Source organism: Lolium rigidum, chromosome 5 (genome assembly GCF_022539505.1).
Source record: "Lolium rigidum isolate FL_2022 chromosome 5, APGP_CSIRO_Lrig_0.1, whole genome shotgun sequence".
NCBI lineage: Eukaryota > Viridiplantae > Streptophyta > Magnoliopsida > Poales > Poaceae > Lolium > Lolium rigidum.
In genome coordinates this window covers 256,275,027-256,346,457 of record NC_061512.1, presented here as the reverse complement: position 1 = coordinate 256,346,457, position 71,431 = coordinate 256,275,027, and the positions used below count along the sequence as shown (strand labels likewise).

The 71,431-nt window shown below is 47.0% G+C and overlaps 4 protein-coding genes across 4 annotated transcripts; 2 read left to right on the top strand and 2 right to left on the bottom strand.

Moving 5' to 3' along the window:
* The first annotated feature begins 32,760 nt into the window (after window positions 1-32,760).
* Window positions 32,761-53,221, top strand: LOC124655505. The gene is made up of 8 exons (XM_047194384.1): window positions 32,761-33,042; window positions 33,119-33,187; window positions 34,141-34,220; window positions 34,955-36,075; window positions 41,167-41,697; window positions 41,841-42,509; window positions 44,497-45,153; window positions 51,208-53,221. The coding sequence occupies exons 4-8, from the start codon at window positions 35,029-35,031 to the stop codon at window positions 53,143-53,145; spliced, it is 4,842 nt and encodes a 1,613-aa protein (XP_047050340.1). The 5' UTR covers window positions 32,761-33,042; window positions 33,119-33,187; window positions 34,141-34,220; window positions 34,955-35,028; the 3' UTR covers window positions 53,146-53,221.
* A 3,244-nt stretch (window positions 53,222-56,465) lies between these two features.
* LOC124652162 (NEP1-interacting protein 2-like) lies at window positions 56,466-57,545 on the bottom strand. Its single transcript, XM_047191184.1, has 4 exons — window positions 57,476-57,545; window positions 57,170-57,354; window positions 56,810-57,085; window positions 56,466-56,696 (listed from the first exon to the last, which is right to left on the bottom strand). Exons 1-4 carry the CDS (start codon window positions 57,543-57,545, stop codon window positions 56,571-56,573), a joined length of 657 nt encoding a protein of 218 aa, XP_047047140.1. The 3' UTR covers window positions 56,466-56,570.
* A 5,948-nt stretch (window positions 57,546-63,493) lies between these two features.
* Window positions 63,494-65,150, bottom strand: LOC124657501 (NEP1-interacting protein 2-like). Its single transcript, XM_047196043.1, has 4 exons — window positions 65,093-65,150; window positions 64,798-64,985; window positions 63,957-64,169; window positions 63,494-63,861 (listed from the first exon to the last, which is right to left on the bottom strand). The coding sequence occupies exons 1-4, from the start codon at window positions 65,148-65,150 to the stop codon at window positions 63,736-63,738; spliced, it is 585 nt and encodes a 194-aa protein (XP_047051999.1). The 3' UTR covers window positions 63,494-63,735.
* A 2,072-nt stretch (window positions 65,151-67,222) lies between these two features.
* LOC124653460 (tetratricopeptide repeat protein 1-like) lies at window positions 67,223-69,655 on the top strand. The gene is made up of 5 exons (XM_047192522.1): window positions 67,223-67,384; window positions 68,196-68,375; window positions 68,714-68,840; window positions 68,973-69,086; window positions 69,495-69,655. The coding sequence occupies exons 1-5, from the start codon at window positions 67,223-67,225 to the stop codon at window positions 69,608-69,610; spliced, it is 699 nt and encodes a 232-aa protein (XP_047048478.1). The 3' UTR covers window positions 69,611-69,655.
* Window positions 69,656-71,431: the final 1,776 nt, after the last annotated feature.

The window sequence follows — 71,431 nt, the reverse complement described above, 5'->3', positions numbered from 1 at the left end:
AATCTTCGGGGTTCGACACCTTCAGCCATCACCGCGGATCAGATTTGTGCAATCTCGAAAGATCAGTTCGGCATGATGCCGAAGAGGAAGACGTTCGGCTATACCAAGCCGTACCCCAACGACTACGAACTGATCCCGCTACCAACCAAATATCGGCTCCCGGACTTCACAAAGTTTAGTGGATCAGAGGGTTCCAGCTCCATCGAGCATGTGAGCCGATATTTGGCACAGCTGGGCACGATCTCAGCATCAGACGAGTTGCGTGTGAGGTTCTTCGCACAGTCCCTCACAGGATCGGCTTTCGGGTGGTACATATCGCTGCCACCGAACTCCATCCGGACTTGGAAGCAGTTGGAAGAGCAGTTCCATGAGCAGTATCACTCGGAGGCTTCCGAGGTTGGCATTGCCGATCTAGCACAAGTACGACGAAGCGCGGGGAGACAGGTGTCGGAATACGTCCGGCGCTTCGGGACCATTAGGAACCGATGCTTTTCGGCTCATGTAAGTGAAAAAGAAGCAGTCGAGTTGGCGGTGGTGGGTCTCTCATCATCGATTAAGGACGTGGCCTCCCAAGCGGACTACCCTTCATTGGCGCACATGGTGCGAAGGCCGTCGGCATATGAGCGGCGCCACCCGGATGTCTACCGGGACAAATTCAAGCGTGCGGTGACCCTGGTTGAGGCGGACGAGGATGAAGGTGCTACGGGAGATCGAGAGGTAGCGGTGGCTGAATGGACTCGAGCGGCAGGCCCCGTGTCCCGCAAATGGGTGAAGCCACAAGGCCCTCCAAAAGGGTTCGACTTCGACGTGACCAAAACCGAGCAGATTTTTGATCTCTTACTCACGGAGAAGCATATAAAGGTACCCGAAGGCCACAAGATCCCCACGGTGCAAGAGCTGAACGGAAAGCCATACTGCAAGTGGCATAACACGTTCACCCACACCACCAACGACTGCAGGGTGTGGCGGCAGCAGATCCAAATGGCGATAGAAAATGGACGGTTAATTTTCAACCAGTACGCCATGAAGGTTGACACACACCCCTTCCCCGCCGTGAACATGGTGGAGTATACTTACCATGGAGGGTGCCAGCCGGATTTCTCGTGCAACATCAACATGGTAGGACCTGGACACCACTCTGGTAAGGACGGAGATGAGGGCAGCTGCTCTCATAGCAAAGATACAGAGGACGCCGCTCCACGCGATCGGCTCCGCCAAGATGGCAAGCGCTACGTCACAGAGGGAGAAGTGAAAAACATAAGGTATCAACGACCTCTCTCTGATCACCTCCTCAACAAGTATGTGAGTCAGTACGACCAACGCCGGCGATACAACGACGATGATGAAGAAGATCGTCTGGCTAGGAACGACGGGAGACGTCGTCGGCATGATCGCGAGGAGGAGGAGCACGAGCGCCGCGCCAAGGAAAAGTTGGGGGAGCGAGTCGACGAGGATAGGCACTGGGACTATCCCTTCTTCAGACACTGCTGGGATTCAGGAATGAGCCGATTGCCCACAATCGGCAATTGCCCAGAATGCAACCAGAAGAGAAAGGAGGCAGCCAACGTGTCCGTATTCAAGCGCCTAGGACCTCTCCCGCCACAAAGCAAACGCGCCGAGTCCCCTCGGTTGGAAGATCTCGAAGATTCGAAGACGAGGGAGAAGAAGAAGACAGGTACCACCGGCCAAGGTGGTGCCCCGATGGACTCAGCCGTTCCCAAAAGCGCAGGGTTCGGCGATTGCGCGGCCCGGAGGAAGCCGAGAGGTTATACTTGCATACATTGAGGAAGGCAAGGCCCGATCCGGCTGCGAAAGTTCAGCGAACCCCTGGATGAAGAGGGTCGTCCACGGAAAATGGAGTGGCGCCCCAAGCAAAGGACAGCCGATGACGAAACATCGGCCGGCACAAACATGGTGCTCGTCCTTCCGACGAAGCTTAGTACTCCACGTTTACACGATGCACTCAAGGTGGACGACGAGCAAGCGCACCAACATGATAAAGTCGAGAGATTGGGCTGGTTTTATCTACCGGCCCGAACGAGTAGCAAGAGCACGTCAATGAGCAAACGTGGCGAGGCTGATCCTTGTGATCGGCCCCAAAAAATTTATGAAGGGACATTACAAAACCTTCACCGAGCAAGCAACGTGGAGGCCGATTCCAGCAATCGGCCAAAATTATCCTCACCATCCATTCTCGCTCGGGTTCAACATGTAATCCAATAGAGCCGATACCATCAATTCTCTTGACGAGAATCGGCTCGGGGGGCACCCAGGTGGATAAAACACGAGGATATGCAGTAGAAGCGTCTCATCCTTTGGTGATGGGTATTGAAGTATGGGGGCCGATACATAAATCGGCCAAAAAAATTCGAAATTTTTTAAGCACAGCCGATGCAGCAGACATCGACTTAAGGATATAAAGCCGATACATAGCCATCGACTCAAGGGGAATAACTGTTACAACCAGAGGGTCAATGGAGCACGAAGGGAGACTCTAGTGGAAGAACTCTTCAATGGAGTGGTTTAAGGGCTCAGGTCCTCTCTTCAAGAACAATGCCAAGAACAGCCTGGATGTGCAGATCGGGCTAAGGCGGTCTGAAGAAGCTCGGGGGGCAGCTCACCCTGAAGGTTCTCTGCTCTGAAGAGCCGATTTTGCTGGGAATCGGCTGGCTCTACGTGAATGTTCTCTCAGACATTGATCTAGCCCAGGCCCCTTTGTCTGAATGGCATGCCCTCGTCTCTGTTTCGCCTTGACTAAGACTCGGGGGGCAGCTGGCTTGATGGATGGTCTGTTTTTGAAAGCCGATTGGGTAGCCATCGGCTAGTCCTGTGCCGCGATTTGCGTCAAGGGTGATGACCTGGCGGAACTCAAATTCATTGTTCGAAAGGGTGAAGGATAGTTCATGAAGATTTGATGCGCTGACGTCAGGTTTTGAGTTTGACCAAGATTGCAGTCACCCTGTGGTCGAAGTAAGGGAGAGCGGATTATGAGAGACCGATGCTTTGCCATCGGCTCATTGAGAATCGGTTTAAAAGAAATCAGCAAAGTCAAATTGGGGAAACTTCTTCATTCATAAACAGGAGTTTCTTACAAAGAAAGAGCCGATTGCTCAAAGAAGGAAGAACAAAAGAAGGGTCTATTGACCAATCTACTACTCGCTAGGCCTACACTAGTAGATCCTAATCTACGGGCCATTGCTGCCCTCGTCGTCATCCTCGGAACTCACATCGGCACCGCTGCCGATGGGCTCCTCGTCGCTACTCCCGTAGCCCTCTACGGGAGCTTCATCCCCGTCTTCATCGTCGCTCGTCGCCGTCGTCCCACCACATGCGGAGACGTTTCGCCGGCGGGTAGCCCTCGAGGGAGTCGTCGTCGTCGTCGTCTTCCTCTTCCTCTTCTTCAGAGGTGGGGCAGCCGTCCCAGGGGAACCGGTCGTCCTCGCTTTCTGACTCCAGTTCCCCGTCGGCGAGGAACTGAAGATCTTCATCCCCGCTGGTCAGGGACTTGTCGTCCTCGGACCAGATGGAAGAGGCGTGGCTTTCCTCGTCCCATTCTTTTGGGGCGCGGATGTCCGGCGGCGTCTCGCGAGAGGAGGAGGATCCGTAGGAAAGCTCGGAGGAGGAGGAGGAGGAAGAAGACATGGTGGCACAGGAGGGTTTTTTGGGTGCTAATGCGAGGAGGACGAAGGAGGAGCGAACCGTTTAGAACGGTTAAATAAAAGGGATATGAGGGAGATTCAATGCCACAGCAGTTTCCGAGGAGATGATGCCCAACAGGAAAATTTTGCGGCCACGTGGAGAAGTGGAAGGGCCAAGGCATCATGATGAGGATTCTGCGGCAGTTTCTGCTCTGCCACGACATGACCCGACGAAGAAAGCATAATGATTTTTGAAATGACATTTCCAAAACCAGGGGGGCATGTGTTATCACCAGAATTTAACCGAGTCAGAGGTGGGCCGCGATCAAGATAGGCTTGAAGATATATATATAGAAGAGATACGTGAATCGGCCTTTTATACCAAGTTGGGCTAAATTGCCCGTGTATCTGTAACATATTAGATCGCATCTTAGTTTAGAAGTTACAGTTTGGCCCGTGCACGGTTTGGTGCACGCCTCAGTTAGAAAGTCCGCTGGACTATAAATATGTATCTAGGGTTTATGGAATAAACAACAACCAACGTTCAACACAAACAAATCTCGGCGCATCGCCAACTCCTTCATCTCGAGGGTTTCTCCGGTAAGCACCATGCTGCCTAGATCGCATCTTGCGATCTAGGCAGCGACAAGTCTACCCACGTTGTTCATGCGTTGCTCGTGCCGAAGCCTTTTTGATGGCGAGCAACGTAGTTATCTTAGATGTGTTAGGGTTAGCATTGTTCTTCGTATCATATGCTTGTCGTAGTGCGACCCTTATGCATCTAGCCGCCCTTACACCTATCTCAGGTGTAGGGGCGGCACCCCGCTTGATCATAGTTTAGTAGATCCGATCCCTTACGGTTGCTCCTTGTTCTGCAAGGATTAGTTTAACATCCGCAATAGTTAGGCCTTACAAAGGGTTGGAGGATCCAGCGGCGTGTAGGGTGACGTTTGCTAGCCCTAGAAAGGATGTTCCGGGATCAACCTCGTGTTGGTTTTTAGGCTCTCGTCTAGGATCGGCTTACGGTCACCGTGCGCGAGCGCGAGGCCCAATCGTGAGTAGGATGATCCGATTATGCGGTGAAAACCCTAAATCGTCGTAGATCTCATTAGCTTTACCTTGATCAAGCAGGACCACCATATATTCGGACACCCTGTTCGAATCATGGGTGGATCGGCTCTTTGAGCCGATTCACAGGATAACCTGAGAGCCGATCGAGGCTCGTATTTAATGTTTACGTGTATGCCATGCAGGAAACTAAGCGAGGCATCATCCACACCTTCCTGACCAGGTATAGGTCAGGTGGCACGCCCTTGCGATAGCATCGGACGTGTGACCAGGAGGCTTTGAGGGCCGTCGCTCTGAGGGACTGGGGCCAGCAGCAGCCCTAGTTGTTCCCGGCTCTACTGTGTTGCCTGTCGCTGCCCGCCAGTGGGTTTCTGACGTCAACAGCCCGTCATTTTTTGGATCACCACCTCCCTAGCCCGGAAACCCTCCCAAAAAAACTTCATTTCCCTCAGACCACCCACCGGAACTTCCCAAGTCCCTCTCTCCCACCTCCACGACCACCGCACCGGAACATCCCCGCCGGACTTCCCTGGCCTACCCGAGCCCTCGCGATCCTCGTCATCCGGCTGCCCGCCGGAGCCGCTTCATCGACGTCGTCATCAACCGGATCGGATCATCCCCGCCGAACCTCGAAACCATATGCTCATCTAGCGAGTCTACCGTAGTCGCTTCAGCTGCGGTATCGTCCACCCCACCGGAGCCGCTTCGCCGGATCCGTCGTCCACCGCATCGGATCTTGCTCACCGACACCGCCGTGCACGAACCGGATCTCGCTTCACCGGCGCCGTGCATGATCTAAACTCTTCTACTTGTCGCTTTTCTATTGCTTGCTCGCAAGTTCTTGTTTAATCTTGGGGGAACTCGTTTGTGCTAACGACGCGCCGTTACGTTTTTGCGGATGAGATGAGTAATCATGAAGTGTAATGGCCGTCTCTCCAACCCCAAGTAGCACATGTAGCGTACTTCATCACCGGATCTATCAACCCCGGGAAGATCTCGCCGTGACTCCCACGAGTGCTTCTCCTAATGTAAGTCCCTTGTTTTAGCGCCATGTTCCGGGTTCGGATGCTTGTTTGTCCGAAGCTCTTTTAGTTCATTCCTAGCTATGACCGTAACACGTTGCTATTTTCTACTTCATTGCTAACTTTAAGCGATTGAACATTTTGGTTTGCATTCCCTGCTCTGTAGATGTAGCCATCATAATCTTGCTCAGTCGTTGTTACAAAAATTATAGGTATTATAGTAACATCCTGCTATTATTTAGTGCATGGCCAATTTTAAGTAATTTCACATGTTGGTTCGCATTCCCTGCTCTATAGATTTTGGCATCGTAACTTCTATATTTGGTTTACATTCTCTGCTCTGTAGATCTAGCCATCATAACTTTATCTTGCTCAGTCGTTGTTACAAATATTATGGCCTGCTACTATGTTGCTTGTGCCAATTTTTTACTCCATGAACATGTTGGCTTGCATTCCCTGTACTACAGGTGATGCCATTGTTTTGTATCTAGTTCATTGTAAGCTAACAAAGTAAGGACTTAGTTTGGCATGCTATCACTCTGCTATCTAGCCTGCAGTACAAATAAACTTGTCATACTACTAGATAATAATTTTGCGTGCCATCTTGTTCTTCAAAAGCTGCATTATTGACTTGTTTCTCTGACTTGGCATGACGCTCACATATGGAAAGCTGAACATATTGGTTTGCATTCCCTCTTATACAAGTTCACAGGTGATCCCACTATATTCTGTATCTGGTCCATCCTAAGCTCCAGCATTAACTATCCTCTATGTGTTGCGCATTACAAGTTTATATCCCGAAACATCTTGATTTGCATCCCCTTCACTATAAGTTCCGGAGTATTATTTAGTTCACGGCCAAAATTAAGTAATTGCACTTGGCACATGTTGGTTCACATTCCCTCCTCTTTAGCTTTTGCCATCGTAACTTCTATTTTTGGTTTACATTCCCTGCTTCCGTAGATGTAGCCATCATAACTTCATCTTGCTCAGTCGTTGTTACAAAATTTATAGCCTGCTACTATGTTGTTCATGCCAATTTTGTACTCCCGGAACATGTTGGTTTGCATGGGACTCGACGGTAGTAAGTCTGCTGTTTCATTCTAACATGCTCGTTATATTGGTCGTTGGTATGCGGCATGCACTCTTTGTTTGCTTATTGTGCGCATTACAATGATCTTATTATAACGACGAAATGATGAGTTCCAAATTCTTTGGCAAACAATATTGCAGTGTCTTTGCGTTTCCATTGTTGCTCTGTCTTAACTTGTAATGTCTTTGTTTCGGATATAGGTGCTCGCATGGACAACTTAAAAGATTGCCGGATCGCTTCATTGTATTGCTAGGTTTAATTACCATTCAATTTCTCTCGGGTTCCGTAATATTTTTCAAAGCCTTGCGAGCTGATGTAATATTTAGTTAGTTTTTATAGTTCTTTCGCGCATTTTTTCTTTGGTGCTTGTGGTAAGTGAGGCTATCCGACGTAAATCAATGCTGCGTAAATATTCTCGATATCTAAATCACGAATTCCCATCCCTTAAACGGTCCAATTAAGCGAAATCACATACGTGCGCGCCCGCAAAATCCTAAAGCGCCTTTTACGCCGGCATATAAACAACAACTAAACAGGCTGGCCCACTTACTTATTGGGCCAGCCCATTTGATTTATCGTGGACCCCACACTCTAATTGGGCCGGCCCACTTGCTTTAAGGTGGACCCCATCCACTACTGGGCCGGCCCACTACCTAGTTGGGCCAGCCCAATTGCTTTTGTGGTGGACCCCACATACTAAATGGGCCGGCCCTTTAAGACGAAAGTGGGACCCACCAGTATTTTTGGCCCGGCCCACTATCTTGTTGGGCCGGCCCACTTGCTATATAGTGGACCCCACATACTAAATGGGCAGCCCTTTAAGACGAAAGTGGGACCTACCAATGTTTTTGGCCCGGCCCACTAGCGTGTTGGGCCGGCCCACTTGCTATATGGTGGACCCCACATACTAAATGGGCCGGCCCTTTAGCAGGAAAGTGGGACCCACCTGTGTTTATGGCCCGGCCCACCATCTTGTTGGGCCGGCCCACTTGCTATATGGTGGACCCCACATACTAAATGGGCTGGCCCTTTAACAGGAAAGTGGGACCCACCGGTGCTTTTGGCCCGGCCCACTGGCTTGTTGGGCCGGCCCATTTGATCTAATGTGGACCCCACGTACTAAATGGGCCGGCCCTATAGCAGGAAAGTGGGACCCACATGCTAATTGGGCCGGCCCACTAACTTCTTGGGCCGGCCCGGTTGCTTTAATGTGGACCCCACTTTGTAAATGGGCCGGCCGGATAACGAGAAAGTGGGTCCCACATGTCTTGTGGGCCGGCCCTTTTGCCTATTGACCGGTCAAACGAGTGCATTCGGCCCGCCCACATGCTTAGTGGGCCGGCCCATTAAAGTTTTGACCGATCAACCTTAGAGGTTAGCCCGTCCCACGTAACTAATGGACCAGCCCAGCTATATAGTTTACCGGTCAAACTAAGTCAGCTGGCCCGGCCCGCAAACTTAATGGGCCGGCCGCTTAAGACGTGGCAGGCCTCGTGTGGGCCTACCATCTACCACGGGGTTTCAGCCGGTTAACGCCGTTAACTGCCAGTTAACGGCGTCTGCCACGTGTCAGTTTGCATGACGTCGGCAGTCAACGGGCTCCCGGAAACACTTGGGCAACGGTCCGATTTTCCGTGGCGGAAGGGCGCCCAAGCGCGACGGACCGAAAAAATCGTCGTAGGACTTTGCCTGACGCAGTTTCCAAAACAGAACCCATATCGTCGGGTTAGGCCCATAGGCGACGAAAAATACCCCTTAGCGGACGATTTTGAGACGTTGTGTATCAGAACTTTTCTTGTAGTGATTGATGCTATGTCTAAGGATGTAGTTGTTGATTACATTACGCACCATACTTAATGCAATTGTCTGTTGTTAGCAACTTAATACTGGAGGGGGTTCGGATGATAACCTGAAGGTGGACTTTTTAGGCATAGATGCATGCTTGGATGGCGGTCTATGTACTTTGTCGTAATGCCCAATTAAATCTCACTATATTTATCATGACATGTATGTGCATTGTTATGCTCTCTCTATTTGTAAATTGCCCGACTGTAATTTGTTCACCCAACATGCTTTTATCTTATGGGAGAGACACCTCCAGTGAACTTTGGACCCCGGTCCATTCTTTTATACTGAAATACAAATCTGCTGCAATACTTGTTCTTTACTGTTTTCTGTAAACAATCATCTTCCACACAATACGGTTAATCCTTTGTTACAACAAGCCGGTGAGATTTACAACCTCACTGTTTCGTTGGGGCAAAGTACTTTGGTTGTGTTGTGCAGGTTCCACGTTGGCGCCGGAATCTCTGGTGTTGCGCCGCACTACATCCCGCCGCCATCAACCTTCAACGTGCTTCTTGGCTCCTCCTGGTTCGATAAACCTTGGTTTCTTTCCGAGGGAAAACTTGCCGCCGTGCGCATCATACCTTCCTCTTGGGGTTCCCAACGAACGTGTGAGTTACACGCCATCAAGCTCTTTTCCGGCGCCGTTGCCGGGGAGATCAAGACACGCCGCAAGGGGAGTCTCCACTTCCCAATCTCTTTACTTTGTTTTTGTCTTGCTTTATTTTATTTACTTATTTGTTTGCTGCATTATATCAAAACACAAAAAAATTAGTTGCTAGCTTTACTTTATTTACTGTCTTGCTCTCTATATCAAAAATACAAAAAAAATTAGTTACTTGCATTTAGTTTACTTTTGTTATCATGTCTAGCTCTGTACTCGTTACTTCTTCACTCGAGGAATTAGTTTTTGCTTTTAAACAAGGGGATGAGGAAAGTTTTAAAGATGCTTGGTCCAGGATTTTTACTTCTTATCGTAAAACTGAACCTCAAATGACTCTAAGTTTGTGTTATCACCAAGATTTAACCGAGTCAGAGGTGGGCCGCAGTCAGGATGGGCTTAAGGAAATATACGTGGAGAATTATATGAATCGGCCTTTTATACCAAGTTGGGCTTAGTTGCCCGTGTATCTGTAATATATTAGATCGCACAAGATTTAACCGAGTCAGAGGTGGGCCGCAGTCAGGATGGGCTTAAGGAAATATACGTGGAGAATTATATGAATCGGCCTTTTATACCAAGTTGGGCTTAGTTGCCCGTGTATCTGTAATATATTAGATCGCATTTTGGTTAGGAGATAGAATCTTGGTCGTGCACGGTTTAGTGCACGCCCACATTAGAAAGTCCGCTGGGACTATAAATATGTACCTAGGGTTTATGGAATAAACAACAACTCACGTTCAACCCCAAAAACAAACCAATCTCGGCGCATCGCCAACTCCTTCGTCTCGAGGGTTTCTATCGAGGTAGCGACATGCTGCCTAGATCGCATCTTGCGATCTAGGCAGCACAAGCCCCACGTTGTTCATGCGTTGCTCGTACTCGAAGCGCTTTTGATGGCGAGCAACGTAGTTATCATTAGATGTGTTAGGGTTAGCATTGTTCTTCGTTTAAGCATGCTTACGTAGTGCAACCCTTGCATATCTAGCCGTCCTCACGCCTATCTCGGGTGTGGGGGCGGCACCCCGCTTGATCATTATTTAGTAGATCTGATCCGTTACGATTGCTCCTTGTTCTACAAGGATTAGTTTAATATCCGCAATAGTTTGGCCTTACAAAGGGGGGAGGATCCTGTGGCACGTAGGGTGGCGTTCGCAAGTCCTAAACGGGATGTTCCTAGGATCAACTTCATGTTGGTTTTTTGGCCTTGTTTAGGATCGGCTTACGAGCACCGTGCGTGGCCATCCGGCCCAACCTCGGAGTAGGATGATCCGATTATGTGGTGAAAACCCTAAATCGTCGTAGATCTCATTAGCTTCATCTTGATCAAGCAGGACCACCAAGTATTCGTACACCCCGTACGGATCATGGGTGGATCGGCTCTTTGAGCCGATTCACGGGATAACCCGAGAGCCGATCGAGGCTCGTATTTAACGTTTACATGTATGCCCTGCAGGAAACTAAGCGAGGCAATCTCATCACCTTCCCGACCAGGTATAGGTCAGGTGGCACGCCCTTGCACTTCGCAGCGCCGCGTGTGACCGGAAGAGCATTGCGGGCCGTCGCTCGGAGGGGTCTCAGCCGCCCGCAGCTCTAGGCTCCCCCGGCTCTACGGTGTTGACAAGGCCGCTGCCCGCCGGTGGGTTTTGGCAGTCAACACATTCCGGCACGCTCGGTGGGACAATCGTCTACATCAACCACATCGCCATCTACATCCGAGATGGCGGACGGCACGCCGATCACCTACGAGGATCCGCTCGACGACCTCAAGAAGCAATACAACGAGATCAAGGCTACCCTCGAAGCCGACCTCATCGGCTCTTTCGGAGAACCCGTTCCGGTGGCATCGGATGGAAGGGGTTCTCACCGCGAAGGTGCACTCGATGGGATAGACCTCTCTCCCCGTCGGAGGAACGCACCGAGGGTCGCGGCGGCAGAGATCAACTACACGGTGGCTCACTCGCTACACCGCCACTCGAGAACTTGGTCAACGTGCTCGGAGCGTGTCGCTCGCGCGTGATCCAGGAGATCATGAGCCACCGGTACTCGCCGTCGGGACCAGCTCTCGGGACTCATCAAGGAGAGTTGCCTTTCCGGTCCCGTCCACCGCTGCCGTTTACGTTGGCAGCACTCGCCGAAGTGCCGACTACACCGGCATTCCTCGTCTACGGAATTGGTGGCGACCCCAGTGACTACCGGTTCTTAATGGAGGCGCCTAAGGAGATCCCTCATGGATACGCGTGCATGTATGTGCCGGATTGTGGTGATCGGGCACTCACAAACCAGGCCACAACATCGGGGACTCCGGCGAAGACAGGAGGAACGTCGGCGGCACGAGCGGACGTGGCTAACTAAATACGCCACACCGACGAAACTCCCGAGCCCAGCTCCTGCAGGCCGGCTCGGAGCCGGAAAAGCAAATGTGGCAGGCCAAGTACGCCACCCCGGCGAATCTTCGAGTGCAACTCCTACGGCCGGCACGGCGGATCGGATCGGTACCATGCCGAGAGACCAGTTCGGCATGATGCCGAAAGAAGGGCGGTCGGCTATTCCAAGCCGTACCCCGACGATTACGAGATGATCCCGCTGCCACCAAAATATCGGCTCCCCGACTTCTCCAAATTCGGTGGTTCGGATGGCTCCAGCTCCATCGAGCACGTCGGCCGATATTTGGCTCAATTAGGACCGGCTTCGGTGTCGGATCAGCTACGCGTGAGGCTCTTTTCACGGTCCCTCACGGGATCGGCTTTTGGATGGTACACCTCTCTACCGGCGAACTCCACCCGAGTCTTGGAAGCAATTGGAAGAACAGTTCCATATGCAATACCATTCGAAGCTTCCGAGTCCGGCATTGCCGATCTAGCACAACTACGTCGAAGCGCGGGGAAACGGTGACGGAATACATCCAGCGCTTCAGGAATCTTAGGAACCGATGTTATTCGGTTCGTATAACCGAAAAGGAAGCGAGTCGAGTTGGCGATAGCGGGCCTTGCAACACAGCTAAAGGACATGGCCTCCCAAGCAGAGTATCCCTCACTCGGCGCACATGGTTCGAAACTATCGGCATATGAACGGCGCCACCCCGACCTGTACCAAGACAAGTTCAAGCGTGCGATAGTCATGGTCGATACGGAGGAGGATGAAGTGCCCGCGGGAGGCCAAGAGATAGCAAGTGGCTGAGTGGACTCGAGGAGGAACCCCGTGGCCTCGCAAATGGGTAAAGCCACCGTGGCCGCCCGGGGGATTTGATTTTGACGTGACCAAGACTCGAACAAATCTTCGACCTCCCGCTCAAGGAGAAACGAGTTGACGGTTCCCGAAGGTCTCAAGTTCCCCACGGCGAAAGAGCTAAACGGAAAGCCGTACCGCAAATTCCACAACTCGCTTTCCCATGCCACCAACGACCGCCGGGTGTGGCGTCGCACATCCAAGCGGCGATAGAGAAGGGGCGGCTAATTTTCAACCAAGTACGCCATGAAGGTCGACACCCAACCCTTCCCCGCCGTTAACATGGTAGGAATCACCTACCTCGAAGGTTGCCAGCCCAGGCCCCTCGTTCAGCATCAACATGGTAGGGCCTGGAAACCACTCGGCAAAGATGGAGATGAGGGCAGCTGCTCTCACAGCAAGGATACGTAAGAGGCCGCTCCACGCGATCGGCTCCGTCATGATGGCAAGCGCTATGTCACGGAGGGAGAGGTGAAGAATATAAGATATCGGCGACCCTCTCCGATCACCTCCTCAACAAATATGTCGGCCGGTATGACCAACGCCGACGACCCAATTACGATGATAGAGAAGATCGTTTGGCTAGAGAAGCCGAAGATATCGTCGGCAGGATCGCGATGAGGAGGAGCACGAGCGCTACGCCACGGAAGCATCAAGGGAGCAAGACGACAACGCCGAGCATTGGGACCGCCCTTCTTCGACACCGCTGGGATTCAGGAATGAGCCGATTGCCCACAATCGGCAATTGCCCGTAATGCAACCGAAAAAGAAGGAGGCAGCCAACGTGTCCGTGTTCGAGCGCTTAGGGCCTCTCCCACCACAAAGCAAATGCGCCGAGTCACCTCGTTGGGCGGATCTTGAAGATTCGAAGACGAGGGAGAAGTGGAAGAAGACAGTACCACCGGCCAAGGTGGTGCCCCGACGGACTCGGCCGTTCCCGGAAGCGCAGGGTTCGGCGATTGCGCGGCCTGGAGGAAGCCGAAAGGTTGTACCCGCATACGCTAAGAAAGGCACGGCCCGATCTGGCCGCAAAGGTTCAGCGAACCCCGGATGAAGAGGGTCGTCCACGGAAAATGGAGTGGCGCCTAAACAGAGGAAAGCCGATGATGAGACATCGGCCGGCACAAACATGGTACTCGTCTTGCCGACGGAGCGTAGCGCTCCACGACTCTACGGAGCACACAAGGTGGACGACGACGAGCGCATCAAGTCGAGGTTGGGTTGGTTTCATCCAGCCTGACAAAGTAGCAAGATCAAACCAATGGGCAAACCAGGAGAGGCTGATCCTTGTGATCGGTCCCAAAAATTTACGAAGGGAACTTACAAAACCTTCAACGAACAAGCAACGTGGAGGCCGATTCCAGCAATCGGCCAAAATTATCCTCACCTACCTTCTGCCCGGATTCAACATATTTTCCAACGAGCCGATACCATCAATTTTCTTGACGGAATCGGCTCGTGGGGCACCTGTGTATATGAAAATACGAGGATATGCAACAGAAGCATCTCATCTTTTGTTGACGGGTATTGAAATATGGGGGCCGATGCACAGGTCGGCCGTAAAAATAAAAAGTGAGAATTCGAAAATTTTCGAGCACAGCCGATGCAGCAGACATCGACTTCAGAATCAAGAAACAGCCGATGCGTAGCCATCGACTCTAGTTGTGCGAGGATTATCAAGCCTTCACCAAATCCAGGATTTCCAATCTGTGGGGCTAGTGCAGCTGAAACGAAAGATTATCGGCTGTCGGAGGAAGAAAGAGGATCGGCTGTGGCATATTCTCGCCTCGAGTAAGAACTCGGGGGCAGCTCACCTTGAAGGCTTTCCGCTCGGAGAAGCCGATTTGTGTTCAAATCGGCCGACGCTACATAAGGAATTTCCCGCACACAATCGAGCCCAGGTCTACACAGCTCATGCGCGTATTCCTCGTCTCTCGTTTTACATCGGCCGAGACTCGGGGGCAACAGGCCCGGTAGATTGCTCGTTGAAGGGCCGGTGCGTTGTTATCGGCTCATCACACATTGGCAAAGTGGGCAAATCGGCAAGGTCGAGAGGAGAGGCAAATCGGCTCAATCAAACTCGAAGAAATCGGCAAAATCAAAGTGGGGAACAATTCTTCATTGATAAGCGGGATTTCTTACATGAAGAACTGAATTGCTCTCAAAAGGAAATACGAGGGGATACATTGCCCCATCTACCACTACCGACCCTATGACTAGAGGTCCTATCTACGGGCCGTCATTGTCCTCATCATCATCCTCCGAGCTCTCATCGACAGCCGCTCGCCAATGGGCTCTTCGTCGCTACTCCCGTAGCCCTCCATGGGGGCCTCATCCCCATCCTCGTCGTCGCCGCTCGTCGTCGTCCCACCACATGCGAAGGCGCTTCGCCGGTGGGTAGCCTTCGAGGAGTCGTCATCGTCGTCGTCCTCCTCCTCCTCTTCTTCCTCCATCCCCCCCTCGGAGGAGGTGAAGTCGTCCCAGGAGAAGCGATCGTCATCGCTCTCCTCCTCCGACTCCCCGTCGGCGAGGAAACGGAGGTCGCTCTCCCCGTCCGTCGAGGACTGGTCGTCCTCGGACCAGATGGAGAAGTCATGATCTGACTCCTCCCCGGCCGCAATGGCGCGGCAGGTATTGGCCGCATGGGCCGCCGCTGGGTTGTGCTCCGGCGTCGGTTCGCGGGACATGGAGGACTGGCTGGAGGAGTCCGATGGGGCTGAGGAGGAAGAAGACATGATGGTGCAGGAGGGTTTTTGGGCTGCTAATGTGAGGATGCAGGGCCAGAACTGTTCGTAGCGGTTAAATAAAGGGGGATGGTGAAAATTCAATGCCACAGCAGTTTCCAAGGAAGTGATGTTTGAAAGAAAGAGAAAAGACTGCCAAATCACGCGGAGAAGTTGAGAAGGCAAGTCATCATGATAACGGATACTGCGACGGTTCTGCCACGACATGACCCAACGAGAGCGTAATGATTTTGGAAATTCCATTTCCAAAACCAGGGGGGCATGTGTTATCACCAAGATTTAACCGAGTCAGAGGTGGGCCGCAGTCAGGATGGGCTTAAGGAAATATACGTGGAGAATTATATGAATCGGCCTTTTATACCAAGTTGGGCTTAGTTGCCCGTGTATCTGTAATATATTAGATCGCATTTTGGTTAGGAGATAGAATCTTGGTCGTGCACGGTTTAGTGCACGCCCACATTAGAAAGTCCGCTGGACTATAAATATGTACCTAGGGTTTATGGAATAAACAACAACTCACGTTCAACCCCAAAAACAAACCAATCTCGGCGCATCGCCAACTCCTTCGTCTCGAGGGTTTCTATCGGGTAAGCGACATGCTGCCTAGATCGCATCTTGCGATCTAGGCAGCACAAGCCCCACGTTGTTCATGCGTTGCTCGTATCGAAGCGCTTTTGATGGCGAGCAACGTAGTTATCATTAGATGTGTTAGGGTTAGCATTGTTCTTCGTTTAAGCATGCTTACGTAGTGCAACCCTTGCATATCTAGCCGTCCTCACGCCTATCTCGGTGTGGGGGCGGCACCCGCTTGATCATTATTTAGTAGATCTCGATCCGTTACGATTGCTCCTTGTTCTACAAGGATTAGTTTAATATCCGCAATAGTTTGGCCTTACAAAGGGGGGAGGATCCCGTGGCACGTAGGGTGGCGTTCGCAAGTCCTAAACGGGATGTTCCTAGGATCAACTTCATGTTGGTTTTTTGGCCTTGTTTAGGATCGGCTTACGAGCACCGTGCGTGGCCATCCGGCCCAACCTCGGAGTAGGATGATCCGATTATGTGGTGAAAACCCTAAATCGTCGTAGATCTCATTAGCTTCATCTTGATCAAGCAGGACCACCAAGTATTCGTACACCCCGTACGGATCATGGGTGGATCGGCTCTTTGAGCCGATTCACAGGATAACCCGAGAGCCGATCGAGGCTCGTATTTAACGTTTACATGTATGCCCCGCAGAAACTAAGCGAGGCAATCTCATCACCTTCCCGACCGGGTATAGGTCAGGTGGCACGCCCTTGCACTTCGCAACGCCGCGTGTGACCGGAAGAGCATTGCGGGCCGTCGCTCGGAGGGTCTCAGCCAGCCGCAGCTCTAGGCTCCCCGGCTCTACGGTGTTGACAAGGCCGCCGCCCGCCGGTGGGTTTTGGCAGCCAACGGTTTGCTCCTTAGTAATTTTTATTTTGGTCTTATGATTCGCTATAGATATGCCTTGGATGCTCTAGTGGGAGGAGATTTCCTTCATTGTAATGGGGATCAAGCTTTTAATGCCATAAAGAAGTTGGTTGCATCACATGATTCAGCTAATAACTTTGATTCAGCTCTTATTAGCATTTATAATAGATTAAACACTCTTGAGACAAGTGCATCTCGCTTAAATGAAAATTATGGATATATTCGTAACCGTCTTGATCAAGTTTTAGTGAAATCTGAACCTTCATTGTGGGATCCTACTATTAAAATTGTCATAGGTGACCAAACTCTTCATGCTAATTGTGATATTATGACTGAATTTTGCCTAATGCCTAAGAGTATTCATAAATCTTTGAAACTTTGGGAATTCGCCGAAGGGGAGAAGGAATAACTCTTATTGATAACTCGTTATAATTCCTAAAGGGATAGCTGCGGGTGTGCATACAACCATTCTTGGGAGAACAATATCCATTGATTACCTTGTCATTGAATGCGCAGGAACAGGACAAATCACACTCGGAAGATCCTCTTCGAAACTATTGGGAGCAGTCATAGACGTGAGAGAAGGCACCCTAAAATTCACCTCTACACCCGGGGGTAGCCATATATTCCCTAAGCCAAAGAGTAAGAAAAAGGACAAGAAAGGTAAGGGTAAAGCCCAAGGTAATGTCGATGCTTCATCCCTCGATAATACTTGATATACACTTTCTGCGCCTAGCTGAAAGGCGTTAAAGAAAAGCGCTTATGGGAGACAACCCATGTTTTTACTACAGTACTTTTGTTTTGTATTTGAGTCTTGGAAGTTGTTTACTACTGTAGCAACCTCTCCTTATCTTAGTTTTGAGTTTTGTTGTGCCAAGTAAAGTCTTTGATAGTAAAGTAAGTACTAGATTTGGATTATCGCGCTAGTTCAGATTTCTTTGCTGTCACGAATTTCGACCTGCCTCCCTGTAGGTATCTCAGTAAAATTAAGCCAATTTACGTGCATGATCCTCAGATATGTACGCAACTTTCATTCAATTTGGGCATTTTCATTTGAGCAAGTCTGGTGCCTCAATAAAATCCATCTTTACTGGATCTGTTCGTTTTGACAGATTCTGCCTTTTATTTCGCATTGCCTCTTTTGCTATGTTGGGTGAATTTCTTTGATCCAATAATGTCCAAGTAGCTTTATGCAATGTCCGAAGTGTTAAGAATGATTGTGTCACCTCTGAACATGTTAATTTTTATTGTCCACTAACCCTCTAATGAGTTGTTTCGAGTTTGGTGTGGAGGAAGTTTTCAAGGATCAAGAGAGGAGGATGATACAACTATGATCAAGGAGAGTGAAAGCTCTAAGCTTGGGGATGCCCCGGTGGTTCACCCCCGCATATTCTAAGAAGACTCAAGCGTCTAAGCTTGGGGATGCCCAAGGCATCCCCTTCTTCATCGACAACATTATCAGAGTTCCTCCCCCGAAACTATATTTTTATTCGGCCACATCTTATGTGCTTTGCTTGGAGCGTCGGTTTGTTTTTGTTTTTGTTTTGTTTGAATAAAATGGATCCTAGCATTCACTTGTATGGGAGAGAGACACGCTCCGCTGTAGCATATGGACAAGTATGTCCTTAGGCTTTACTCATAGTATTCATGGCGAAGTTTCTTCTTCGTTAAATTGTTATATGGTTGGAATTGGAAAATGCTACATGTAGTAATTCTAAAATGTCTTCGATAATTTGATACTTGGCAATTGTTGTGCTCATGTTTAAGCTATTGCATCATATACTTTGCACCCATTAATGAAGAAACACATAGAGCTTGCTAATTTGGTTTGCATATTTGGTTTCTCTAGAGTCTAGATAATATCTAGTATTGAGTTTTGAACAACAAGGAAGACGGTGTAGAGTCTTATAATGTTTACAATATGTCTTTTATGTGAGTTTTGCTGCACCGTTCATCCTTGTGTTTGTTTCAAATAACCTTGCTAGCCTAAACCTTGTATCGAGAGGGAATACTTCTCATGCATCCAAAATCCTTGAGCCAACCACTATGCCATTTGTGCCCACCATACCTACCTACTACATGGTATTTCTCCGCCATTACAAAGTAAATTTCTTGAGTGCTACCTTTAAAATTCCATCATTCACCTTTGCAATATATAGCTCATGGGACAAATAGCTTAAAAACTATTGTGGTATTGAATATGTACTTATGCACTTTATCTCTTATTAAGTTGCTTGTTGTGCGATAACCATGTTTCGGGGACGCCATCAACTACTCTTTGTTGAATATCATGTGAGTTGCTATGCATGTCCGTCTTGTCTGAAGTAAGAGAGATCTACCACTTTAATGGTTGGAGCATACATATTGTTAGAGAAGAACATTGGGCCGCTAACTAAAGCCATGATTCATGGTGGAAGTTTCAGTTTTGGACATATATCCTCAATCTCATATGAGAATAATAATTGTTGCCACATGCTTATGCATTAAAGAGGAGTCCATTATCTATTGTCCATGTTGTCCCGGTATGGATGTCTAAGTTGAGAATAATCAAAAGCGAGAAATCCAAAATGCGAGCTTTCTCCTTAGACCTTTGTACATGCGGCATGGAGGTACCCCATTGTGACACTTAGTTAAAACATGTGTATTGCGATGATCCGGTAGTCCAAGCTAATTAGGACAAGGTGCGGGCACTATTAGTATACTATGCATGAGGCTTGCAACTTGTAAGATATAATTTACATAACTCATATGCTTTATTACTACCGTTGACAAAATTGTTTCATGTTTTCAAAATAAAAGCTCTAGCACAAATATAGCAATCGATGCTTTCCTCTTTGAAGGACCATTCTTTTTACTTTTATGTTGAGTCAGCTTCACCTATCTCTCTCCACCTCAAGAAGCAAACACTTGTGTGAACTGTGCATTGATTCCTACATACTTGCATATTGCACTTGTTATATTACTCTATGTTGACAATTATCCATGAGATATACATGTTACAAGTTGAAAGCAACCGCTGAAACTTAATCTTCCTTTGTGTTGCTTCAATACCTTTACTTTGATTTATTGCTTTATGAGTTAACTCTTATGCAAGACTTATTGATGCTTGTCTTGAAGTACTATTCATGAAAAGTCTTTGCTTTATGATTCACTTGTTTACTCATGTCATTACCATTGTTTTGATCGCTGCATTCATTACATATGTTTACAAATAGTGTGATCAAGGTTATGATGGCATGTCACTTCGTAAATTATCTTTGTTATCGTTTTACTCGCTCGGGACGAGCAGTAACTAAGCTTGGGGATGCTGATACGTCTCCGACGTATCGATAATTTCTTATGTTCCATGCCACATTATTGATGATATCTACATGTTTTATGCACACTTTATGTCATATTCGTGCATTTTCCGGAACTAACCTATTAACAAGATGCCGAAGAGCCGATTCTTGTTTCTCGCTGTTTTTGGTTTCGAAATCCTAGTAACGAAATATTCTCGGAATTGGACGAAATCAACGCCTGTGGTCCTATTTTGCCACGAAGCTTCCGGAAGACCGAAGAGGAGTCGAAGTTGGGCCACGAGGCGCCGCCACACTAGGGCGGCGCGCCCGTGCCCCGGCCGCGCCGACCCGTGGTGTGGGGCCCTCGTGTGCCCCCCGCGTTGCCCTTCCGCCTACTTAAAGCCTCCGTCGCGAAACCCCCGGCACCGAGAGCCACGATACGGAAAACCTTCCGAGACGCCGCCGCCGCCAATCCCATCTCGGGGGATTCTCGGAGATCTCCTCCGGCACCCCGCCGGAGAGGGGATTCATCTCCCGGAGGACTCTTCACCGCCATGGTCGCCTCCGGAGTGATGAGTGAGTAGTTCACCCCTGGACTATGGGTCCATAGCAGTAGCTAGATGGTTGTCTTCTCCTCATTGTGCTTCATTGTTGGATCTTGTGAGCTGCCTAACATGATCAAGATCATCTATCTCGTAATACTATATGTTGTGTTTGTCGAGATCCGATGGATAGAGAATACTATGTTATGTTAATTATCAAGTTATTACCTATGTGTTGTTTATGATCTTGCATGCTCTCCGTTATTAGTAGAGGCTCGGCCAAGTTTTTGCTCTTAACTCCAAGAGGGAGTATTTATGCTCGATAGTGGGTTCATGCCTCCATTGATATCCGGGACGAAGTGACGAAAAGTTCTAAGGTTGTGGATGTGCTGTTGCCACTAGGGATAAAACATCGATGCTATGTCTAAGGATGTAGTTGTTGATTACATTACGCACCATACTTAATGCAATTGTCTGTTGTTAGCAACTTAATACTGGAGGGGGTTCGGATGATAACCTGAAGGTGGACTTTTTAGGCATAGATGCATGCTGGATGGCGGTCTATGTACTTTGTCGTAATGCCCAATTAAATCTCACTATATTTATCATGACATGTATGTGCATTGTTATGCCCTCTCTATTTGTCAATTGCCCGACCGTAATTTGTTCACCCAACATGCTTTTATCTTATGGGAGAGACACCTCTAGTGAACTGTGGACCCCGGTCCATTCTTTTATACCGAAATACAAATCTGCTGCAATACTTGTTCTTTACTGTTTTCTCGCAAACAATCATCTTCCACACAATACGGTTAATCCTTTGTTACAGCAAGCCGGTGAGTTTGACAACCTCACTGTTTCGTTGGGGCAAAGTACTTTGGTTGTGTTGTGCAGGTTCCACGTTGGTGCCGGAATCTCTGGTGTTGCGCCGCACTATATCCCGCCGCCATCAACCTTCAACGTGCTTCTTGGATCCTCCTGGTTCGATAAACCTTGGTTTCTTTCTGAGGGAAAACTTGCTGCTGTGCGCATCATACCTTCCTCTTGGGGTTCCCAACGAACGTGTGAGTTACACGCCATCAGTCTTCAACATTTTGTTCATCATGATGTGTGCGGCAACCTCTTCGTCGTCATCAATACCATGATGTCCTTCTTGCCGGCCATTACCACCTGTTGTCGTCGCCCCATTGACCTCCATGTCATCATCATCGTCACTCATCCATTGAGTGTGTCCTTCCATGAGATCACTCGAGAGCAAGTGTCCCTGCAATTTGCCTCAAAAGGGGTCAAGCCATTTGCCTAGTTTGCATCTTTTACACGGACACAATATCTCTATGATGTTATTTTGATACATGTCGGTGATCGCCTGTTTCAGATATCTCGTCACGACGCTTTCTCTCATCTTGATGACCATTATCGCTTGCACGACAAGATAATTGATTAGAACCATGCATCTGTCGGTTTTCACGAAAAATTTAGGCATGACCTTCCTAGACATTAGGACCTAGGAGCGCCAGAAATTAGCTGAAACGGAAACTTGACAAATCAATATTTCGGCAAAACATTGTCAACTCATTTTCATCTCATCAAATCATCCGGTCGCAAACACAAACACAAACACAATGACAGACTTTTTTTGCTTCAAAGTTCCAATATATATGCATAGGATATTTCACCGCAATTTTTTCATTAATCACCTATTTGGTTGATATATAAGTAGACGAGATCGAGACGTCACGCCGACCGGGGCGTATGTGTTTTTATTTTCTAGATCTAGATTGAGCGGTCCATGCGGGATAGATCGATCTATATCTAGATAGAGGATGTGTGATGCATGTAGGACGGGAATATTTGCTAAAAAAATCGATTTCTTTGGTCAAATTAACTAAATTCGGGGTAGGAATGGACAAAAATGAGTTGGGTTCGGAGAATGGTTGGGTTTGAGTGTGGGGGAGTGAAGTGCGAGAGGAGTGAGGGCTAAGGGGGGAAGCTCCCCTGTGTAATAGAGCTCGAGGTTACCACCAGCGCAATAACACGGGGGTGCACCAGCGGTAATATGTGCATTCGGCTATAACTGGCCTGGGCCTGGCCCACGAAATACCGTTGACGCACCAGGCCCAACATGCGCCGGTAATAGAAAAATAGCGGCGGCGCACGCTGGACCCTGTGCGTCGGCGGTATTTCGTGGACTAGGCCCGGACCAGATGGAGCCGCGGCCTCCCTTTATCGCCGGCGCACCGCCTGTGCGCCCGCGGTAGCGCTTATTTCTCCGGCGCACTGCATTAGTATTGCGCCAACGATATTTAACATCTGCACGTGTCTAGCTTGGTGCACCGGCAGTGATCCCTGCAACTATAGGCGTTTTCCTAGTAGTGATGAGGCCGACTCCAAGGTTTCGGGTACCGGTTTGAAAAAAAATCTCGGAGAGGGCTGAGGTTTTCGGTAACCACGGTTACTGGAGTTAACCGGTCAAATACCGGGCGAAATTCTGAAACAAAATTTGAATTTCAAACTGGAAAATATCTAAAATTTTGAAAATAAGGTTTGTAGAAGGAATTGAAAGATTCAGACAAATAAGTCGGGGCATGCGGTTATAGTGTAGAGGGACGTACGGTTTAGGAGGGAGATGAAGTAACCAATCGGAATAAATTCAAATCAAATTTAAATGGACTGAGATTTTTTGACTGATAAATTCATTTACCAGAGGAGGCTAGGAATCCCGGTTAAGCAGGTAACTGCGTTATGACCCTCACTTCAAATAGTCCATGCAAACTAGATACATCACACAACATTCCCTTTGTGCAACTAATTAGATCCTACATAAATCATGTCATTGGGAAAGAGAGAAAACAAATGACTGATAAAGCTTGTTGTAATACCTTGACTAGAGTAATACCTTGATCTCAGAAGGCGTTTGATATACCAGATCAACAGACACACACTGACACCCAGTCTTTATTTTCTCATCAATCCACATACTCAGTCTTAATTTTCTCATCAAATGAGTGCACATCAGCACACAAGTTGGTTAATTTCAACAGAACTAACGCATCATGAATAGCATGTTTAACTGTCACAAGGCTCCAAGATAATACAAACTTAAACAAGCTACAAACATGAGTACTACAAAGCACCAAGAAAAGACAAACTTTTTAACACAATGGCGAGGCACTGAATTAATAGCTAGCAAAGCAATCAACCATATTGTTGTATTGTGATCCAAATTCATATACTATAGGTATACGTGTAATTTAGGGCACCTAGAGGATAGATCAATTCCTATAATTTAGGCAGCAGCCCCCGATTCCTATAATTTAGATTACATGAATTGGGGGCTGCTGCCTCTTAGGGCTCTGGCTGCCGCCACCGCCAGCAACTCATCCTCACCGCCTACATCTATGTCCACGACGATCGGTGTGTAGTATGTGACTACTGCTCGAGACTATATAGTCACACATGCTGTCTATACCTAAAGTATGTTGTGAATTAGATTACAGTTCAATTCATATTTGCCAATAGTTAATCTTCTGTCAGATCAATAAGTTCAATGTCGATGTGTCCACTTTCCGATAGAGCTGAAAGACAAAAGCAACAGAAGAACTCAAAGTACAATTTTTTTTTAAGAACTAATGGTTCAAAAAATGAAGAGAACGACAAAAATAATTTGCCAAATTTGTCATATTGTGATTGATGGTATATTTAAAGTATCATTTATCGTGTTATAGTATCTTCTATGTCGTTCACGCCTGTAAATATTTTTATGTCTATGTTGTTCATCCAGCAAAAAAAGAACTATCGCGATAAGCTGTCGTCGTCTTCTTCATCCCCCTATAGTCAAATTCTGGCTCCACCCCTGTTCCTAGCTGCTCCTTAAACATAATTTCTCATTACCTTTTTTGTTTATGCATTATATATATTATCTTCTTTTTAATTCTGTTTTTGTTGTGCTTGGGTTCATAATAGTTCTTTGTATTTCTGTTTTCCATGTACAGAGAGTGCATATGAGTAACACATCTGGCTTGAACTGCGGTGAACGTTTTGAACCTATGTTGGCGCAACAAAAGCAACCCATGAACAAGAAATTTGGGATGACTTTGTCTGGCAAGGTGAGATCCTCTTGTTTTTGTGTATGATTTTTTTATATGTTTGTTATGAACTGGCAGATGCATGTTTACGTTATTTCCTTTTTTTAATTTTTTTTCAATGTTTCTTATTCTATGTGGCATAGAATTGATGGTATTATTGACACTATTCAATTCTTGGGCGTCACCAACAAGTTGGATATTTTATCACATAATTTTCTACAATTCTTATCAATTGCACACCCTTGGTACAAGAGTAGCAATAACATTCACAATCACTGTTTGGGTACTATTTTTCTTAAATTTGATCATTTCCTTCATTTTTTTCGTATACATATGTTTATGTTAATTACCTTTTCTGTTTCAGACACTCTAGTTGTCAGGTGACGCTGTAGTTAAAAATTCCAACATAACATGTAATAACTCATTTGATATTTTAGAGGAAAATTTCTGGTAGTTATATTCACTTCTTTCTTGTACATGTAATTCTTTGATATGCTTCTTTTCCTTTTTCATTTTGACTGAAATCAGCTCCACAAATTCATCCTGTAGATCCTGGTTACTACCAATCCAATCTTGTAGCTCACTGACATAGGCATCCCGAATGAGCCTGCCGAATAAGGCACCCGAGGATAACTGAAGGCCCACAACCCAAAGATTACGAAGTCCGGAATCCCAATAAACATCGATATGGAAGATAGAGATAGAATAGGAATAGAGAGTTTTGTAATAATACATGATGGGCTCAAATAGTTTCCCGAACTTTGTAACTTGTACGATACGAAAGCCTCGGCTCCACCTCCTATATAAGGGGGAGTCGAGGGAGAAACAAAGGATCAAATCATTGTCAACACAAACCCTAGTTTTTAGCAGTCGAGCACCTTTTCGGCTGAAACCTTCGAGATCTACTTGCCCTCTACTTTCCTCGAAACCTTAGTCTACAATTTGTAGGCATTGACAAGTTAACCCCTTGTCAATTGGCGCCGTCTATGGGAAACGTCATCCGCAATATAAGGGTTTAACTTGTCAATGTAATTCTTTGATATGCTTCTTTTCCTTTTTCATTTTGACTGAAATTAGCTCCACAAATTCATCTTGTAGATCCTGGTTACTGCCAATCCAATCTTATACCTCCTATTGGTCGTTTGAATTTGTCACTCTGTCCTAGTGGCAAGGTTAGTTTTTCATGATTAATTGTTTATTGTTGCTATCTATTTTTTCACTTCTAATCGCTTTATTTTTCTGATATCTAATTTTGTTCCTTTTCTTTTTTGCAGGAAGGTACCAATGCTCCAGGGATACCTTTAGTGAAGAACCGTGCAACAAACACATTGAATGGAAACAAGCAAGCTCCAATCGCTATTGTTGACACCACGCTGAAAGTCTTATCGGTATTATTTTCATATTTCTAATACCTACTTAATCCATTTTTGTTGCTTTTTCGGTTATTCAGTTTTAACATATATCTTTTGACTTTCTATTTTTATTTTTGCACTTGATAACCCTGAAGGCCAAGTAATCACCTGAAGTTTGTATTACTGGTACTATCAACTTCAAGGACCGGCAAAGTGAGCTTGCTAGGCCCGCCGCCACCGCGGCCCTTGCCGGCGGCAGTGGTGGCAGAGGAGGCCACCGAGATTTGGTAGAGGTAGCGCGAGGTGTTGCGTTGCCCCGACGGTGCCCTGGGGGACGTGCGCAAGGATTAGATCGCATCTCTACATAGCCTTAGTTTAGATCATCTGCTACAACAACTTTTATGTACTTGCCGATCCTGGGGGTACTAGGGCACTAGGCTGTAAGAAGCAGCTATTTCTTTGGAAAATGCATTGTTGAACTGGCGGGCATTTGCTCCCGGTAGAAGTCGGCCTCCTATTGGTCAGTGTACTTTGTGGACCAGCACAGAAACAAGCCTATTTTTAATACAAAACCGTGAATACGAACTAGGATACCATCTGCTGCCCCGCAATTAATGCTAGCACATGGAAATCGGAGAGAGAAATCGTTGGGAAGGATTCACCGCGGGGGCGGCGCGGCGCCGCTCTCGCCTGGCGGTTGTCCACCATGCCTCGGTGCTGCGGACTGAGCTCACGCGGATGCAGTTGCGGAGGAGTTCCCGGGCGACATCGCGATGGAAAGAGGAGGCGTTGGGCGCGGCCGCTGTGCACGCCATTGTGGCGTCCATGCAGTTGTAGCACGCTGGGGAGAACAGGCGCGGGCGGCGGCATGCGCGTGTGGGCGCGGGCGGCATGCGTGGCTAGGTGACGCCGAGGAGGACGAGCGGCGGCATACGCGTACGGGTGCGGGTGGCAGACGCGGGCGGCGGCATGCGCGTATGCCGGCACGATGTGCTCCTTGGTCTGCAGCATGGTCCCGTTGACGCTGGAGCAGATGAGGATGGCATCGTCCATCTGCGCGGCGCCGGTGAGCGCGGCGGCCACATGGGGCTTGGTCCGCTCGAACGTGCCTTTGGCCGCACGCACCACAAGGAGGCCTGGGCGCCTGCCGGGGGCCCCACCGCCGCGGTTGTGCAACGGAAGCGCGCGGGCGTGTAGAAGCTGAGTAAGGCGGAGAGGAGGACATGATGGTGTTGGGGCCGGCGTTGGGAACAAGGCATCGTCGTGCTGGCGTTGGGGACATGGCGGCGTCGAGGTCCGGGCGAGCATGGGGCGGCGTCGACGTGGCGTCGAGGACGGGCGACGCTGAGGTCGGCGGCGGCCAGGTCCCAGGCAGCGGCACGGGGAAAGGTAGGGAGGGGATAGATAGGTGGAGGGGAGAGGATGCGATGGGGATGGGGAAGGACCACATATGTATTTTACTGTGCAGTGGACCCCACATACAATTTCTGGACCAATCAGATGCTGACTTAAGCCAGGCTCACATGCCGCCAGGTTCTATTAGTTCACTCTCCTATTTCTTTTCTCTATTTTCCAGGAGCTATCATCTTAAGCATTGCCACTTATATGTTATATATCAGGCACTTCATCTTACTGTTGACAAGTCTTCCAAATTTCCAATCAACACTAATCTTCAGACTATAAAAATTTACATACACTAAAAAATCAGAAAACACCCTTAAATTAATTAACACCGATGGCAAATGCCAAAAATATATAGATAAAGGCGCGGTGTGATACATGTGCACAATAACACACGCAGGTGAGTGCTACTGTGATGATTGTGCCATCGAGGCGTTCGTGCTCGTGTACGTGTTCGGGCCAAAAAAAAAATGTCGTTGCGCGCGAGCCGGCTGTACTAGCCCTGTCCCAACTACCACGCACGGATGGAACCGCGAGCACGCACACCGGCAGAGAGACAGAGCCACCCACCATGACGACCTTTCCCCGTCGGCCGGCCGGGAACCGCGCGGAAGGTAGAAATGAGAGTCACGTCATCCGGGCAGTATGTTAATTTGCAGTCATGTCTCTCTAGTTTGAAGTTTGAACATCCGAGAAATACTACATTTCAAAGGTCCAAAAGATTCTAGAAATACATGTCGGCAGTGATGTACACTTCAGGTGTGCAAAATATTAATACAAAATTGTTTCGAGAAATCTAATAACTGCCTGGGCACTATCTAGTCTTACAAAGTGCTCACAACTGGCCAGCGTCGGATCGCGATCGTGCGGATTGAATGAAGCGGTGCTAGCGTGCAAAAGAAGACAAGCTAGCCATCGCTCCGTCTTTGACCAGGTATCGAGCAGCTCATCCCCATTCCCCTCTTCTCTCTCCCCTGCATCGCTCTCCTCCTCCATCCCCAGCGCAAAATTTGTCTCGTCGGCGGCGAGAGATCCAGCAGGGTAGTGCATCTAGCCACGGGGATGGTTGTCCTAGTTTATTGGAGAAGTGGCGGAGGAGCGCCGACGGCGCCGACGCGCGGATCGGAGCGTCGATGGCGGCGGCAGCGAGCAGTGGTGAGAGGGCTCGACGAGAGGAGCATCGGCGGCGCAGACTCGCGGATCTAAGCACCCGTGTTGAGAGTGGACGGCGGAGGAGGATCGGCGGCGGGGTGCTGCATCTGAGCCCTGCCAAACTTGAGTCTATTTTTGGTGAGTGCTGCAGCAACCATACCCTTTTCTGCCGTAGTTGTTTTCCGGCGTTTTACCACCGCGGCGACGAAGGTTTTCTTGTTGTGGTTCTGATTCATCATCAGAAGTTCAGAACACGGTGGTGATGTTTGGGACTCTACAGGGTTGTACATCCTTCTCTGTTGCTTCGTTTTTGCATCTGATAGGTGGGCATCTTACAGTACGCGCTGGTGGTTTTGTACATCCTTATACAATTCGCTCTCATCTCTAGATTAGACAGTATCAATTTGTTACATAGATGTGCTTACGGCTGGGAATAGTTTGGAATCCAGAATAAATCCAGCCCAGACTGTACAAGTATACTTCCACTAACCAAACCAAATCAAAATTTGATTGCTACAATCTAAACCGGTTCAAGCTGTTCACATTTTCGAACCAAACCCATCAAATCCATTGCCTTTTTTTTTTGGTTTTAAACCACAGATTTAAACCGTGGACAACCCATGTGTATGATCCCTCACGACAATTTCCACTAGCTAGCTATAGCCTGTAATTTTCAGGTTGCCAGAATGAGACCACGCACGTATCCAATCAATGGATCAGGGAAGAAAACAATGACGCGGACAGCCTTGAGATGGTCTGCAGCTGCGTGTAGCAGGTCTTCCATGGCCTGCATGCCAGCGGCGACACTGAGCACGTCTTGAAGGCGCGCCGCCGGCTGCTGGGAGAGGCAGAGAAGAATGATCCCAATATGGCGGCCTGGCAGCGTGAGGGAAGGGAAGGTGGCGTACTGCTGGCCGGCAGTCCCTAACCTTAGCTCGTAGACGCTGGTCGCGTGGTCGAAGCTGTCTGACTGTAATTTTTCGATAGGTTCAGTATGTTTTATCTGTTTGTATTGCCTCAGCGGGATGTATTATCATTGTTAAAATGTGCAAGAGGTTGTTCATATGGATGTTGTTTTATACTTGTATCGGATGTATTTTTCCTAGTTCACATGGTCAAATTACACATCAGAATTATCGAATATTCCTTTACCGCCAAAGGATGTACTTATCTTTGTCAGGATGTAGTTCACATTGCTCACATTATTATAGTCTCTCTGTTCCCAGTTTGTACATCTCTATATCTAATTGCATGTTGTGTAGATGTAAATATTTGTCATAGAGATGTACTTTCTGTATATAATCCGTAAGTGCAGATGTGCATTTTTACATCCATAATTTGCAAGTGTACATATTATTTACTAAGCGCAGATGTGTAGATGTACTTTTTGTACATAACTAGTTCGTGTCCATGTACCTTTTGAAGGTAATTAGATAATTAGTACGTGAAGATGTACATTTTTGCAGGATTTTATTATATCCAAGCACTGGATTTGAAGTCTTTTGCTATATGGATTTGAACAATTTTTGGACCTTTGTATTTTTATTAGATTGCAAATGTAATTTTAAAATCATGGATATATTTTTCAGTCTGTTAGAGATGCAATTTTTTGACCTTAGATGTATTTTATTATGTTGCTGATGTAATTTTAAAATCATGAATATATTTTTAAGTTAGAGATGCAGCTTTCTGACTTCGAATGTAATTTGATAGGTTACATATGTAACTTTCATAGCATGGTTTTATCACAGATTGTAACTCTCAAATTTACATTCGGATGTAACTTTTAGTACTTTTCTCAATTTATAGGATGTAATTTTTTACTGTTCTTACTTTCTCTCGATACATGGGAAACACGGTTTTTCTTCTGATTTTGTTCTTCTAATTCACCCGGAACTTTTTTTAGTGGTTTTGCGCTTGCGTTGTGTTTGTGAAGTCTAAATCTCATCGAGTCATTTTTTGGATGATTTTTGTATCTTTCATAAAAAACTGGATTACTTCTTACATGGAAGATGGAAGAGACGGTCATTCACATGTGCGTTTTTTTTTTAAGCCTGGACATTCTCACGTGGCGACGAAGTCCAGATCACTAGCGAAGGGACGGCGCGTGGCTGAGTGCGGAGCATGACTTTCCTTTTTCAGCGGGCACAGTCTAGAAACATAATTATTTACTATTTTTGGGTGGGGCACTGCGGAAGACAATCCCGTGCCCGCGCACTGTGTAGCATAGTCCAAATTGTTTCTATTTTAGGCTACATAAAAAGATAAAATGTGACAAGTTTTGAATATGAAGTGTTGAACATAACGTATTTCAGATTGAGATTTTACGCGCTTGAAGCAGCACCATTGCCGTTATTTGCACATATTATTTCAGTTTTTTTTCTAAATTTTAAATAAGTCTTTTGAATGTTCAAATAAAGAGCTACTTGTAGCCTAGGTGCCACACCGCAGCTATACGCATAGCTGACCTAACGGGCTCCTCAAGTGTTTCACCATGGATGAACAATAGTCTCTTCTCTCCCTCCCCCCTCGCATGCACGCCGCCACCCCCAGATTCGGCCACGCCGACGTATAGAGAAGTGGGGACCTATCCTCTTCATCGTTTGCTTTTTTGTATGTCCATTTTTCTATGGTTTTGTCTTCCTAGTGGCATCAACAAGGTGGAGACGGCGATTGCGTGCTGGAATAAGGTCTCTCCGACCTCTCCCTACCTTGTGGGCACTTGAGGATTTGCGTCGCCGGATCTGTTGATTCTCCTCGGATCTTGGCAATTGGTGTGTCTATCAAGGGGACTTCTTTTGGTTGTGGGGGATCTCCTCGTCAAGGAGCTTCATCGATGGTTTCTTCTTCTTCGTCGTCTCCGGGACGAATGTAGTCTTCTAGACCCGTTCGACAACTTCCTGCCCATAACCAACAACGTTAGTCCGGCTGAGGTAGGAGCAGCAGCGGCCACGCGCCGCGAAACGGTCTGCAGGTTGAAGACGAATGGCATCTCAAGAATTTCGTTGTAATTTTTGTTTTCTTGTGGTGCTTTGTAATGTCATATATTTCTTGTAATGGCATGGCCCTTTTATTTTTAAGTAAAGTGTTTCACCATGGATATGGCCACCAAATGTACCAAAACGCTGAAGCGGCCATCTCCCGAAACCCAACCTTGAGAAATAAAAAAAGAGAAGCTTGCTAGGAGTGTGTCATTTTGGGAGTTGTTTCAAACTTCAAAAAAAAAAAATCAGAGCTTTAATTTTTTAAACAAAAATGCCGAATATCGAGTGAGCTTGTCTCACAAAATGATGTATTCGTGTGTAAATTTTCAATACGAAATATGTTGTATTCTATCCTTGGTGAAATTTACAAAAAATCCAGATCTAGGAGCATAAACAGTGTCACTTTGGAGTCGTTTAATTTATTTTTTCGCTAAGCGTACAATACAAGGTATTTCAGATTAAAAATGTGCACACTTTGTAGTGTACATATTTACTAAAAAATATTTGAAACTTTAGAATTCTGTTTTCAACATCTTCACAGTGAATTTTGCACGCAGGAAAAATATAACTGTTTCGAAGTTAAACATAAAAATTCACCCGAACAGATAACTGAGATTTATCTACTGCTAGTAAAAGAGCACCGGTGTTGAAGATCCGGATGATCTCATCCGTCCATCCACGCTGCTGAAAACTACCATGACGACACCACCTCCTGCACACAGTAGCGCCGCCACCGCCGGCTATCTTCTCCAAGTCCGGCGGCCACGACCGCGCGGCCAAGCTCTTCTACGCGCCACCTTGAATCAATCCCGCCGATACGGGCCAGCCCCTCCACCAGCACGTCTTATTGACGTCCACACCGGTCGAATCGACGGCTTCTTCCTCGACCCTGTGCTCCGCGCGCGGCCCTTTGGCTTCGAACCCGACAGGCTGCAGAGCCTCCGCGGCCTCGCTCTCTACTATTTGTAGTGTGGTCGATGCTCGCAGATGAACGCGGCGGGGTAGTCCAGGGTACGGCGGGGCGGGCTGGGCACACCAGAGCACCGCGCGCTTTCTTCTCTCTTCCTCCCTCCAATCTGTATGAGTACAGGTTCGTGCCTCCTTCAGTGACCTGTTTGTTTCAGTTAGGACCTCTGTTAATCTCGCGTGTACATTGTACAACGTTGGAACTTTTTGCCTATTGTGATCTATTTTCCTTGACTGCAGCAGGAAGCCAAAATAAGCACAGAATGTGTGGATGGTTCAAGTTTTCCTTTTCAGCACTGCTGAAACGAAGGTTGAAAAGTAGGAATCAGTAGTTTTCTTGGCTAACAGGAGCATTTAGTTCAGTCTGGGGTATTCTGTATTTTGCTAATTTAGTGTGCTAAGTACGAGAAAAATATACTGAGTACAGTTTGGACACTGAACCTGAAGTTCTCTAAACCGTCATATTGGACATGACACTTGGCAGATCGTGGAAATGATACAAAGGGGAGAGCGCCAGATGATATCAAGGTATTCTGGACTTCTACTCTTCTCCAATTTATTGATGCGACAAGTGGACTCTGTGACCCTATTATTTGTGATGTAGGATATTTGCGATGAACCTCCAAACCCTGATCAACCTATCTCCCAACACTGTATGGCACCCAGTCCCAAGGTTTGTGTACTTGACACTTTTGGCTAAAAAGTTCCGGCTGGGATCTGAGAGCTCACCAAAGAGAATTGACGTCAGGGGTTCAAACCGATAGCTTAAATTTGTGTGTATGATACATCTATTTTGCGTTGTGAAGTTTGGCAATCCCACTGTGAGCTTGATATGGTGAAGCACAACCTGCAGTAATTCAAACTTGGCATTTTTTTCCCTGTGAATCCATGTCTAGCTGTTCTTGTGCAGTGCAATCAGTTTAGGTTTATGCTGCTTAGTCACAACCTGATTGACGCTTTCAAATTCGCATGCTGCTCACTAATGCGTTGCTCACTCATGCATGTCTGAGTTTTTTTAGATAAGAACATGTCTGTGACTTCATAAAGCAATCCTTCAACCACCACTCTTGGCGACTGATTGATTGGCGATAAAGTAATTATTCCACATCACTGTTCACAGCAGGGTTACCTGTAATTAATAAGAAACCTAATTGGTTAGGCATGGGAATTGGTGCCTCTTGTCGCATCCTTTGGGTCTCTTCTCTTTGTTGCCAAGAGTTGTTAGCTCAAGTTCCTACGTTATATTTCAAGTTAGCCACCAACTTCTAACTTTATGCGGAAACTGTATATCTTGCTGGCAGTACATGGTTGCAAGTGCATGCATTCTATAGGGATAGGTGTACCTTTAACAATAATTTGGGCATCACTAGCTGCTGGCCAGCCTTGTCTTCTTTGTTCCATGACCTAACAACGGCAAGTGGTTATACATCGGTGGATGCGTGCATGAACTGATCATTCCTAATTTAACAATCGCTACAATAGTTTGGATCATATTACTACTAGCTAGCAGCATCACCTGACTAGCTGGCTTGCAAAGACAGGACTAAGTGGATTCGTCATAGTTTAAAGTTTTATGAAGGGTCCCGTTAAACAACTTCCACTGTATGTCCATTTCATCTACATAAGCGAAGCTTCGTTCTCTGGGGCTTCCACAAGCTGAAGTACTGGCTAGAGCAAAATCCACCCATCCATCCATATGGTTGAAGGTAATTTCGCACTCTCCGCCTTCCATAATTTTGTGGTTCATCGTCCACTCTGTGCTTCACTTTCCTAGTTGTTCCTTAAGGGATTTCTACCTATATATTTCAATATATCGCGTGTATCGTTTCTTCAGCAGCCTTTTGAGAATTAAGCGTGCAGGTTTGCTACCAGATTTCCTAAACTGCTGTTGCTGCATTCAATGTAACTGTAGCCCGAACAAACATAAATGGCTCTGTTCTTGTTTTGGTGATGGATTGCAGTGTTTGTATTTATTCTCTAATCCGAATTATTCAGTGGTCATCGTGCTAATTAATTGATTAGGCATACCAAATAGCAAATGTTATGAACCTTAATACATCATCAATTTTATTCGCATAACACATCTCAGGGCCCATGTGCGCCTTGATGGTACCACATGGCCGATTATCAACTCTGTGTTGAAGAACTGAAGTAGAGGTTTCTCATTTTCGAAAAAATGGCAGATGCACAGGTAAATGTGTAGAAAATTATAGAACCCTAATATTCGTTGTGTATTGATTTGATTCTCGCGGGGATATATATAGAGGTACACTGAGGGGAGATACTTGGGAGTGCAAAAAATTCCTAATCATATATCCTAATCTCAGCCGTAAATCTATTAACAAAATGATCTACGGATTAGCAGATCACCTGCCTTCTACCAACTTCTCCTGATATGGTTTTCTTCATTCGTCTGTCCCTCTTTATAAACCATCTGCAGATTAGTGGATCAGCTGCTGCCTTCTACCCACACCAGTACACAAGAAGGAAACAAATTCTAGAGACCTTTGAACAATGGCGGACTTTGCGCTTGGGTTGACCAAGACGGCAGTGGAGGGAACGCTGAGCAGGGTCCAGTTGGCGATTGATGAAGAGAACAAGCTGAGGGTGACGGCAAAGCAAGACCTGCGGTACATCACAGCCGAATTCCAGATGATGCAATCCTTTCTAAAGGTGGCCAGCAAGGAGCGTGCCAACAACGAAGTGGTGAGAACCTGGGTGAGGCAGCTCCGAGACCTCGCCTTCGACGTCGAAGACTGCGTTGAGTTTGTTGTCCACCTGGATAACAACTCAGCCTTGGTCTGGTTGTGGCGCCTGGTGCCGTCCTGCATGGCACCACTTCGGACTCGGGAATTGGACAGGGCGGTTGCCGAGTTAAAGCAGCTAAAGGCGAGGGTCGAGGATGCAAGCCAGAGGAACACACGCTACAACCTCATCAGCGATTCCGGTTCCCTCCCGAAGACCACCACGCCAGCCGAGCAGGCTGCCCTGGTCACGGCCAACTCATCAGCATTCCACATGCTAACTGAGGTCTGGGAGGCTTCTGGGAAGAGATGCGGCATGACCAACCTGGAGAAGCTGATCATGAGTGAAGGCAGTGACCTCCAGATGATCTCCGTGTGGGCAAGTACGACGGCTGATCTTGGGGCAACTTCCATTTTCAGCATTTTGTATGGTGACCCAGAAATCCGCCGAGCATTCAAAAGACGTGCATGGGTACAGTTGACGCATCCTTTTAAACCTGACGAGTTCCTCAAGAGCTTGCTGACTCAGTTCTACCTGAGCTCTCACCAAGAAAACATAGATGTGGACCATCTCACGAAGGCCGAGCTAATGCAGCAAGTGAAGGCGCACAAGTATCTCATCATTCTAGAAGATTTTTTCAGTGTGGCGGACTGGGATGCCATCCGAGTGTGCCTGCCGGAGAATGAGAACGGCAGCCGAATCATCGTGTCCACAAAGCAATTAAGGAATGCACTATTATGCATAGGGGGGACATACCAAGTTTCAGAGCTAAGGAGATTCTCAGATGATCAATCTCTTTGTGCCTTTTCCAAGAAGGTAACTGACCCCACAACATCTTCTAATTCCAAACTATATTCCATTCCAAAATACTTGAAGCTTTTGTTTTTTCATGCACTAAAACTTGTGATTTGACCATTGGTTTCTACAAAAATATGTAACAATGTTTTATGATAAATCTGACATCACTATTTTCATCTAACAAATCACTTGCTTTCTAAACAGGAAATACTGATCATATAAGATATGTCAAAGATAGAGAAATTTGATACAATTATTTTTGAAGTGTCAAGTATTTTAGAACAGCCGAGATACTAGGCATCATAGATGGAATAAACAATATCTCCACTACTGAGAGAACTGAGTTCCAGCTCAGTGGCAAGGCAAGCGAGTGCGCAGCCAGCCCACCCGGGTTCGAATCCCCATCTCGCGGTAATTTCGCAGGGAGAGGCGAACTTTAAACTAGCGTCCATCCGCTGGGAGAGTCTCATCCTACCTAATAACGTATAGCCAAGGGAGGGATCATTCCCCCGTTGGTCAACGTTTAATATCTCCACTACTGATGTCGTAAAGGCAGGTTCTCAATAAGAATAACCAAATAATGGATGATCTCATACTTAATTGACCATTGGTAGTTGGCTGTAGACCTAAGGGCATCTCTAACGGATCCCCAAAACTAAGTAAATGGAGTAAAACTTACATGAGTAAAAACACTCCTCTAAAGCTTTGCGGTTTCTAACCGAACCCCTATATTTAGAGGAGTAAAACTGTTTTTTTCCTTATTTGCAATACAATAGGTCCATACAATCAGATATATTATCATAGATTAGTAGTCAATACATACCGATATAGCCCGATACACCTAATACATACCGACACAACCCGTTAGAAACGATACATAGGGAGTACATACTTCTCTAACCCGATACAAACCAATACAAACTGACACAAACTGAAGTGTTCGAGTTATGCACTAGAAGGCATAACAAGAATGTGCCATCTATTTAAGATCGATGAAAGCGATCTACCCTCTCCTTTTGTCTTCTCATTGAAATTCTTATGAATTTTCTCCCAAAAAAGTTGTAATGGTGGATGAACACCTCTCTTTTCGTATAATGCATCATCTGAGTTTGATGGTGCCATGCGAAATACAACTTGTTGTCTTTGTCCTCGGTCCATGTAGAATTTCTTGTACTCCCTCTGTCCCACCAAAAGTGTCAAAGATTTGTCAAAATTCGGATGTATCTAGCTACTATTTAGTGTCTAGATGCATCCAAATTTAGACAAATGTTTGACATTTTTGGTGGGACGGAGGGAGTACTTCATTTATAACAAAAATCAAGTAAGTCACAAGTTCTTCTACTCCAATTTCACATGAAGAAAAAGAGGAAAAATCACCTTTTTTTCCAAATGTGTTGGTTGCGGCTGGTGGTGCCGGCGATCCATCTCCGGCTGCAGCTTCCACAAAGACCGGCCCTGCATCCTCCAACTCCGTCCAGAGATCCCACGCGTAGACCAAACCCGTCGTGGGCGGCGGTGCCAACCCCATGCCGCGTGGGATCTGAGGTGGGTGAGGCGAAGGGGCCGAGCCTCGACGCGACATCGGTGGTGGCTGGCCTACGGGCAGCCGGCTCCGGGTTGCGACAAATAGAGCCCGACAGTGGAATTGTCATACATACATATCAAAACTCAATGCATATCTATCTTCATGGCATTCATCCTTGAATCCATCAAATGGTCTTAATGCATTGACTATGGAACATCCCTTCATATATAACCAATGGAATCATTAGTCCATAGGGTTTTTCACTAATTACCAAAACGACACTTATGATCGATAGTACCTACATGCATAAGTGCTTCTAACCTTTTTTTTCATATGGCTAATTCCAGCCATCAGTTCACTCTAGCTAATGCACACCACACCCACTCTTGATCTATCGACTAAACTGACCAGGTCTAGCATGAATAATGGAGTAATCAATATGCATCAATAAATAACACACAGTGAAACGTAACAAGGAAATGCATTTGATAATTCATCTCATAAACAAGAATCCAACATCAAAGATATATGAAGGTTATCATAACCATGTAAGAAACCTCATATGATCGATAGATATTGGAGCATATGGAGAGATTTTGTTTTTTGAAACGAGGCAAAAGACTTGCCATTTTCATTAATAAAGAAGTACAGAATTTGGCCAGTTTATTAGCGGGAAACCGGCCGAAAACCGAAACAAGTGCCCCGACGACCGTCATGGAGCACAACCGCCGTGGGGGCACAGAGCCACCCTGGCAACCCACACAAGATACACAGGCCTCCGAAGCGAGAAGTCGTCGCGGTTGACCTTCAACGTCATCGTCATTACTCTTCAGCGACTCCGACTTCACCGAAGAACCAACCACCAAGACCTCGCCGAAGCGGCACCGTGAAGCTCAAGCCGGCCACCGCCAAACAAGCGACTCCTCGTGAAGCAACGAGCAGCTCCGACTCGATGACGAGCTCGGAGAGGATAAGCGCAAGACATGCGCCGAGGAAGATCATCGCCGGAGGGCCACCCTGCAGTCATCGTACGCCGCTCAAATGAAGAAGCTCGACAAACCATAGCAGCTCCGACTCCACCGCAAGCGAAACACAAGACGAAGAAGCTCGGACGCTCGCCGAAGCCAAGGTCTTGACGCTACCAGACCATCGCTCACCACCGCCATCGTTGCCACACAAGCCACCACACGGACCTCACACATCACCGGCCACCCGCCGCGATGCCGTACAAGTCTAGCCTCAGGAAAGCACGATGGGGAACAAAGTCTTCAAGACGACGCCCCCAAGAGGGAAGCGACGTGGATCGACGCCGTCGTCCGGCCCTGCCATGGCCTAGGCTTTCACCCGAAGAACTATGCTCCGGGAGCGGAGGAGGTCGAAGGCTCCATGAAGGCCCCCAAGAGGATAGCGACATCCGCAGCTGCCGCGCCATCGGCTTTCGCTCGGAGCGGCCGAACCTCCGCACTCCCACGTTGCCGAACGGAGATGAGGGAGACCCACAACGCCGCCGGCCTGCGAACCACTGGCACAAGCACCTCCCACGCGGCGACGACGCCACACCACGTAGGACCACCAACCTCACCGCCGGCAGGAGCCGACGCCGCCGCGACGAGCAACCGACAGCAACCGGCCGATCACCACCCGCAGAGGAAGAAGCAGGGGAGAGGGGCCGCCACCCCGCCCACCCTCGCCGGACAGCAGCTGTGAGCCGCCGTCGATGCCGCCACATCTGGGAGGAGCCGGAGCTCCGCCCGCCGCCGCGCTGCTTCGGACCACCGGGGGTGCAGATGGGGGCGCCGTGGGGGCGCCGAGCCAGGCCGCCGCACCGGCCGACCAGGCCGAGCCATCGACCCGGAGCAAGCCCGAGCAGGCCCGCAGGAGCCCATCTGGGCCCGTGCGCGCGCCGCCAAGCCCCGCCGCTCCCCGCCGCACCACCTCCGCCCCCGACCTCGACCCGGCCGCGCACCACCACAGCCGCCCGCAGCCCCGCCGGTGCCCAGCGGCCGGCCCACCGCGTCCGCCGCTCATCGCCGTGCCCGGGCGAGCTCCTTCTCGCCAGGGGACGCGGGAGGGGGAGAGAATGCCCCGCCGCCACCTTCCCCGGGGGCGCGCGCGACTTTGCCGGCCCCCCTCCGGCGGCGAAGCGGGCGAGAGGGTGGAGGGGCTAGAGGCGGCTAGGGTTCCCCCTTGTCGCCGCAAGGAGGGCGACGCGGGGGGGGGGGGGGGAGAGAACATGAGAAACTATTATATGGAGAGATATGATACAAGGTAGTACTATAAACCCATAGTTCGTGGGTGAGCTACTTCCTATTCATGGTGGAGAGGGAAAAGATGTCGATGAGAGTGGTGAATATGCCTCCAATGGTGATTTTGGTTGTGGTTCCCCCAACAATCATTTCATGCGAGGACTTGTGTTTTTCTGTTTTCGCCTCTAGCCTTATGTTTCTTCTATCATGCGGCCAAAAATCCCATATAAATAAGAGGTTGTGTTAGGGTTAGAGGATTATCCCAATCAAAAGGTCGCGGTGGTGGTCAAGGTGTTGTCCCACACGGCCCCTAGGCACGCCCTAGGCCTAGGGCATACAAGAGGGTGAGAGACCCATAATCTCTGCCTCGCATGGCCTCTTTCTCAAGCTTCTTTGTCTTGATCCAGAATGGGCTCCTAATTTTCTGCTATTTTTATCTTCTAGTGATGGTTCATTCAATATTAAGTAAAGAAAAGAAAATTTCCGACTCATCGCGGTTATTGGTTGTTTAGTCTAGATAATAAATACAACTTAGTAAATAAGATTAAATATATCATTAAACTTTAAGACAAATAGGTTTGTTTATGACTTATTAGTTGGCTTCGCCTAAATTGGCAAAACAAACTTACTGTCAACAAAATAACAACACATCATGTTCGGATTCAAGTGGTTTGTTCCCATTACTCCTCCATCCCAGAATATAATACGCGGTTGAATTTTTCTAGTCAATAACACACAACTTTGACTACGAGTTCATTTATAGTATGTTTGTCTAATTGGTATAAGTACATATGGAATAAAAGTATTTAACAAGAAAAATACAATGTTATGAGTTTTACAACCTCAATCCATATACTTTGATATATATTATTGGTCAAAGTTGTTCTTTTAATTGCACGGTATAATGTTTTTTTCGGAGGGAGTATACTGATATGTCTTATATTGATAGATTGTTGTAATTTTCAATTACTTGAAACTGTGTATGCATATCCAAGTTATTTGGATGTCTTTCTATCATCTGATGGTGTTGTGTGAAAATTTGGGGCATATTAAAGAACTTTCTGGAAAAAGAATAAAAAGATTGAAGTAATAGGGAGAACCATTTCATACAACCATGAAAGTTTTCATTTCTTAATTCGATCTTAACTATACTAACAACCTTGATGACCCAAGAAAAACCATACCCAAATCTCCCAAACCTTGACCAAACCAATGCTTAATGTGGTTTTCATACATGGAAATTTGCAAGTGGAGCCTAAAGTTGGCGCAAAGTTGGATAATGGGGAATTGAAGCTTAAAGTCATAACCCTCCAATTTAACATTTATCCTTATTTGCAGGTAGGGCATCGCACTGGTATGCACGATCTCATTTGGCAAATAAGTTGTCGAGGTGTGATGTCGGTGTGGGGGCTAAGTGATGGTAAATCAGCACTCATCAATAAAGTGTACACCAGCATAGTGTATAAGTGTAAAGAATTTGATGGAGTAGAATTTCAACAACACAGTTGGGTTGACGTTCCTGTTCCTTTCAGTTTGGAGGTGTTCTCTCGACGCTTACTTGTGAGTTTTCGTTCAAAAGATCTCCAAGCCAAAGAAATTGCGGTGGTTGGTGCAATGGGAGAGCCAAGCCTAACCCAGGAGTGTTGCCGGTTTCTACAAGCAGAAGATTGTCTCGTTGTTATTAATGATCTGCAGTCCACACATGACTGGGACTTGATAAAAGTTGCCTTCTTGTCCAAGCCTATTAAAGGATGTATTCTTATCATTACAAATGAGTCAAGTGTTGCCACACATTGTGTAGAAGACGAAGTTGGAGTTATCAACTTTGAAGATTTGGAAACCAGCGCTATGCTTGGCCCCTTGATGAAGGTATGCATGCATACACACCTCAACCTGAATTGAACTCAATTCTTTCTGTCATCTATCTTATTATATCTCATTGATGGGCACAATCATAATTATAGAGATCGACTGAACCATTTGATCATCTTAATTATTATGTATACATGTAGGGTTGCCATAACTATGGAATTGGAGGGCAGGAAGATCTTCACAAGGGTCGCCTTTTATCAATTAGATTGGGAGAGACACGTGATTGGTTCACAAAATTTAGACACTTGTATCAGGAACAAGTGAATGACATTGGGACATGTTTAAGCCTTCCTGGTGTGAGCTCGTTGTGCGGGCCTGCTGGTGCTGGAAAATCAACTCTTGCTAGAATCACGTACTATCACAGGATGCTTGTATCTGATGCTTCTTGGGAGACCGGATATCACGAGAGACCATCTTACGCAACAGAGAGAATTTCAATGTTTAGTTGGGTTGATGCCCCCCATCCTTTCAATTTGAAAGACTTCTCATTGCATTTGTTATTGGATTTTCATTCAAATGATCTTCGAGCCAAGAAAGCTGTAGCAGTTGATATGATGGAAGGCCAAGACCCAATTCAAGAGTGTTCTAAGTTTCTGCGTGAATACAAATGCACTGTTTTTATTGATGGTCTACGGTGCACCAATGATTGGGATTTGATAAAGGCTACCTTATTACCTTATCCAATGACCTGCCATGTTGTTGTCATTACAAATGTTGCAAGTGTTTCCACTCACTGTGTAGATGACGGAGATCGAGCTTTCATGGTCAACTGTCTAGAAGATGATGTGGCCCTTGGTCCCCTAATAAAGGTGTGTTAATAATCTATAATGAGCTAATCCTCAATTGTGCATTAATCTATGGATTAATTTCCTTTACTCATGTATATATTTAGGAACCTACAATTTCGTCGTGCAAATGAAGTATCCAAATTTATTATCTAATTTTAGTGTAAACTTTCTAATCCTGGTATTTGAGATCACACATATGCTTCATGATCACTTATTCAAATTAAAACCACAATCATGTTGCGGCCCTTATTTCCCTCGCCGGAGCCCGAGGGAGGAGGGGATTGTTTAACTTCCGCTGCGCCAACATGAGTGGAAGGAATGTTGGGGTTGCCGTGGCCGGTGATGGAGGAGAGGCCGCTGCGCGCTCCTTTGGAGGGGATCCCATGGGTGTCTGTGTGCGGTGTTGGAGTTTGTACGAGGATGTCCTGGTGAACCCCCACTGGTAGGGAAGGAGGGCTTGGCAGTAGTTGACGGAGTTCGGAAATTTAGAGATGAAGGGTAGGTGGGATTTAGGGTGGACATGGATCTGAGAGAGTCGTGTGGAAGAAATGTAGGTTTTAGGGTTTTCTTTTTGGCAAAAAGCACAACATGAGATGGCCACATGTAGGTCAAGTAGGCAAAATAGTACAACGCTCTATCATGAGGTGTGACCATTGACAGGCCACTGAACCGTATTCGAGTACCACAAATCGAGTATTACTAAATATACGGTGACTAAGGACTTAAGGAAGACCACGATAATAAGTTCGAGAACTTGAATGCATTTACTCTTGATTTTCTACCCTTCTTATTTTGCACGTTGTTGTTTTCCACATGGCGGTGCACATCCATTTCTCCTATCTAGAAGCGGCAGCTTTTGCATGTCTGCTCCCACTCCTACGCACCGCTACCGGCAGCCGTGGCCATCAGCGGCGCAACGGCAACAACAACCTCTCCTAGCAGACGTGACGGTGCCATTCCTCTTTCCAGTCCAGCTCAAGGGGCTTTTCTCCTCTCTCTAGGTGCCATAGCTCATTGCTAGTCCTGCCCTAACGCCGATGGCAGGCACCGAGCGGCGGTGTGTATCCCGCTTTCCTGTCTAGGTGCGACTGTTTTTGCTCCTCACGCCCATCTTCATCACGATAGCTCATGACGGCTCCTACCCCGCTGCCGGCGGGCGGCTCCCTCCCTTCATCTTCTAGCAGCTTGTAGCTAAATTGTTTCTGAATTTAGACTTCCTATAATGGAGAGTATCATGTATTTTAAGCATGTAAAATGCTGGTATAACACTATAATTAATAGTGAGAGAGTAAGGGGTACCATAGATAGATACCGTATCATAGCACGTAAAAATTGAAAATTAAATATCAATTAGATCTTGTAGATAGTTTAGTATTAAGATTCTACAAATCAGTAAATATAAGAAGAACATGATACCACTATATGGTAGCATGCATTGTAAACATAGTATCATACAATGATATCATATGCATACTATTATATCATACAATGAATTGTGATTAGTCCTGGTACGTACTACATGCTGATTTTTTGTGTGCGCTAAAATTGATTCTGAACTTGGTGTTACTGTCACTAAAATTTCATGCCAAGAATCTAGACAGGAATGGGAACGGAAATCACTGCATTATAATGGCAAAATGAATAAGCACAAAAGGCAAATTAATGGTCAAGTAACGGTCAACTCTGATTAGTGGCAAATATATATTCAGTGCAAATTTTCGGTCGCACATTTGGAATCCGAAATTTCTGTGGTGTTGAGCATACGGGTAAGTTCCTAGTGGTATATATTAATATATGGAATTAACTCCCAAAAGAATTATCAATTGACCCTAGAAGGAAACGAAGTATTGTATGCATCAATTTTGTCTATGTGTAGCGTGAACATTTATGAATCCTATGTCCATGTTTATGAATTTGTTGTGGTTGGAGCTGTATTACAAGTTTTTATACGCATACTAGACCAGAGCCTGGGCGTGGTTTGTGCTAATTTAACAGTTATGCGCTGCAGGGTTGTGCATCTCGTGTATTCTCCAACAGAAGTGCAGAGGCACGCGACTTGATCAACACATTTAGACTTCTTGGGCATCAGAATCGATCAGCATCTGACCTTCACGACAGTTCAGTTTCCTCTGCTTCTAGCAGTGTGACCTCATTGTGGGGAATTGCTGGTGTTGGGAAATCAGCTGTAGTCAGAAGTCTGTACTGCCACTGGATGCTTGGACTGGATCAATATTTCAAGAGTGACACAGGAATCAGAAACAGTTTCAGTGACTCTCGGACGGAATTTACAATGTGCAGCTGGGTAGACGTGCGTCATCCACTTAATTTGACAGACTTGTCTTGTCATTTGCTCCTGGATTTTCATTCAGATGATCCTCAAGCTAAGGAAAAAGCAGCAATTGGTATAATGGAAGGGCAAGATCCGTGTCAAGAGTGTCGTAGAATTATGTGCGAGAACAGAAGTCTCGTTGTTATCGATGGATTACGGACCAAAGAAGATTGGGACTTGATAAAAGCCGCCTTCCTACCTGATTCTACTAATGCATGTATCATTGTTATTACAAATGAAGAAACCGTCGCTAAACATTGTGTAGATAATAAGGAACAGCAAGTGGTCAATGTCAAATGTCTTGAAGCTCACGCGGCGCTTAGTCTCTTCAAAAAGGTTTGTGTGCTCTGCTCACAACCATTGCATCATTATACTTCACGAAATCAAGAAAATTAGTCTATAATTCAATCATACACAAGATTTAAAATAGCGGATTGAATCGGCTTAGCAGAATGCAGATAGCGGGTGAATTTTTGAAAAAACACTCCTCCTTTTGAGATTATTATGTATATCTTGGAACGTTGACAACAGAATACGTTTAGCAATCATCATTTATATTTCTTCACTATAACACATTGACCAAGACTGAAAAGACCGTTTGAAAATTTAGGTAGAAAATTTTTTAGACCAAAATTTGTACGATCAATTCTGGGATCATAATTATTGTATATCTTTTTGAGAAGTTAGAGCAAGAACAATAACGTAGCCTGCTGGCTATAGTATTATGCCATGTCACCAAAAGCTTTCTATATGTACAATAAGCTAGCTATTAGCTTAGCTTTAGGAATACTTAAATATTTTATTGCTTGTAATGTCGTGCTTGCATCACTTGTATTTGTCTTTAATGCTTGCAGCCAGCTGTAGCACTTTTTGTAGGCTGCAAGTGGGCTATAGTGTTATTGATTTTTGTGCACCAGCCGGATACACGTGAAGATCCCGCTCCACTATGTTTCCTCTACTCTCACTTTCAGCTAGCATTTTAATGAAATAGATTTGGTTATAACCTGCCGAGTGGGGTTCTAGTACTGTAAGAAGTTGTAGTCGTCTTTGTAGACGTTGTTCTGCTTGCCGCGCGGGTCGGAGGGTTCGTAGGTGGGTTAGTCCTTCACCGCGTCGCTAGGACCTGCTTCGCCATCGTCGCGCGTGTGGTCGTAGAGTGGCCTGGCGGATTCCGGAAGGGCATGGAGCCATCGTCGCGCGTGAGGTCCATGAGTCGCCATACTCTGTGGTTGTTGAGTGACTCCATCCAGGCGGCGTTGAAACCCGACATGTCTTGGGGATCATCGTTGCTGGCATTGAGGGGCTGATTGCGGAGGACCGCTGCCATCTTCGCGGCGGCATCAACCTCCTCATCCTCCGCCTTTACCTCTGGCTTCTGGCTTCGAATGGCGCTGCTGACACTGGACATCGCCTACCGAGTTGGTTTGCGGATCGTGATGTTGTGGCTATACCTCAGCGCATGCGTCGTGTACTCTTCCTTCACCTCGCGCTTGGGCACGATGTAGGGGGTTATGCGGTAGGATGATAGAGCAGAGCGCAACGGCCCTAAAGAAGACAAGTGGGAGGAGGACGACAAACTCGCCCCCCTCAGAAGCAAGCGCGATGGATGCGGTGGAGATGGTGGCGGGGACAGTGACATCTCCATTATAGGCGCTCCGCGACAGATTATGTGGATGACGGAGGGGAGAGTGTGGCCCGGCACGCTCCAAAAAAGGGTGGCCTTGTTCTACCGCGTCTGCGGCCCGATGAGGCCATCGAGCCGGTGCAGCCCTTCGTTCTAGCACATCAAGAAGAAGTCAATCTACCCCTCGTCGTTGTCGGTGGCCGCCTAGGTGGGATCAGCAGGCTGAAGGCGACGACGTTGGGACCAGATCTGGTCATACCAGCGCTCTCTCCTAGGTATAGGTCCCGGAGGGATGCCAACGTTGTTGACGGACATCTTCTACCAACCGCTAATAGGTAGGCGCATGTTCGATAGCACCGGATAGCACACCCTGTACAACTCCCACGCCTGAGTGATAAGGGGATCTCAGCAGATCCTCCTAGGATGTTGCCCGATCTTTCACAGCGAGAATCCGGGTAGATAGATATCTCCAATTATGCGCGGAACGCAACCTGGAGTAGGGGATAAATCCAGCAAGCAACGTGATGGAGATCACCATGCCTCAAGACCAAAGCACGACAATCCTTGATGAACACAAGAACCTCCGCAGCAACTATAATAGATAAACGGCGGCGCCGTCCCCAGAGGGATGCTTCACCAAGCACACACGCGATAGCGTCTCTTCTTAACTCAAACTAGTTCTAACCCTAAACCCTAACCGTGCCCACCCTTATATGAGGGGTGGCCAGCCAGCCCCTAGTGGGCCTCTCTACCTTTGTTTGGACTGGCCCAAACCAAACTGACTCAACTCAATAAAATCTCTAATTGGCGCACACATGACCATAGACATAAAATACGATAAATAAGATAACTAGCTAGGTGGAGTCCTGAAATTGGGCTTCACCTTGGCCTTCATGCCCGTATCATCCTCCCCCTTCAAGAAGCGTTGTCCCCAACGCGTGAGGGTCTTCTGGAAAAGGTGACGTGATATGAACATCACACGTCCGCGCCGTCTTCAAGTCTTGCCTGCCTTCCACACCACATCCTCCCTCGTGGCTTGCTTGACTTGATACAGCACTTGGCGCCTCTTTTCTTCTCCACATGAGCTTGAACTTCGGCGCCAATACCTTCTTCTTGCGAGGTTTTGATGGAACCTTGTGTTGCTGAATATGAACTTTCTTTGTGCCACCTTAAAAACGAGTAATGCCTGGGCCACAAAGCTGTCGAACACGACCATCATTGCCTCTATGCATCCGCGGTGTCGCGGAAAACGGGACTGCAGTACTTCTAGCACGGTAGTGTCGCAGCCCACTGTCTCCACTGACGCGCTCGCCTCCCACTCCTCCCATGCGCATCTGCGCCATATGCACCGAAACACCATCAGTCTGTATACTGGCATCAACACAAACTGGAACTGTAGCACAGGCTGCAACATCCGCATCAACAATAAGACTAGCTTCATCCGGCTTGTCACCAACAAGAATTGGCTTGTCATCTACATGCATGGCTGAAACATCACCAACATCGACGCTCGGAACATCATGCACCTCATGCTGCACTTTAGGCTTGTGTAACTTCTCCTTACGTACCACCAACTCCACATCGGACTTGATATGATCATCACCCATAGGCTGTAAAGTCCGCTGTTTGCCATCATGCATAAAAGAATATGTATTTGCTCTCCCAGCATGTGTTACATTGCGATCATACTGCCATGGAAGCCCAAGTAGCAATCCACACACCTCCAATGGCAACACATCACACTCTATCTCATCAACATAATCATCAACTGTAAATGACACACGCGCCTTTTGAGTAATCTTCAACATACCATAGCTATTCAACTACTCAAGACGTTTAGACAACCCCAATGCTGCCACCATCGCCTTGCTATGCCATTAGTATAGCTACCACCATCAATCATCAACTTGCAAGCCTTGCCCTTTATAATGCACTGAGTCAAACTCCACCGCTGACCTTTGTCAACTGTCTTGCAAGCATCATCTTGTACCTTCTTGAGTTGCATATTCAGCCCGCTCAATGGTACATCTTCCTCCATAGTCACAGTACTGCTCATGGTATCAGAGCCAGGTTCCTTCTCCTCTGAAGATATCACCTCGTCCGTAGTGACTGTCGGTACTGGACCAACCTCCTGAATAGGAACTATGCACTTGCCAACTTCCTCTATTGCATGCACAACTCTGGGCGGCTGCTCACTTGTCTCCATATACGGTAACACGAAACCATCACGAAGAAAAGTTTTGAAGTCCTCCCAAGTACAAGCAAATTCTCCTCTATCAACCGTATCACACCACCAATGGTCTAATTCCTCGTCAACACGCCGGTGAGCAAGGACATACGTATCATACCCACTGAACTTCCCATTGTATATGCGACATCGATTGAAACCCAGTTCCTTGTTCTTCTCCCAATCTTCATACTCCTCAATTGTCGCGTAATGGTGTAAATACCAATAAAGTTTGGATGCGTGACACTGTACTCCCTTCCGGATGTCAAGATAATCATTGAAAACAACACTGGATATCTTTGGAAAAGGATCGGGTCGAGCAAACAGGGATCGAAAGCTGGGCTCTTCCTAACCGTTTCTACACTGTGTATAGGGAAAGAAAGAGGGGAGGTAAAGGCTACTTTCAGACAAGACGGTGGGGAAACTTAGCCTACCTTACTGAGGTAGTCGATTGGAGAAGAGCGCCACATCACACTATAGACAGATCCGAAGCGAACATATCTATTTATTATGTCAGCTTATCTGAATCTTTTTACTCTTCATAGTCTTGGTCATAGATAGGAATCAAGGCTATTTCCTTCTTAGGCACCACATTCTTAGCTTAGGAAAAGCGCTACCGAAGAGAACACCGCATGCCCAAAACATCGCCTGGAAACAAATCCGTCGCGAGAGACTGCTGAACCGCCGGTCTGGGAGCTGGTTGCGCCGGCCTGGGAACCGGTTCGTCCGGCCAGGGAGCCGGTTGGACCGGCCAGGGAGCCGGCTGAGCTGGTCGGGCTGGCCTGGACGCCGGTTGGTCCGGCCTAGGGGCCGGTCTGGCCGGGCTGTGCGCCAGGCTGGAGTGCGGGACATACAGTACATCGCCCCGGTTGGCACCAACGTGCGGGCCAGTTTGGGCCGGCCCGGCCGGTGGTAGGGCCGGTCTGGCCGGGCCTGGGGCCGGTGGTAGGGCCGGTCTGGCCGGGCCTAGGGCCGGGTGGGCCGGTCGTAGGGCCGGTTGACCGGGCCTAGGATCGGATGTTGTCCGAAACTGCATCTTCTTCCCGATTCCAAACCTTGAAATTCGCGATTCTGGCAGCAAAAACTGCCCTAGATGGTGGAAAATCTGCGCTCCAACAACACCAAACTTCCTCCACCTCAACCTTCTTCAACCTTGAGCCAATCTCCTCCGATGCAAACCGATCCGATGAGATCGATCAACAAAACCTCGCCGTGAGCAACCCAGAAATCTGATACCATATGATAAGGGGATCCCAGCAGATCCTCCTAGGGTGTTGCCCGATCTTTCACATAGAGAACCCGGGTAGATAGATACCTCCAATTACGCGCGGAACGCAACCTGAAGTAGGGGATAAATCCAGCAAGCAACGTGATGGAGATCACCACGCCTCAATACCAAAGCACGACAATCCTTGATGAACACAAGAACCTCCGCAGCAACTATAATAGATAGACGGCGACGCCGTCCCCGGACGGATGCTTCACCAAGCAAACACGCGATAGCGTCTCTTCTTAACTCAAACTAGTTCTAGCCCTAAACCCTAACCGTGCCCACCCTTATACGAGGGGGTGGCCGGCCAGCCCCTAGTGGGCCTCTCTACCTTAGTTTTGACAGGCCCAAACTAAACTAACTCAACTCAATAAAATCCCTAATTGGCCCACATATGACCATAGATATAACATATGATAAATAAGATAACTAGCTAGGTGGAGTCCTGAAATTAGGCTTCACCTTGGGCTTCATGCTTATATCACTAAGAGACAGTGAAGCTGCCACAGCCAAAGCCGTTAATGGCGAGGACGTTGCGGCGGCTACTCGACATATCGGATCTGGAAGTGCGCAAGGTGTTTGACGGCACATCGATGGAGAGTGCGTCGAGAACGGTGAGAGGTCGCCTTTTATACGGCGGAGGTACAAAATATGAAAAGTCCTGCCAAGTCATCAATGTAATGATTATTTACAACATTATCAACAGATTCATTGGTTGTGTGCATCAGGATGCAGCGGCCGAGGTACAACGTCCTATTCCCAAAAAAGACCCAACATACCTACATACACACACTGACACAGATATCATTAGCCAAGTAAGAGCGACAAGATGTGACTGAACTAGTACTGGAGCTAAAATGGTTGACGAGTCGCCATATGGATCTCGCCAGACAAATCTAGTTTGGCTGGGATGGCTTATCGATCAACAGGTCAACTCTTCTCCAAAGAAGAATAAGAGAAAAACCATATTGAAAAGAACCTTGAATTGGATACAACTCAGCATGGTAATTTTGAGTTTCAAGAAGAATCAAAATAAGGGAAAACTAGGTTTGGCTATGCCAGGCATGGAAAACAAATCTCATATTTGAAATTTTGTATTCATTGTTCGGAGTCCAGTTTCAGATTTATTTCTTGTTTGATATGCAAATCTGGTTTTTTTTACAGATGGTATTTTATATTTGATACTGAGACTGAATTACTTATGGTAATTACTGTTTGCAATATTTACATTTTACAAAATTTAGAAGCTAATTTGTTCCTAAATTTTAGATAACGTTGGATGGAAAGGAATTGACTCCCGGTGAGTTGGAGCTTTCTGAAGTTACTATACGCAGATGTGGCGGGATTCCGAAAGTTATTGCTACTATATGCCAACTCTTTGCCGAAAAATTTGCAAATGGTGGTTACGAATGGCACATGTTTTTGAAGGATATAAATGATGACTTTATGGGCAAGTTGCAGACCGATCAAGGGTGTCAAAATTTAAGGCATTTGTTTTCTTGGATGCAGTCCTACTTTGATGGTTGCTCAGATTCCCTCAAGCCATGTATCTTCTATCTGTCAATCTTCCGTCCGAACCAGAACATAAGAAGGAGTCATTTGTTGAGGCGGTGGATTGCTGAAGGTTATTGCAGGGACACATATAGTGGTACCGCGGAGGAGAATGGGAAGAGGTTATTCTCGGAACTCATCAACTTGAGCATAATCCAACAAAGTAGGAAGGCAATGAAATACATATACCAAGTCAACGGTTTCTTTCATGAATACATCATTTCACGGCCAATGGAAGATAACCTTGTCTTTGCACTGGAGGGAAATTGCAGCCTTAACTCGCAACATGCAGGGCAACATCTCACCATAAGGAGGTGTTGGGACAGGGACATCACGGTCTTTATGAGCATGGACTTATCACGTCTACGGTCCTTGACCGTGTTTGGGAAGTGGGTGCCATTCTTTCTTTCTTCCAACATGAGTCTACTTCGGGTGCTAGATATGGCGGACACATCAGGCATACTAGACCGTGACCTTGAGCAGATCGCGAAGGCACTACCTCGTCTTAAGTTCCTATCTCTTAGAGGATGCAAAGAGATAAGCTATCTACCAGAATCATTTGGTGGCTTGAGACAGCTGCAAACTTTGGATGTCAGATACACCTCAATAGTCATGCTACCTTTGTTTATCATGAAGCTACAGAAGTTGCAATACATTCGTGCCGGCACCATCATATCATCGGATGAAGCTGATGAATCTGTTGCAAGTATACCAAGAAGAAATGTAGACCGGACATCAACACCACAAGAGGGCAGTGATGACATGGTCACAACACAACCGGAAGCGGCAGAGGAGGTTCAGACATCAAAACCCTTGTCATGGAGCTCCCGTCCACGTAGTTTGGTGTCTAGCTGGTTATCCAAGATGCACAGGCGCCGACTTGATAATGATGGTGTTGAGGTTCCTGTAGGGGTTGGGGGCTTGACTTCCTTACATACTATTGGTGTTGTCAATGTCAATATTCCTAATGGAAAAGCAATTCTTAAGGATCTTAAAAACCTTACACAACTGCGCAAGCTTGGCATATCTGGCATAAACACGCAAAACATCCAGGATTTGTGTTATTTCATCTCCGGCCACGGTCATTTGGAGTCCTTGACAGTGCAACTCGATAAGGATAAGCATGGGTTATTTGCTTGTTTCGGTGACATGGTTTCCCAGCCACCCAAGACCCTAAAGAGCCTCAAGTTATACGGACATTTAAACAAACTGCCGATTTGGATCGAGCAGCTTGATAATCTCAAGAAGTTAGATGTTGAGTTCAGTATACTGTCGCAAGAGGACATGGCCGACTTGATTAGTGGATTTCGAAGTTACATGTGCTTGCGTCGGCTTTGTATCAAGCCGATCCAAGACGGTGAACTCCATCTTACCATGCTAGAAAGCTATCCCTTTTTAGCATTACGGGTCCTAGAGATCGATTGCACCTCCAATTTACAGGTAACTTTTTTAATATGCGTATTTATGAACGTAGAGGTACTGAAGATTCACTTCTGTGGTGGGGCATCCTTGCAAATTTCTGGACTAGAGCATCTATCCAATCTCAACCAAGTGTGGCTGAAGGGTTCCTACAGTGACGAAATCAAGCAAGAGTTGCAGCGGCAAGTTTCCGAGCATGAAAATAAACCTGTCTTGAAGCTAGTGCAGCGATGCTAGTCCTGATAGGCTCTTTATTAATGTGTTATGTCTGTACTTGAAAGTTGTAACAAGTCCTGTAGGAGTATGGTTCTGCATCGAGCTTATGTATGTGAACTTCTGAAAGAGAAATTGCCCTTATGGTGTCTCTGTTTGTGTATCTGGCCACTTGTGTCAATATACATCGGAAAATGATCTAATGCCCCGGGATTAGGTGCTTCCAACCTCCGGACGCACGTCCGTCCGATGCCATCAATCATGCGGGCTGAGGCTGCCACAAAATTATCTATGACGCGGGTCCCACCATGTTTCCCCTCCCCATCCTTAGAGCAAGTACAATAGAGTCCAGTCAGCTGACTATAAGATATTAAATAATATATTTTAGATGAGTTGGAGGAGAGAGAAGAGGAGAGAGAAGGGAGGTGTGCTACTATGCAATAGCCAGCTCTTGCACGTGCTCCTAGGCACCTTGTGAGAGTGAAAGGTGGGCCATATATTAGTAAAGTACTACGTTCTTATAGCCAACTATTGTACATGTTAGCTATATGATGACTACAAATCATATAACATCTTGTTATAGCCAACAGTTGGCTATACTATTGGAATTGCTCTTATCCTCCACCGTGTGGAAGGACCTCCACGGAAAAAGCCAGCGCCGCCGTTGTATCCCCTTCACTGCTGCCGGCCTGCCGCTGCATAGCTCTTTCCGCGCCGCCGCTGCATCGACGACTGCCTCCTCCTCAGCGCGAATCCATCTAGGCCCGCCCGTCGCAGTCTTCTGCGGCGCCCCCAGGCTCTAGCAGGGCGCTCGTCGCTCTCAGCCTACTTCTCCGGCTCACCAAGCACGTAGTCCTCCTTCCTCGACCTCCGTTGGGCGCCGCCTTCCAACGACCTCCCCCTGCTCCAACCGATGCGCCTTGTCTGCCCCGGCCCACGACGAGCTCCGCTGCTGCACCAACCTCCTGTCGTGCAGCCACTGCGTCGTCGGTCGTCCTCAACCACTCCGAGCTCCGCCTCCGCCGACCACAGCCCACATGCTATACTCGCGAGATGGGGGCACCGCTTCTGTGAGTACCCAGAGGTCGAGGCCGAGGATGGGCGGCGCCATGGCTAGAGGAGAACGTGGAGGAGCCGACGGAAGGCTTCCGGTCGTCCTCAAACCGTGCTTCCTGGGGGCGTCAGACGTTTCTACCACCGGCGAGGAAGTGTGCTACCACCGGCACATGGCCTTGCTACCGGCGGATTTCGGCGTTGCTATCTTTGGCATCTGGCGTTGCTACTGGTGGAGGGCTGGATTTGCTACCTATGTGTTCGACGCTGCTACTGGCGGTCTGAGGTGTTGCTACGTTAGGTGGACGGAGTTGGTGTAACCTTGGGCGGTGTTCTCTGATGAGGTTTCCATCATGTTTATATACTGTAGGAATATTTTTTTGCTACAATTTTTATGCGGTTTTGCTCCAATTACTCCGGCGAAGTCTCCGGTGAGGTCTCATTGTTGTCTCCAACGATATTTCATTTTTGCTATAATATCATTTTTTTGCTACGAGGTCTCCGGCGAGATCTGTGCCAATATTTTCCGATGATATTGGATTTTGCTACATTAGCATTTTTCTGCTACAATAGCATAACATTTTTGCTACGAGTTCTCCGACGAGGTCTCCGGCGAGCTCAGCCTTTTTATTTGATTTCATGACTGAATCGTTTTTTGCTACAATGTAGCAAAAGCGGGTTTTTTTTTTTTGCTGCCGGGAGGTGTTTTTTTGCTACATTCAGTAAAAGCAGATCTGGCCGTCCAAGATGACCGATCCGACGGCTGGCGATCCGGGGCTGGGAAATCAGATCTCTCGGGGACGCCCAGCAGTTTTCATATACATCTCGCATTATAAGCTTATTTCTGGGAAATGAAGAGCTATTAATTTCGAACTGGGGGCTCTGTTCGTAGAGTGCCACCGGTTGCGCGCTGCACTTGGAATGGCGAGCGAGCAGTAGGGCAATGACAATTGAGCAAATCAGAGGGATGTAGAGGCATAATGACCTAATGGTTCTAAAAACTTCAGTGCATTGGCTTACTAATTAACTCCATTGCCGAACAAGTTTATATTGTTCCAACCTCGATATTTACATCATCAGCACGCAACAAATTGACAAACAAATTATACAGTCCAAGGATTCTGATGGCGAATGAGACAGGGTAAAGAAACCTGCACGGTCCAGGAGATCCAGCGCCGGGGCATGATCAGAGCAGTTCAACGCCAGGACCATTAACGCGCATTTTCAGAAAATGGGTACTGCTGAACCTGATTGAAACAGTTTCAAATTCGATTATACTTACAGTTTATTTTAAGTTACTTGATGTCCGTGCACTAAGTTACATGCCTTTCAAAAATTTACATTTCTTCAGAGTGTTCATTGTAAACTTGCATTTTTTTCCTAAGCTACGCATTTTGAATTTTGGTTCGAAAATTGGCACTTACAATACATATGTACATGTGTCCTTTACATGCGAAAATTTTTATACGAATTTTTAGAGGTTGGGATATACGATTTTTGCCGCGCTACAGTATATACCGGGATCATGAGTACCTAGGTCCATCAGCGCATTTTCACATGACCATCTATGCTGTAGGGCTTGATCCGCGCGCACTGCAAATAGTCGACACAAACTGACATCACACAATATTCCCAAGGTGTAAGTAATTTTTTATTTTTAACGCAGGTGCAACAAATTCATCCCATGCAGATTGATAAATTATACCAATAGGTATGTCATTTCAACCGTGTGTGAAAACCTATTTTATACTAGTGAGAGCAGTTTTGGGAGATAAATAATTTGAGTTGGCAAACGGTGTGTGATTGGACTGATTTTTTCTCACTATGTTGGGAATTCATGTGTGTGCTTGTTTAAGACAACTTTGCTTATTACCAAAGGGGATGAAAACTGTGATATGAATTCCGTAGCTCTTATGGTTGTTGTTGCCAGGGGCCAACGCACTGAAGTGTATTGTAATCTCTAGATGTTTTAGAGAAAAGTATGTATCTAGATCCGTTTTTCCTCCTCGCGTTGAGGGGATTTTCACGTAAATTCTTTTGTCAGTTGTGCGTGTGCTTGTGCTTATGTTTGTTTTTCACTGCAGATCAATTTTCTCAATGTTTCGATGAGAAATTGTTAACTTTCCTTATATATATATATATATATATATTTTTAAAAATTACTCAATCAAAGATCCAACTGATCTCCACGCCTGTATTGCAAATATGCAGTCACGAATAATCCCACACCCATTTCAAATACAACAAAAACAACACATTGCTCGATCGGAAAATGTCTGTCGTCACGGGAGAGAACTACTCGGTCCTCTGCGTTCGTGATGCCGATTGAGAATTCCTGGCTAACAATCTTCGAGATAGTCCTCGCCGGCGACGAGGGCACCGTCGCCGGTAGCTAGCTAGTAGACGGCATGGCGGCACATCGGGCACTGGGGCTTCCACAGGAGCCAACTGTCGATGCACGCCAGGTGGAACACGTGGCCGCAGGCAGGCAGCCTCCTGGCGCTCTCACCCGCCTGGAACTCCTGATCGAAATAACAAGAACACATGCATTACCTCTCGCGTCAGTCAATTAGCAGTTGCAGATTGTATCGATCGAATGGGAGATGGAAGAGATTAGGCAAGTGTGCGTGCTGACATGGAGGCAGATGGGGCAGGTGGTCTGGTGCCCCGCAGCCGCGGTTTCCTTGGTGAGCGTCGTCGCCGGGAGGCTCTCGACGACGGCTCTCCGCGCGGCCATCACCGCGGAGCTCGGCTCAAAAAGGTCGTCGCGCTCGCCTCGGCCGCTTCCGAAGTAGTGGTGCGCCGACTGGTGCCGCAGCGCGTCCATCTGGGCGTCCAGCGCGCCGCTGATGGTCGGGAACACGCAGCCGCGCAGGTGGCGGCTCGCCGCGAAGGTCCGGAGCACCAGCCGCTGGGAGCAAAACTTGGTTAGTTGCCCAAGCTTCGCCAGCGACGAAATGTCGAATTTCGTTGGCAACATCCAAGTGTCACGTACCGTGCGTTTGATACGCGTGTCCATGGAGCAATCGTCGCAGCTGGTCCATATCCTGAGGAGGGCGTCGGCGAGGTCGACGGAGACGAGCGCGCCGGTGACCGCTCCGATCAGCGCGGCCCGGAGCAGGCCGTTGTCGTTGACGAAGCCCGTGAGGAGGCCGACCGCGGCGCCGATCACCGTACCAGCTGCGCAGCGCACACATTGCGTATATATATCACGGCGTAAAGGCCATATATTGAATAATTAAGTAAGATCTAAGATGTGCGTGTACGTAGTGAAAGAAAATGTGTGGCCGCCCGCACCGACCTGCCCCGACAGCGGCGGCGACGAGAGAGCGCGCCACACCGGCGGCGGCTGTGGCGGCCGCCCACAGCATCTTGCTCTGCTGCGCGCGTGCAGTGCGCCGGAGTTTGCAGCGGGGAGAGGGACGTAAACGTATACTACAGAACAAACCGGTGGACAATGGCGTACCACCAGAGCTCGTACGTAGTATATATACACGCGCACAAGCTGGTCGCCTGGTCAGGAGGAGAGGAGCAATGCGCAGCTGACAGTTGACTCATTAACACGCACGCGACGGCTACTGTCAATGATTGCGCTGACGCTAGAGCTTAGCGGCAGCAAAATGTCGTTGCCCCGGCCGCTCCGTGTCGACGTCGGTGACCGGCGAGCAGGCGCGGACGGACGGATGGAAGAGGCATATTCAAGCGATCGAGCTCGGGCCCCCGCGTAATGGCGCAAAGGGCCGGGAGGGAACGGGCACCGGTCAGAGAACAGAGCCCACCCACCCACACAGGAAGAAACGACTAACGAGGGGCACGATTTGCATTCGTGGGTCGATTTGCATGTCTGTCATGGTGCATATATACGGTTGAGACAGGTGGCCGATCGAGACCCTGCGGGCTATGAGTAGTGGATTTGCTGGTTGGAGTACGTGCGTGCACACAAGCTACACGATACAAGTGATAGGTTTCTAGATTCGTACCTACTCCCTCCATTTTTAGATAAGTGCATGTTTAGGTTTAAAATTTGTCCATAAAAAATATACTTCTCCTTTTCTAATACACTGTAAGTAGTAAAAAATATTTTTCTCTCATTCATACGAGAATCAATACCGATAGTATTTAACATATGGTTTCTTATTTTCTACATGCACTTAGCTTGTTGGAGGTAAAAAAATTGAAAACGTGAGAGATGGTGAATGACAATTTTCTTACAATTTCTTTTAATATGCCTTAAAAAACCTACATGTACACACTTTTGAGAACGGAGGGAGTAGAGTATTTCGAATGAATACTGTCATGGGTTGAACAGGTTTCCTATGAAGAGGCCTCGTTCAAAAAAAAAAAAGTTTCCAAGAAAGTATGCATTCACATATGACATCTTCCTGGGTATATAGTGATTGATAATATTGCACGTCCTCCAGAAGGACCATATGGTATGCACTGGGGTCATGTCTAGGGTTGTCTAGAACAATTACTATTCGCGAGGCTGTTTGTGTGGCGCTGTTTCCAGGGGCGCCACACTTCACTGTGTGACGCCTATGCCAAGGACGCCACACAGTGGAACAATATAACTCAAAATAACTAGGGGTCAAAGACGCTTAGTTCTTAGCTGTTTTCGCGAGACTGTTTCTGTGGCGCCCTTGGCATGGGCGCCACACTTCACTGTGTGGCGCCACACTTCACTGTGTGGCGCCCATGCCAACGGTGTGATACGTCTCCGACGTATCGATAATTTTTTATGTTCTATGCCATATTATTGATGATACCTACATGTTTTATGCACACTTTATGTCATATTCGTGCATTTTCTGGAACTAACCTATTAACAAGATGCCGAAGTGCCAGTTCCTGTTTTACTGCTGTTTTTGGTTTCAGAAATCCTAGTAACGAAATATTCTCGGAATTGGACGAAACGAAGACCCGGGGCCCTATTTTTCCACGGAGCTTCCGGAAGACCGAAGAACACACGAAGTGGGGCCACGAGGTGGCCAAGCTATAGGGCGGCGCGGCCCAAGCCCTGGCCGCGCCGACCTATAGTGTGGGCCCCTCGTTAGCCCCGACTCTGCCCTTCCGCCTACTTAAAGCCTCCGTCGCGAAACCCACGAGGCGAAAACGACGATACGGAAAACCTTCCGGAGCCGCCGCCATCGCAAAGCCAAGATCCGGGGGACGGGAGTCTCGTTCCGGCACCTGCCGGAGCGGGGAAGTGCCCCCGGAAGGCTTCTCCATCGACACCGCTGCCATCTCCACCGCCATCTTCATCACCGCTGCTGCTCCCATGAGGAGGGAGTAGTTCTCCATCGAGGCTCGGGGCTGTACCGGTAGCTATGTGGTTCATCTCTCTCCTATGTGCTTCAATACAATAATCTCATGAGCTGCCTTACATGATTGAGATTCATATGATGATGCTTGTAATCTAGATGTCATTATGCTAGTCAAGTGAGTTTTACCTATGTGATCTCCGGAGACTCCTTGTCCCACGTGTGTAAAGGTGACAGGTGTGTGCACCGTGTGGGTCTCTTAGGCTATATTTCACAGAATACTTATTCACTGTTGAATGGCATAGTGAGGTGCTTATTTATATCTCTTTATGATTGCAATATGTTTTGTATCACAATTTATCTATGTGCTACTCTAGTGATGTGTTATTAAAGTAGTTTTATTCCTCCTGCACGTGTGCAAAGGTGACAGTGTGTGCACCGTGCTAGTACTTGGTTTATGCTATGATCATGATCTTTTGTAGATTATGAAGTTAACTATTGCTATGATAATATTGATGTGATCTATTCCTCCTACATATGCATGAAGGTGACAGCGTGCATGCTATGCTAGTACTTGGTTTAGTCTGTTGATCTATCTTACACTAAAGGTTACTAAAATATGAGCATTATTGTGGAGCTTGTTAACTCCGGCATTGAGGGTTCGTGTAATCCTACGCAATGTGTTCATCATCCAACGAGAGTGTAGAGTATGCATTTATCTATTCTGTTATGTGATCAATGTTGAGAGTGTCCACTAGTGAAAGTGTAATCCCTAGGCCTTGTTCCTAAATATTGCTATCGCTGCTTGTTTACTGTTTCTTGCGTTACTACTGCTGCGTTACTACTGCTACCATATTACCACCATCAACTACACGCCGTTACTACTGCTCATATTTATTCATACCACCTGTATTTCACTATCTCTTCGCCGAACTAGTACACCTATTAGGTGTGTTGGGGACACAAGAGACTTCTTGCTTTGTGGTTGCAGGGTTGCATGAGAGGGATATCTTTGACCTCTTCCTCCATGAGTTCGATAAACCTTGGGTGATCCACTTAAGGGAAAACTTGCTGCTGTTCTACAAACCTCTGCTCTTGGGGGCCCAACACTGTCTACAGGAAAGGAGGGGGAACGTAGACATCACGGTGCCACAAAAGCAGCTTCGCGAAAACGGCTAAGGACTTGGCGACTTTTCTTACAGTATGTTTTGGTGCAAATTGTTCTATTGTGTGGCACCCTTGGCATGGGTGCCACACAGTGAAGTGTGGCGCCCTTCGCAAGGGTGTCACACAGTGACATGTGCTAAACCATAAAAAAAATCCTAGCATATTAGTACATATTTGAATACAACATTGCAGACAACATCTCTCAGACAACATAATGGTTCGAATTACACATATTGTTCGAGACATAAAGGTTCAAATTACAATAAGGTTCGACAACATCAAGGTTTAGAGTACATCAAGGTTCAACAGCATAATGCTAGCCAAACGGACATCACTGCGTGGAGAAAGCTCCCTCCCCCTTCGCCTTCCTCTTCCTAATTTTTTCATCCAGTTCTTCCTTCTCCCTTATGTCATAAGCCAGCAGAACCACCAACTCGAAGAAACGATGGCTCTCCTCCGTCTTCAAAGCTTCCGCTTGAGCTCTTTCCTCCCTTATGCGCCCAGCCTCCTTAGACACCGCCTCTAGGTGCATCCTGTTGGGCCTCTCCCTCTCTATTTGCGCAAGTAGGAGGCTCTTCCTGAATTTTTCCTTCCATTCCCGGTCACGTTCGGCCTGGATCTTCTCATTCCTCTTCTTCTCGCGCCATAGGTATTGCTCATACTCCCTTTGCATGCGGTCAAGTTCGGCCTTCTTCTTAGCTTCCTCCTCCTTCTTCTCCCTCTCAAGTTCGGCCTTCTCCTTCTCCCACACCGTCCTCAAAGCTTCCTCCCAAACGGACTCCTCCTCGTCATTGCCCTCCCACACCGTCTTCCCCTTGATGGGTTGAGTTGCCATACCTGAAAACAAAATTGAAAAAATAAAGTGAGTCACAGAATTGTAAAATAGAAAGTACAATAGAATTAATATATTGGAGACACATACGGAAAAGGCCCCGCTAGGTATCCTATCATACTAGCACCATGGCAACCTCTAGTAAGCCCTAGATGGATCCTTGGTTTCCTTGGAGGTTGTTGCCATTGTGATTGATGCCTTGGAGCTTGTTGCCTTGTAGCTTGTTGCGATGGAGCTTGTTGGCTTGGAGCTTCTTGCCTTGGAGCTTGTTGGCTACGACTTTCATGGTTTGGAGTTTGTTGGCTAGGGCGTTCATGTGCCAACAGGGCCCTTTTTGAAAGGTCTTGCACAGACAACCCTTGGGCACCTACTATCTTCACATTTTAGTGTGTACCGCGTGTTCAAGTCCGAGTGAACAACGGCGTAAGGGCGATGATGCTTAATCGAGAACTCCTTCATCCATACCTTCAATTCCAAGAAGGTATCAAACGTGATCCCTTTAAAGATCATATTCGTTCTGGCATCCACATCTCTCTTGGAAATTGGCCTAGATCCAAGAAGTAAACTTTTGCCACCATCAACCACGACTCCATCCGCAAGACTAACATCACCGAACGATGGTATCCAAATATCCCGTCTGGTTACCTTCTTGAAGATGTCGGCTCTTTCGGCTTACTTAGCCGTCAAATCATCCTCATCAACTTCTTCATTGGGTCCATCATCGTCCGAGTCCGAGGCATAACATCGGGAATAAGGAATTGCGTCAAATATGCATTCAAATCACCAACACTGTTGTAATTCATCTCGAAACCATTATCACCATCGTCATGCTCGTCATACTCCTTCTCCAACGGTGCATCTTGGACAATGGGAGATTCGGTGGCTTCTTCTTGGCTCATGGGTGGTGGACTCCTAGCATCAACGGGGGAGAAGCGCCGGTTAAGGTCAAGCTCGAAATGAGCATCAACCGTCTTGGTTGCAAACAACTCCAGAGCCTTGTATTGTAACTCAGTCACCGTCTCCTTGTAAACGGACCAATGTTGCTCGGAGTTGATACGCATTGTCTTCCAACGGGTGTGCATTCCAAATCCCACATTATGTCTTCCCTCTAGCTCAACACCATCATTTGTCTCATTCCAATTCAAGTCAATCCACACTTGTGCTACCACCTCGGCAAAGCTAGGGCTACGGACAAACACCAAGTCAACCTCTTCTGGGTCCGGCTTTAGGTTTCCCTTCAAGAAAGCATCCGTGTCCACATGATGAACATGAATAATTCTTTCCATCCCCCTAGCATAATGTGAACAACGCATACATACATGTGTTCATTAGTTAGCCATAGTCAAAACAAATCAACCTAGGGTTTCTACCCATACAACCTACCCCTACCACTTGTCTTACTTCAATAATAAACCCTAAGATTCCAAATCCATCAACTTCACTTGCCAAATCAACTTAGGTTTCACATCTGGATCCAACCAAATCCATCAATTCCATTGGATGAAAAGAAGGGGAACGGAGGAGATTACCTCAAGGAACGGGTTGGGAATGAACTCCACGGACAGATCCAACAAAATCTACCAAAATTTGAGAGAGATTTGGGTGGGGAAGAGAGGTGGAGTGGCTGGTCGGAGGAGGAGGAAGAAGATCTGGGTGGTCAGTGTGGTGTGATCGGGTTGGGCGGGCTCGGGCCGCCACACATAAGTGAATGTGTGGCGCCCATGGAATCGGCGCCACACGTCCTGCCACATCGGCTGGTCAACCGCGTGCAGCGTCGACTGCGCCACGTCGGCCTGGATATGTGGCGTCGTTCGCATAGGTGCCACACAGACAAGTGTGACGCTGCTCGCAAGGACGCCACACAAAAGGGTTAGTCCAGTGAAATAGTTTGGCTACAGAGTCATTCCGTGATTTTCTTCACCGAACAGGTTATTTTTGTCAAAATAGCCGAGAACAACTAACAGTTACCAAGGCTATCTCCTTTCGAAGGGGTCAGCTGGTTTCAAAATTCAAATCATGGACACTTGAATCCATAATGTAGTTACAGGACCGTTCTGATCCAAATCAGTAGTTACGATACGACACTAGCATCTGCATCTTTTGATTCGCAAAAAAAAAAAGCATCTGCATCTTTTGTAGTACAACAAAAACAACACATTTCTCGATCGGGAAAATGTCTGTCGTCACGGGAGAGAACTACTCGGTCCTCTGCGTTCGTGAGGCCGATGGAGAATTCCTGGCTACCAATCTTCGAAATAGTCCTCGCCGGCGACGAGGGCACCGTCGCCGGTAGCTAGCTAGCTAGTAGACGGCGTGTCGGCACATCGGGCACTGGGGCTTCCACAGGAGCCAGCTGTTGATGCACGTTAGGTGGAACACGTGGCCGCAGGCAGGCAGCCTCCTGGCTCTCTCACCCGTTTGGAATTCCTGATTGAAATAACAAGAACACATGCATCACCTCTCGCGTCAGTCAATTAGTAATCGAATAAGAGATAGCAAGAGAGCCAAGTATGCTTGCTGACATGGAGGCATATGGGGCAGGGGATCTGCAGCCACGCGGCCGCGGTTTCCTCGGTGAGCGTCGTCGCCGGGAGGCTCTCCACGACGGCCCTCCGCGCGGCCATCACCGCGGAGCTCGGCTCGAAGAGGTCGTAGTGCTCGCCTAGGCCGCTGATGGTCGGGAACGCGCAGCCGCGCAGGAGGCGGCCTGCCGCGAAGGTCTGGAGCAGCAGCCGCTGCGAGCGGAACTCGGTCATATATTAGCTGCCCAAGCTTCGTCAATGACGAAAAATGTCGAATTTCGTCGGCAACATAGAAGTGTACGTGGAACTGGGTAAAGATAAACATAGATGGCGCCTTCTCTGAAAGATCAGGTTCAGGTGGATGGGGTGTTATAGCCAGAGATGATACCGGCGATGCCATCTTTGCCGCTGCCGGTGCCATCCCAGCTGCGTCAGAAGCCTTACACTCGGAACTGATGGCCCTAGTTAATGCCATTCCAATTGCTGAGAGCCAAGGTATGGGCAAGATTATCTTCTCTACGGACTGCATGATACTGAAGCAAGCAATGGAATCCACAGTTTATGACCTCTCGAGCCTGGGATCCCTGGTGGTGCATATAAAGTTCCTTCTAGCCACATCTTTTATTAGTTTCAAATTTGAGCATGTACCCAGAGCTTGTAACAAACCAGCTCATGAGCTGGCTGCATTAGGTGCTAGAGGAGAGCTGGACTCTTTTGCTCTTTGGTTTGATGATCTACCACCTGATGTTTGTAATATGGTGGCCGGCGATTTAGCCGGGCCTTATTAATATAGTTGTTCTTTCCCGTCAAAAAAAAAAAACATAGAAGTGTACGTACGTACCGTGCGTTTGATGCGCGTGTCCATGGCGGAGACGTCGCAGGTCCATATCCTGAGGAGGGAGTCAGCGAGGTCGACGGAGACGAGCGCGCCGGTGACCGCTCCTACCAGCGCGCCCCGGAGCAGGCCGCCCGACTCCTCGTTGGCGAAGCCCGTGACGAGGCCGACCGCGGCGCCGATCACCGTACCAGCTGCAAACCGCACACATTGCATACTGGAGTAATAATTAAGCTACTCTCCATACTGAAGTAAGTAAGATGTGCGTGTACGTAGTGAAAACGTGTGGCCGCGCGCGCACCTGCCCCGACAGCGGCGGCGGCGAGGGAGCGCGCCACACCGCCGGCGGCCGAGAGCATCTTGGTCTGCCGCGCGCGTGCAGTGTGCCGGAGTTTGCAGTGGGGAGAGGGACGCGCGTACGGGGCAATCTGGTGGACACTGGCGTACCGGATCGATCGAGCACGTACGTAGTATATATACGTACACGCATGCGCACAAGCCGATCGGCAGATCAGGAAGAGAGGAGCCATGCGCACCTGACAGTTGAACCATTAACACGCACGGCCGGGACGGCTGCTGTTGATGATCGCGCTGACGTCTGAGCTAGCGGCAGTAGAATGTCGTTGCCCCGGCCGCTCCGTGTCGACGTCGGGGACCAGCGAGTAGGCACGGAGGGACGGATGGAAACACAGAGCTACCCAGCCATGGCGACCTCTCCCCGTCGCTGGGGGTGTTGCCGGCCGGCAGGGACCGCGCGCGCCTAAGGTAGAAACGATGGGCACGTTTGCAATTGGTTGGAGGATGTCTACTGCTTCTCACTGCCGGTACGATGTGGCCGGTAACCGTCTGACCGATCCCGCGATCCGGACCGGCCTGCGGGATTTATGGACACTGGATTTGCCGATAGGCACACGCGCGTGTAGAGAAGCTGACAATGAACGCTGTTGACGCGCGCGTGTACATGGCCATGGAGCATGTAGACGTCGCTGACACGGAGGCAGAACGAAGAAGCAGTGGATGCCTGGATGGACGCGTAGATGTCGAACTGTGCGGTAATGTAGCTACTTCAAGTTTCCGAAACCGCGAGAAACAGTGAACTCGGTCGCGCGCGGCCGGCAGCGAAACATCGTCGCCCCGGCAGCTCCGCGTCGACGTCGCCGCTTCAGCGCTTCTACGTACGGGTGGGAGGAGGCCATCAGGGCATGCCCATTGCTTAATTTAGACAGCAACTGTCTGCCACACATATATCCGCTCCGGACATCCCCTACGTAACTGTACAATGGGTTGTCCTTTCGTTGTCTGCATAAACTCCTGAATGCATGAATCTAATGCCTACGTATGAACTAGTACTATAATTATCCCAATTTCTATTACTTGCTATAGCACTCTGTAGCCTTACACGGTGCTCCCTCGTCCGCTCCGTCGGATCAGAATCGTGCGTCCCAATAGGTCTCTAGCTGACCAACGAGCCTGACAATTTGTGTGGACAATGCAGCCGACACCCAGTCGGTTTGCTCTTGTCCGATCGGCCTGCTGCAGGCCGACCGAGTCACATTTTTGGAAAATTTTGAAAACGCGTGATAGTCCTGAAATTAAATAATTAATTCGTATTATTTTAAAAAAATCACCAATGAACTAGTACTATAATTATCTCTCTGGTCTTCCGCGTTGCTTATTCGTTTCAGCATAGAGATACTTCTTCCTCCGTGGGCAATGTATCATCTCCCTCTGGTGCCAATTGATTGTAAGCCTCAGTGCATCACACGCACATGCACACGCACACACAGTGTTTCTATTTAAAAAATTAAAATTGGTACTTTCAAGTTTTAAGTATTACAACCAATATTTCATAAATACATATACGTGGTCAATATAGGTGTGCGGAATTTTGCTAGAAAAGTCGCTATGTTTTGAGCTATAGAAAAAACAAAGTTTTAACAAAACATAGTACCCCCTCTCATTCATATTTACCGTAGCTAATATGGATGTATCTGACACATTTTATTTTTACCTATGTAATTTACGACATATTTTTTGAAGACCTAAAAGTTTGAGTTTCAGTTTTTTTTTCTAAAGTCTTACTGGTGTTCAAGACCACCGATGATTTTTCGAAAAAAATATGCAATTAATTCCAATTTATCGGAATTATATCATCAAAGACACTTTATTTTGAGAAGTGTCAAAACACACTTGTTAGGATTTTGTCTGAACTTCTAGAAAAGAGATTGTGGGCTTGGGCCTCCCATCCGTTGCCGCCAGGGTCACTTCCCTTCGCCTCCAACAGTTCTTCGTGGGCCGAAAGTGCGTGCGCATTCTGGATATTTCTCGCTTTTCGTCCTCCGCCCCGTAACCCAGCTTCTACACTCTCCCGTGGGCTGACGGCGAACCCTCGGGCGTGGACGGCGGCGACCACCGCGCGCAGACGAGAGAGATGGTGGTGATCGAGCTCGAGCCGGAGCCGGAGGTCGAGGTCGAGGAGACGGCGTGCCCCTCGATGCCCCCGGAGTACGTGGCCGCCGCGGACCCGACGACGGCGGAGGAGGACGAGGAGGAGGCCTTCGAGGACGCGCTCACCGACGAGCAGCTGCGGGAGGTAGCACCCCATCCACCCACCCCGTTTCTTTGTTCTTCCGTTGCCTTCGTGAATTGCTGTGTCGACGCGGAGCGACGGAGGATTCCTGATTCCTTAGGGTTAGTTTCTGCTGTAGATAGTCATGAACCAAACCAGAACATTCAGTTTCCCCTTTCAGCTTTTGAAAACTACGAATAGGTAACAGGTGATGCGAGGATTAGTAACTATTGCATGATAATTGGTGACTTGTACTTTCTCAGCGAACCAATTTAGGTTCCTGGGACCTATGGGTCTTCAGATTTCTTTGCAACTGTACTTTCTGCCTTCCTAGGAGACATCATCTGAAACCCGCCTCGTATCGTGTTTAGTTCTTACTATGCATCTGGCGCCATAGGTTAGGTTCATGATTCAGTGTTCTTACTCCTTGGGCCTTATCAGGCAAGCTATGCGAAGTTGAAGTAACAGAGGTTTAATTGAATGCACGTGGTGTATGCAAACCTGATGTTTAAGGATTTCTGAAGCCGTAGGTGCTAGCCAAAACGTGTTCTTGACATTTTACTTTCTGTGCTTTACTTTCGTACGGTGTTTCCTTTCGCAAGTATGAACTTATCTGATCTAGTGATCTGTAACAAATGCAATGATGGCTATGAATGGTTAACCGAATCTGTTGCTTTGATAGATTATTGGATGGTTACTAAGTGATGTAGTACATAATAAACAACAATTGGATTTACCAGCTTTTAGCAGCCTCGTGGACTGGGTATCTCAAGTATCATGTTGAAGCGATTTATTTGATTGTATTGAAATCGACTTCCCTTTGTACTTGCTGCAGAAAGCTAGAAGCCAAGCGAATGATGCAAAAGCAGAAGGGAACAAACATTTTGGAGCTGGAGAATACGAGGAGGCATTATCCCGATATGAAATTGCATTGCAAATCGCTTCTGAGCTGGAATCTTCTGAAGATATATGCTCTGCATGCCATTCTAATCGTGCTGTATGTTTCTTGAAATTGGTAAGATGTTTTTTGACCAGTTAACAACTGACATAGAGTAGTATCCATATTTGCTTCCCATGGTTCGTCATTTCATTGAAGTGAACATGCAGTACCAGTTCTGCAATAGTTTATTATTACATGATTGTGTAATCTTGCTATTAAACAACGTTAAGAACTGTGCTATGTAAACTTGCTAGACTAGGCCTCTTGTTAATCTGGTAAAAATGCTCTGCAGGACATTCAAATGCGTGTTATATATACCTGGACCAGTGCTTCCTGTCAAATAAGTTATTTCATTTTATTTTGGTCATATCTTATTACATGAAAAAACCCAGTGCTAACTTCATGTAATATAGGGGAAATATGATGAAACAATTAAGGAGTGCAGCAGAGCACTTGAGCTGAATCCTTCATATGTGAAGGCCCTGCTTCGGAGGGGAGAAGCACATGAAAAGCTCGAACACTATGACGAGGCTATAGCTGGTTGGATTATTTCCTCATTACGTGCTGGATATTGTCAATTTCAGATCATTGCACTTTCCCTGCACTTTAGTTTCTATGCTATCATTGAAGTTCCAACCGTGCTGAGTTTTGTCTATCTGTTCCTCTTCACAGACATGAAAAAAATAATTGAGCTGGATCCTTCAAATGCACAAGCTAAGAAATCGCTGTTCCGACTTGAGCCACTGGCAGCAGAGAAAAGAGAAAAGATGAAGGAAGAAATGCTGGGTAAAATTCTTCACAAATGTTTAGACTTCAAGAATAGCATTATCTGTATTTATGATTCCACTGTAGTGCACCTTCTAGACATCTTATATGTGAAGTGGTCCCGTCAAGTCTCATAGACACTAGCTGGTTGCAGGACATGCAAAACTGTGTTATATACGCACTGTCACAATTGTTTATAGTGATTAAAAGCGCATCAGAATATATGCAGGGAGTGTACCAATGTTTTGCAGTGCCCATATGCTCTTACAACTGTTCCTGAACATATATAGAAATAGACATCATAGGTTTGTTAAATGGAATGCGGCATTTAATTTTGATTATGTCATTGCATGGTTCTGCACCCTGACCTTGCGACATTTAGCTCATATTTTCCCTGTCTAATTTATGTATCCACCTTATCTGTCGCAGCAAAGCTGAAAGATTTGGGCAACTCGGTGCTGGGGCGCTTTGGAATGAGCGTGGACAATTTCAAGGCTGTTAAAGATCCAAACACTGGCTCATACTCTCTTTCATTCGAGAAGTAGCATCGTGTAATGAAATATACAGATGAATGTGGCTTGGGAGTCTATTGAGGGTCACTAGTGTCCTTGAATCATGGTTGCAATTGTGCATGAGAAGATTAACCGGGTGAATCTTAGATTATTATTCTCCTTTGATGTATACTCGCTGCAATCTAGAGATGATTTTGGTAGAATCCAGGTGGAAGCTTGTATGATATACGCCTACACGATGGCTGCCTGAGCACCAAGTTCTTCATGTAAACAGGTCCTTGTTTCTTCTGTAAGAAATTATCCTCCGTGTTGTAGTCTTGCACTTACAGATGCTTATCTTCCCCTTTCCCAGTTCTTAATTGTTCCTGCTATCTCGTGTGAATGTCAGTCTGCTCTTGAATGTGCTGGTAGCTCTTTTAGATGGTTTTGTTTGTCCTAGAAGGAACACAGAAATTTGCGTGACATGTTGAGATAGTTTAAATGATGCTGGGGAGGGAGTTCAATTTTGAATGTTACATGTATGTGCACCTGATTGCAAATCTGAACTTTCGGAGGAGATTGCAAGTTATCCTGGCTGAGTAATGGGATCTTGACAAGATTTGCCGGCTGAGTAACAATGTTGATTTAGTAACTAACACTTGACGAGTAGCAAAAAATCCACTAAATCTGTGTATTAAAATCCGGAGAAATATATTTATGGACCAAATAACAAACTGCTTTGGACGGCAAAGATTCCTTTAAAAATACAACATTTCATGTGGCAAGATTTTAAGGACGTGGCAAGTTTTCTTCCTATGAGAGACAATATGCAAGTTCGAAAATGGCCTGTAAGTCCTGTCTGCTACTTCGGCCTAGCCTGGATCACGAATTAAGTCGTTGGTTGAAGTTTTTTAATGTACTAACAAATACTAGTAAACTGCACGTGCTTTGCACGACAATACATAAGATATCATCTTACTTTACTAAGGCATAATAATAATAATAATAATAATGATAATAATAATAATAATAATAATAATAATAATAATAATAATAATAATAATAATAATACTCGGCATAATTCAGAAGTTGGTACCACACATGATTATTTCTGTATTTAGGAGTATCAATGACTATGGTAAATCTGATTACGTATTCGTGCAGATATACCTCTCCATGAACATTGATTTGCAAACCATAAAAAACAATGAGTTAAACTACCATTATTTCCAATGGTGCATGAAGCGGCTAGGAAAGAGTTGTGACATTTTTTATCATATATAAATGGTCATGTCACATATTTATAATTAATATATTTATTACGATCCCATGAAAATTTGCATGACACAACAAAATGTTTTCACCCCACAAGAATCTATGACGCAAGACTTGGCTTCCATCACAATAGTATTATACAAGTGCATGATATCTGGTCCGTAGTGGCAGTCTATGCTATAGTGAGAATTTTCATGCAATCAAAAAGTAATTTAAACTTGTGATTGTTGGGGAAAATTTTATGATTCAATAAATATACTACTCCCTCTCTTTCTAAGAGGATATCGCAGATTTGTTTAAATAGTGTCTAAATACATCTAAATTTAAAAAAGAAAATCAAAAATTCTTTTGGGACAGAGGGATCACATATATTTAAATAGAAAATGATGATTGATGTCCTGTCATAGGAGGCATGTGATAAAACTTTTTTATGGGAAAATTAACCTTGGAGTATACATTGTCATGACAAAAAAATATTAAATATATTCCAAATAATCATCGTTTTTATATTGTCATAGTTTTCAATTTTGTACTAAAATAATCATACTAAAATAACGATAAAAGTATTTACATGGTAGAGACTATATATTTCTAATTGTT

Coding starts and splice junctions, on each gene's coding strand:
- LOC124655505 (XM_047194384.1), top strand. CDS start 35,029: ATGGCGGACTTTGCGCTTGGGTTGACCAAGACGGCAGTGGAGGGAACG. Junction 41,698..41,840: donor TGCTTGGCCCCTTGATGAAG/GTATGCATGCAT, acceptor GTATACATGTAG/GGTTGCCATAACTATGGAAT. Junction 42,510..44,496: donor CCCTTGGTCCCCTAATAAAG/GTGTGTTAATAA, acceptor TATGCGCTGCAG/GGTTGTGCATCTCGTGTATT.
- LOC124652162 (XM_047191184.1), bottom strand. CDS start 57,545: ATGCTGTGGGCGGCCGCCACAGCCGCCGCCGGTGTGGCGCGCTCTCTC. Junction 57,355..57,475: donor CGCCGCCGCTGTCGGGGCAG/GTCGGTGCGGGC, acceptor TGCGCTGCGCAG/CTGGTACGGTGATCGGCGCC. Junction 57,086..57,169: donor ACACGCGTATCAAACGCACG/GTACGTGACACT, acceptor TTTTGCTCCCAG/CGGCTGGTGCTCCGGACCTT.
- LOC124657501 (XM_047196043.1), bottom strand. CDS start 65,150: ATGCTCTCGGCCGCCGGCGGTGTGGCGCGCTCCCTCGCCGCCGCCGCT. Junction 64,986..65,092: donor CGCCGCCGCTGTCGGGGCAG/GTGCGCGCGCGG, acceptor TGCGGTTTGCAG/CTGGTACGGTGATCGGCGCC. Junction 64,170..64,797: donor ACACGCGCATCAAACGCACG/GTACGTACGTAC, acceptor TTCCGCTCGCAG/CGGCTGCTGCTCCAGACCTT.
- LOC124653460 (XM_047192522.1), top strand. CDS start 67,223: ATGGTGGTGATCGAGCTCGAGCCGGAGCCGGAGGTCGAGGTCGAGGAG. Junction 67,385..68,195: donor CCGACGAGCAGCTGCGGGAG/GTAGCACCCCAT, acceptor TACTTGCTGCAG/AAAGCTAGAAGCCAAGCGAA. Junction 68,376..68,713: donor CTGTATGTTTCTTGAAATTG/GTAAGATGTTTT, acceptor CATGTAATATAG/GGGAAATATGATGAAACAAT.